General features: G+C 34.6%; 3 protein-coding genes and 1 long non-coding RNA gene across 5 annotated transcripts in view; 2 read left to right on the forward strand and 2 right to left on the reverse strand.

Annotated features, from left to right (window-relative positions):
• Positions 1-2,222, reverse strand: part of LOC109815960 (putative methyltransferase PMT2) — a 4,574-nt gene extending 2,352 nt beyond the window's left edge. The window contains exons 1-4 of one of the 2 annotated variants that reach the window (XM_020380792.3): positions 2,064-2,222; positions 644-1,295; positions 298-508; positions 1-169 (exon numbers count right to left, since the gene is read on the reverse strand). The exon at positions 1-169 is cut by the window's left edge and continues 126 nt beyond it. In XM_020380792.3, the coding sequence (XP_020236381.1) occupies positions 1-169; positions 298-508; positions 644-1,288 (1,025 nt within the window). In that variant the 5' untranslated portion in view covers positions 1,289-1,295; positions 2,064-2,222. The other variant, XM_020380793.3, reaches the window with a different exon arrangement.
• Positions 2,223-23,048: 20,826 nt separating this feature from the next.
• Positions 23,049-29,307, forward strand: LOC109815963 (CAAX amino terminal protease family protein). The gene is made up of 10 exons (XM_020380796.3): positions 23,049-23,412; positions 24,408-24,499; positions 24,675-24,782; positions 25,520-25,602; positions 26,075-26,208; positions 26,613-26,662; positions 26,932-27,024; positions 28,255-28,346; positions 28,761-28,867; positions 28,987-29,307. Exons 1-10 carry the CDS (start codon positions 23,176-23,178, stop codon positions 29,026-29,028), a joined length of 1,038 nt encoding a protein of 345 aa, XP_020236385.1. The 5' UTR covers positions 23,049-23,175; the 3' UTR covers positions 29,029-29,307.
• Positions 29,308-32,076: 2,769 nt separating this feature from the next.
• LOC145956362 (uncharacterized) lies at positions 32,077-37,401 on the forward strand. Its single transcript, XM_083071946.1, has one exon. The coding sequence runs from the start codon at positions 32,077-32,079 to the stop codon at positions 37,399-37,401; it is 5,325 nt and encodes a 1,774-aa protein (XP_082928072.1).
• An 8,745-nt stretch (positions 37,402-46,146) lies between these two features.
• Positions 46,147-56,235, reverse strand: LOC114917036 (uncharacterized). Its single transcript, XR_003805765.2, has 2 exons — positions 55,855-56,235; positions 46,147-46,368 (listed from the first exon to the last, which is right to left on the reverse strand). It is a non-coding gene; the product is annotated as an uncharacterized LOC114917036 (long non-coding RNA).
• Positions 56,236-72,089: the final 15,854 nt, after the last annotated feature.

A 72,089-nucleotide genomic window follows, 5' to 3' on the forward strand; every position in this document is an offset into this window, starting at 1 on the left:
CAGCAAAGTTGCTTAGCAATCTCTTCAATCTTTCTTTGCTCTTCCTGCAGATCTTCCTTAGGTCTCTTCCAGGCTTGGTAGTTAACCTTCCAATTGATTGGAGGACCAGAAAGCACCCAATAACCACCAGGCCTTAGAACTCGATCAACTTCCATCATATAAATTCCATCTGCAACCAAATTGCAATTTTAAACAGCTGGTATCACAAATAAAATAATACAAGTTGACAAATCAAACACAAGCAAGAATGGGAAAAGACCATAGATAAGAAGCTAGTGTTGAATGTGAAGTTCTTACTATTTGCTCCCCAAGGAATCAAACAACGAGAACAATGAGCCATGTCAAATGCTCTAGAAGGATAAGGCAACTTTATGGTCCCCAAAACACCAATGACAGCAGGGACACCCCTTTCAAGAGCAAACTGTACTTGTGCTTCATGAGAGTCCCTTGGTGCAAACGACATGGCAATAACATTTCTACTCCAAAGATATGCACCCCAACTGGCAACCTGAGCAGACAACATAACATAAGAATAAATGGCTAAAAACTAATGATGCAAGCATGCAGCTATCAGATTAGCATGTATAAGAATGGCAAAGGATATTTGGCAAAATTCATCTGGAATTTGAGATGACAAACATACCCCACAACCGGTGTCTAGTGCTGTCCTCACTGTTCCATTAGTTATAGGTATCACAGAAGCAATTTGATCAATATATTTATCAGCACCTTGAGGAAATTGTGTTCCACCACCAGGGAACCGGAACACATTTCCCTCATATTGGATCCAATTCTGAATTGCCTTCTCAACCGTAAGGCTCTTGTAGGGTGCATTAGCATATGGAACATAGTCACGGCTCTTCGGCCACGGAAATGGTGTTACATACCCCTTGGGGGCAGGGATCATACAGTGTAACTTCTCTTCCTCTCGTGGGCAGTGTCTCTCTCTATAAATCATATTATCTCTGGGAAAGGTCATGGCACGCCGTTGATCTTGACAGGGAGTGTAATCAGTATAGCGAGCAGCACATGGTTCAAATACCTTAGGCTTTGAATCAGCATCATCAATTTTGCTAACTTCTCCACCATGGTGGGAATCAAAACTTAAATTTGGAATTATATTACACTCTGCGTTAGTTTTGGTGATCTCCAATGCTATGCTATCTCCCTTTCCAAAACCACTTCTCTGCCACGCGCCTAATATATAGAAAAAACAGCACAGACCAACTACTATAAAGATCTGCATAGAACTTCTAGTCCTACCATCAGCTGAACTTGTTTTGGCCATCTAGAACCTGAAAAGGGTCAATTCTTATTCAGAACTACAATACCAAGGTTGTGACCCATAACATCCACTCAAGATCTAGCATAAAAATCTCATGCCAAAGCATGATACAAGCTTATAATGAAGAAAACAGACAACTTACAAGTTTATAATACACATAAAAGAATTATCAAACTCTTGATCATCAACTCATCAGTTTATTAGAATTTTAAGTAAAAAGGTTTCCAATTTCCATAATTGAGAAGAATCAGGTCAAATTACTTTCAATCACCACCATGCAGAAATTATTAATTAGAAATTCGGAGTAGTTAAACAAGAAAAGAAAAAGAAAAAGAGAGTTGTAAAGTGAGCTTCAGATCTGCTCAACAGTGTCAAACATAAGCTTCATAAATTTCAATTCTTTCGCTTAGCTCTACATCAAGGAAAACAAAAGCATTTATACACACCCACAACATCACAAACGTTAAAAAGACATATAGACATCTTAACTAATCTAGTAGGTGAAAGGAACACGAACTTTAACTACCTACTTATGAAAAAAAAAACACGCAAGTTCCACAAACGACCAAATTAAGAGCTATACATGAACACCCATGAAAGCTAAGTAAACAATAACAACTTCAGGCACACAGTGAAGCATAAAAGACTCAACCTTGGATCCCAAGAAGAAAGAAGGGGAATTCAAAAAGAGTAAGAAGAAGATGAAGAAGAAGAAGAAGAAGAAGAAGAAAATAAAAACATTTAGAAGATGGGTGGAAAGATGAGATCTCCTACACACCATATGAAGTAGGGGTTGAGCAATGGTCGGAAGATCTGGGATTCCCAAGAAAGAGGAACGAAAGAAAGAGAAAATTTTTGATGAATGTATTTATTTTTCCGAGCAACCAAACAACGATTTTTATGTAGGCTACACTATGAGAAAAGAGTGAGAAAGAGTCAATATAGGAAGTTATGCCTATATATAACGAAGATATTCTATTTTAGTGTATAAACTATAAAGTATTTTTAACAAGTTTAACTCTTAAATCTATATTTATATATATAAATACTTTTTATTTTAATGTACACTATACTTTTAATAAATTTAATCTTTATAATGAAAATAAAAGAAACTATACAATAATAATTAATAAGATTATAAAAAATCTTAAATTTAAAAAATTATTACTAAATAATAACAATCATATATTAGTCAATAATTGTCATGAAGTGTCTTTGTTTTTATTGGTAAATTTTTTTATCAATATCACATGTTAGATAGAGTCAATATATAACAAAATTTTCTCTCATAATATTTAACATAATTATAAACTTAAAATTCAAACTATTAATTAAGTTGAAATATTTTTTTATTGATTGATTCAACACGTGCTCATCAATCTACTTATGATATATAAAACATATTACATATTATACTATAATATAATATAGTACTACAATAATATGAAATATTTATCAAAAGTGATTAAAACAAATAGTTTGTCATTTGTGTTCTTTAATTAAGGATTGAGATTTTATTTTCAGTTTGGATATGAAGTTGTGGCTAAAAGTATTATTTTATACCTAATATAATTATACCAAAAATAATACTATGAAATATTTGTATAAAAAAAATAATACAAAATAGTAAGGAAAGGTAGAAAACTGAAAAAGAAAAAGCTACCGATTTGGGTGTTCTATTGGGAAAGCTAGGTTTTATGCATTTTTCTTTTATTTATTTCCTTAGAAAATAGTTTATGTAAAATGTTTTATACTAATATGAAAATATTTATTTTCTTTTATTTATTTTCTTAGAAAATATTTATTGTAAAATGTTTTATTTATTTTTCTTTTCCATAAAATGTTTTATGGAAAAGTTTGGAGAAGTCGTAGCTCCCCCTGTCATACTTAAGGTCCGTCACTGCCCATACCTTATACTCATTATTGTCCCTAAAGGTACCAAACTCAATAGGTCAACCCGGTTCACCATGGATCCAGGCCGGGTTAAGCTAGTAAAAAAGAATTTATATTGATTTTGACTCAAATTCAACCCGACTTACCTAACCCGTGAGACAAATGGTTTGAGTCTAAGTGAGACCACATGTTTTATGTAGTTTTTATTTAAAATTTTGATTGATATTTTCTTATATATTTACATTTGAATCAATGATAGACTTGATTTCTTGATATATAAAATTAGAACTTTTTATTTTATTTATTAAAAATAGAAACATGTAATTAAATTTTTTGTTTTTCTTATTTTAAAAAAATTTGGTGACCCAGTCCACTTAACTTATCAACCCATGATGGATCGGGTTCTAACCTACCAGAAAATAAGTCGAGTTGAATTGACCCGTTTAAAGCATCAACCGATGATGAGTCAAATTAGTTCACTTTGACACCTCTACCCATTCCCATATATGAAATTTTTATCTTATCCCCGTCCTTATTAGGTATTAGATATACTTATAATCGTCTTATACCCACTCAAAAATTAATTAAATGTTTTTTAAAAAAATATTAAAAAATTAACATAAAATAACAATTACAAAATTGCATTAATTAAGTTTCATTTGAAATAAATTTAAAATAGAATAAGAATTATTAAATGTTAACTAAACTCTAAAAAAAATATAAAGTTTCTTAAAATTTAAAGCAGGTACGAATACGAGTATAAATATAAGCGGGTATCTATATATCTATTTCCGTTCCCATTTTTGATTCAATAATAGGGTGTTATCAAATAAAATTTACTTTTTTTTACCTAATTTTGTACATTTTTTTCTGTTTTTTCTTCAATTTCTTTCATTTTTATTAAACAAAATATTAAATTAAACAATTAAATTTTAACTTTATTTTTATTGGTTTGTTTTTTTCACCGATCTTTTATCATTTTTTTTTTCTTGTCAATCAATCCTAATAAAAAGGTGGTGGATGAGGATGTATGTTTTTGAATGAAATTAAAAATTAAAGGAAGAAATAGTATTCCGTTGGACTTACCTTAATGAAGTGGGGCAAGCAAGCAAGCGTCATGCCAGAGCTGCTAGTTACTTGATTGTGCGTGTGGGTCCCACTCACAGCAGAAATCAACCAAAGTATTATTACAAGTAAGTTTTTTTTTTTTTTTTTTACAGATTTTTTTATTTTATTTTATTTTTTACATTAAGTGTTTAATTTGGCGAAGGGGTGAAGCTTTGCTACTCCCATTTGAGATATTTAAGACATGCCAAACATGTAATATGTTATTATGCTACATCAAGTATTATTTTATTTTATTTTTACAGAATTTCAAGTATATATATACATTTAATAATATAGTATTTTCATTGAGTTAATCACCCATCTAACTTTGAAGACGCGTTGTAAATACTTTAACTTATGATTTGTTTGGTATAGGTGATTTGAGAGGAAGGAAGAGAAAAGGAAAGAATCTCTTAAGCATAAGGCTTTGTTTGGATTTGAGGATGAAAAAGGGGGAGTGAAAAAGGAGGGATTTAAAGGGAAAGTAAGTGGAAAGTGAGGTTGTTTGGATTAAGGGAAAGTGAGTGAAAAGTATAGAGAAAGTTTGTGAAAGTTTGTGAATGAATTCATTGATGTGATAGATAAAAATAAATTTTTTAATTCATAATTGTGAAAGATTACTATTTTGCCTTTAGGTTAAAAAAAATTTATAATTATTATAATTAAAAGATAAATATATAAATTTTAACTAAAAAAATTATAAAATGTTAATTTAAAAATAAATTAATTGAAATATTTGCTTTAAATTTAATGATAGATAAAAAATAAAAATTTAATAGATGAATATATAATTTACACTTTTACCCTTGGATTAAAAATGAGTATAATATTATTTATTGTAATTAATAATAATTACAATAAAATTATATTAATAGGTATAATTTATTAAAAAAATAATAAACAATGATAAGAATAATAATAAATATTAGAAAAATAATAAGAATCATAATAAATAATAATGATACTAATTATAATAAATAATAATAATAATATTAATAAAAATGAAAATAATAATATTTATAATAATAAATAATAATAACAAAATATATTATGATAATTATATTTTGTAACATTATTTTATTAATGTTTATGAAAGTGTTATTATTTTAATTTTATAAACATGTATTACTTTATTTTTTTTTATATTTCCACTTTTTGATGTCAATATTTAAATAATAGAATTTTGTTAATATAAAAAAATGTACAATAAAATTTTTGAAAGTTAATTAATAAATTAAAAAAATTGATAAATCATTAACATAAATTAGAATGAAATGAAGATACATTTGTTAATTGTACAAGTTAATTTTTACCAATTAAAAAATTTATAACATTACGAAGTAGATAGGTAATAACATATTTGTAAAATGGAACAGAAAATACAATTCAGTCATCAATTAAGTAAACAATAATTAAATATGACATAAAATAATAGAAAAGAAAAATGTTGCAACTAAATAAAACATATTTAAATTACAATAATAAAAAAGAAAATAAGATAATGTAGTTTATTCAAATGAACTCTGAAAGTCATCAAATTTTTGTTCGAGGTTATCAAGCCTGTTATGTATTTGATTAACATTGATAGTCAAATTATTTAATCCTTCTTGTAACCCTTGAATGTCAGTCCATATTTGGGAAAACATTTGACCATCATACTGGACTGGAGGTTGTTGTGTGATGTCGGCAGGTTGCTCCTCACCATGGTCCTCAGGCATTGCATGGTCTTCATCTTTAACATTTTGGGCATGATGATGATTATCCCTGCCATGTATCCATACCTCGTTGACATTCACGACATTTAATTTTTTCAAGGTGTTTTTATTAAAAAAATGTGCCCACCCTAATTCGACTGCAACATCAATTGATAAGTCTACGCCATAAATAGCCAAAATGTGTGAAATTAAAATGGGGTATGGAAGAGGCATCTCATTGTCCTTGCATTTGACCATGTGTTGCATGATATAATGGGGCCAGTTGATCAAAATTTTATTCTTTAAGGCCCATAACAGAAAAATGTCTTCCTGCAAGAGTTGGGCAAAGTTACTTGATCTAGGAGCCAATATATGGACGTAGACAAAATGTAGGAGTCTGTCGTTAATGTTAAGACTTCCTACATTTCTGACATTTCGGCCTTGCAACTCTGGTCTAATCATAGATGTCAGTGCTATGTGACGGTCGAACTAAATCTCCTCTAGGATGTTTGGAAATGCTAATTTATGCCCCTGATACTTCAAACCAACCAGAGTTAACCAATCAGATGGTTTTATTTTTATCTTTGTTTTGTTCACGTCACTATAGAGGAAACCAACTTCAGATACTCTCAAGTTGGAATAGAAGACCTTAATAAGATCTTCAAAGAAATAACATTTGAGAGCCACAAAATGTTGCAAACCTTGATATTCTATATGGTGGTGAAAATACAGCCCTGATGTGGCAAAGTAGCTAAAGTCCATAACCTTTGGATGAATGACTATCCTGTGGTAAAACTCCTTGCCATATTTAATCATCTGATCACGCTGGCTGAAAAAACGTGTCTGATTTAGAACTTCTTCAATTTGTGGTAATCTAGGACCAGCTGCTTTGTCCGAGGTGGCAGGAGTTTTTCCTTTTCTTTCTTTTAAACTTCTTTTTCTTGAACCGGATGCCATACCTGAAAATTATATATAAAATAACCAATAACAAATATGATGTTAAACATAAGACATATTCCATAAAACATAATTGCAAGTAATAACATTAAAATGTGTCTTTGACCATTAATAAATACTTTTATAACATTATGGTCAAGTTTACAATGTTTAAACCATCAGTAAAACATTACATACAATGCATAAAAAAATACAATAACTACGAATCACAAATCAACCACTTTGACCCATGAACTTTAACAATTGGTTGAGGCGGAGATGTGGGGGTAAGCCAAAAAGTCGCCTAACATGTGATAGATTATTACACAAAAAATCATAACACTGAACCATAACTTGCTCGTCTTGCTGGTTCATAGCGACTAACATCTCCCAAATATTTGATTCTGAATATTGAACTATTGATGTTCGCCTCAAGATATTAACTTGCTCATTAATTATTTCGTTTCTTCGTTCAATGACGACCACTTGTCATTCAACAATATCAGATAATCTTTGGGTCAACGCATTACCTTGACCAAGGTAATCTGTAAATGCATCGAGCCTCGTAGTTAGCCTGTCAAATTGTGCATCCATCACATCAATCATTGGGGCTTTTCTTTTTGTGCCTCGAGATGACGATGTTCCAGTAGTACCACCAGATACAGCAGATGGCACTGACTGAGTACCATCAACAGGACTACAGGAACCATAGTGTGGTGGCGACCGGTATGTTGTATCAAACCCTGCCTGAAAAGGGTCGTCCTGTGGTATGTCATCCACATCATCGTTCAAGTCGACCGTTACACTTGGCATACTGATATTTCTACGGGCTTGTCGCGCAGTCCTAGCCATATGGCCTGTCGCCCGATCAACTCCCCATAATTCTTCCATCAAGTCATAGTACCTAATGGAAGACACTCTCCATTTAGCTGCAGCTGGCTTCGCCTACAAATAAAAACCATGATTATCACCCATAATTACTATGTTTCACTAATTCAATAAATCCCGAATGTTAAAACATTACCTGCAGCAGGTCATCCCATACTTCAGGCTCAGCTGTAAACCATTTCGTGGACTCATCCCACGCAGATCCACTAAGTCCACTAAACAAGTCATGAACCTCCCACCATCTATCCTTCAGACTTTTTTGTCTATTTTTAACATTATTTTTCGTGATACCCGTTAATCCAGTCTGTCGGAGGGCTTCAACAATATTATTGTATGCTTGGGTTGTCCAACTACCATCAACTCGATTTCCCAACCTAGCCTCGTCAAGCATGGCAGTCAATAAACGAAAGTCCATGTCATCAGTCCATTTGGTGAACTCGCGGACCGTAGTCGAGGAATCAGGTACAACAATTTTTCCTCTGTTCATTTTCCACCTATTACAAAAACAAGGCACGCAATGATGATAATCATATGTAAAATTTATGAATGAAAACTTGTAACAGAATAATTTATTACAATTACAACAATACATCTTATTAAATACATTATTAAATACATGATCTAATTATTAGTATAATTTGTCCACATTTCATATGCTATAGCATCCCATATAGTTGACCCTTCCCTATGATCATCCTCACGAGCTTGAGTCGGCATGGTATCCATAGGTTGTTCCATCAACTCTCGATCGACCTCTGCTAACAGCGATTCATCATTGTCTACGCCTCGAAGAAAATTGTGTAAAATGCAACATGCTAGTACAATATTCGTCATTGTATCAAATGAATAATGAGGTTCTGTTCCACTAGCTATTATAGGAAATCTTTTCTTCAAGACGCCAAATGTTCTTTCAATCACATTTCTAAGTGACGAATGTCGATGGTTAAACAATTCTCTTGGGTTTTGTGGAGCTCTTCGAGAATACTCTTTAAGGTGATATCGAACCCCTCGATACGGCGTAATTATTTGTCCTTTTAACATAAATCCAGCATCCCCCAAGTAGTATTTACCTAATTAAAGTCATTGAAGTTATACTCATTATAATATCGTAAGTACGTTACTATACACTAATTACGAAGTAAATAATAACTAACCTTGTGGTATGATAAGTGGATCCTCTCTACCTAGGACATCCTTTAATATTCTTGAATCAGATGTTGTTCCTTCCCATCCTCCTAGAACATATGTGAATTTCATGTCGAAATCACAAGTTGCGAATACGTTTTGGGTTGGCCAATCTTTTCTTCCACGAAAACGGGGGGCATCTGATCTTCCTACTTTAACTCGGACATGAGTTCCATCTATTGCCCCTAAACAATCCTAAGTACAAACAATATGATAGTAATACGTTATTTTTAATGTTCAATTACGTCTATGTGATGTAATACTTTAGTTTGGCACTGAATTACCTTAAAGTACGGGTAAAACCGGCTATTGTTTAAGATATAAGGATGAACATTTCTGTCTGATGGCTGAACTAACATTTCTCCCTCCAACATAATGACCGCATTCAACACGTTATGAAAGTGTCGACTAATGGTTTCCCCAAATCGATGGAAAAAAAATGAAACACTTCGATTTTTAACGTTGTGTCCGATAATATGGAGGAATTTAGCCACTTGTTCTTCCACTGTTGATCGGAAGGCATCCTTGACCAATCTAGTTGCCCTTACTCGTTCACATAAGTTAATGAATGTCGCAGGTCCCATGCGAATAATGTCACGACATTGTTCGGTGTGAATAAGGTATGACATCAACTCATTCCTACGACGTTCTTTTTGAGAAATGAAGTCCCTAATGTTACTTGTGGGACAACGTATGGTACACAACATATTTAACCCAAAAGCTACGAGACAAAGGATTGTCATTGCTCCTACTTGGGTTCGCATTTGTATTTGATTTTGTATTTGTGTAATTAAATTCAAGTCCAAATCATTATCCATTTCTTCATTGTCTAAACTAACAACATCGATATTTTCGTGTGTCATCTGAATATTTTTCAAAATAACAAATTTATTATTCTAATCAAATTTGATTAAAAACGAAAATATTAACCCTAAAAATACATAACCGAACTTTAATATATATCAAAGTGAGAACATAAAAATATTAATATTTAATATTATTATTTAATTTATATATATAAATTAAATAAATATTTAATTTATATATATATTAAATATTTAATATTTAATATATATATATATAAATTAAATATTAATATTAAATAATTATATTTAATTTAAGGTATTATATATTAAATATTAATATTATATATATATATAAAGGGTATTAAATAACCATCATTTAATAACAAATTAATGTGGCCAGAACGGCCCGTTTCGAATCCAGAATGACCGTTCTGGACTCATTTTCCATGCCTCATTTTCATACCCAGAACGGCCCGTTCTCAGACCAGAACGGGCCGTTCTGAGGTTACAAAGTAATCCACAAAGGCCTTCTCTGAAACAGCATGTTCCCAATGTGCAACGGCCCGTTCTGCTTTCGCATATTGCTCATAAAATGCATTTTTGGAACAGGCTGTTCTGGGTTCCACTGGCAGCGAAAATACCCCAGCATAATCGATTATGCTTGGCCACATAATCGATTATGGCCTTGCATAATCGATTATGCCTCACCCATAATCGATTATGCAAGGCCATAATCGATTATGTGGCCAACCATAATCGATTATGCTCCTTCGTATATACCAAATGAGATCAAATTACCTTCAGTGGAGGAGCTCCTTCCACAATCACTCACCAACACGCACCAGCCACGCACCAGCCCCGTTGAGAACGTCGAGAATCAGTCACGAAGCCCGTGGAGAACGTGGAGAATCAGTGAGCAACACCAACCACCAGCGACGAAAATCTGTGAAGACACACCACAAAGAGAGCTTCCAACTCTCTTATAATATTATTTCAAACGCGGTGTGTCACTCAACGACAAAGCTCCTTCAACAATGGCAGTCAACAATGACAGAGATTCTTGACACAATATGCATGCATGAGACAAGGATACAGGGAAGGTCTGTGAACCATGACAGAGATTCCTCTACTGCATGGCACAGTATGCATGCATGGGACAGGGGCATTTCTGGGTTTTCACAAATCCTACGTGTCTTTCATCTCCTTTCTTCGCTTTTGTGCGAGGACAACAACAATGCTTTTCCTCCCTTTTCTTCGCCTTTCCTTCGTTGCAAATCACCGGAAACAAACACCCACTTTCCTCGCCTTTCGTTGAGATTCCTCTACTGCATGGCACAATATGCATGCATGGGACAGGGGCATTTCTGGGTTTTCACAAATCCTACGTGTCTTTCATCTCCTTTCTTCGCTTTTGTGCGAGGACAACAACAATGTTTTTCCTCCCTTTTCTTCGTCTTTCCTTCGTTCCAAATCACCGGAAACAAACACCCACTTTCCTCGCCTTTCGTTGTTCGTAAACAGTACATCACCGGAAACAAACACTACCTAAGAGAGAAGAGAAAGAAAGAGTTCTATTTGATGCGAAAGTGGAAAAAAAAATGGAAGAATTAAAATTATGAGCCCATGGCTAAATAATTTCGCTCAAAGATGAGAAGTTGGAAGAAAAAGTTACTGTTCATTAATTTTATTTTATTTTTTAAAAATAATTTTATTTTTGCAGCAAAAATTTTTTTGATAACTCTTCCAATTTTTTAATTCTTTTCTTGATTTATTTTCACCGCATTTTTTTACACTTTTCCTTTTTTTTTTTTACAGTTTATAAGTGTGTATATATATAACAAACATAATCAATTACTTTTCATAATCGTATATATTTTATAATTTTAAACATAAATAAAAAATATAAATATAATAGTAAATAAATGAAATATAAAATATTAATATGTTAAAATTATTAATAGTTTTATTTAATTTAATATAAATTAATTAAAAAAATTAAATATAATAAATAAATGAATTAATAATAATAAAATATTAATATGTGTAAAATTTATTAATTTAATATAAATTAATTAAAAAGTTATTTTCTCTTCACTTCTCTTCTACTCCCCTCCTACAAAACAATTTTAAGAGGACTAAAATGGAAATGATTAAATTTTGGAAGGATCAAAACAAAAATTACTAAAACTTATGAGAACCAAAATAAAAACAACTAAAACTTTATAAGCTAAATTTATAAACTTTAAACCTTAATTTGCATCAATACAAAGTAAAAAATATTAATTTTTAGTGACCAACTATATTTTTTTAATTAAACCTTAAACATAAAACTTTATGGCAGTAGTGCAGTGATGCAATCACCTTCAAGTTATGAAGAAAATATAATAAATGAGGAGTAGTAAAACAAAACTTAAAATAAGACAAAGATAAATTTGAGTGATTAAAATGTTGTATAACATTTAGGGGGTGTTTATGGTGCGTTTGGTTTGATTTTCATCTTGAAAGTCATTCAAACTAAACAAGAAAATTAGGTATGATTTGATTTGGTTCGATTTGAATGAATTATGAAATTTGAACCAAATCAAACCAATCTTTTGCAGTTTGGTTTAGTTCAATTTTTGTAGTTTTAAAAATTTTCATTTAAAAATCGACTAAAAATATGTAATATTATGTTGATTGTTTAATATCGTATGTCAAAAATAAAACTAAAAGTATATAAATATTAAAATATTTTGATTACTTAATGTATTTAACAGTAATTCTTATCTTATTATTTTCGTAAAAGCATTTCTTTAATATAATTTTATTTATCATATTAAATATTTTTCTCATATATATAGCTTGTCACTTAAAAGTATTTTCAAATGTTATAAATAATTCATAATTTTCATTTTAAAGTTCAGTTTGGTAGTTTACAATTTTATAAAATATCTTTTAAATATTATAATGTATATTTAAAAGAGAAAAACACCTTTTATGTTATGTCAATCTAGTATACATGCACTATGCATTTGAAAGAAAAATATGTCTACAAATAATTGTGGTTTTTTTTTTTCGGAGTGGTTTTACATTCCAATTTGAAAATTGAACCAAACTGTGCGGTTTTAAAAATTTAAAAATCAAACCAAACCACAAATTTGCAATTTTCCATTGATTTTCAGATCGGTTTATGGTTTTTTGTTTGGGTTGATTCAATAATTTAGGCTAAATTGCATTCCGCAATTTTAGTCCTTTTATTTTAAAATAGAGACATTTAGTCTCTCTTATTTTAAAACTACAAATTTTTTATCCTCTCATCACATTGACATCAATTAGTCATTAAGTTTTAATATTTAAGCATAATTAAGTGATGTGACATTTAGTAGCATGATATTTAGAAATTAAAAAAAACTAAAAAAACATGTAAATAAGATTTTTCTTAATAAAAATAAATATTAATCACTCATAAAAATATTTACAAATGAAGATATTTTGTATGTTATTTTTTTTTATTTTTTATCTTTATATGTCGTGTTATTAAATATCATACTACTTAAGTAATGACAAATCATTAAATAACGTCAAAATTTAATGATTAATAAACATCAAATTAATGGTAAGACAAAAATTTCTATATTTTAAAAAATATGGGGACTAAATGTCTCTATTTTAAAATGAAAAGACCAAAATTGTGGGTTGACAAAAATAAATGGATCAAAAGTAAAATTTAACTTATTTATTAAGTTACGCATCTAATTTTTATTTTTTTGCTAGTCACCGATGCATTGTTATCGAGATTTATACACTAGGTTGATATGCTAAATGTAAAATGGTAGAACAATTGTATTTTTACCCTTATACTTGTTATGTTGTTTCTATAAGCTTATCTTGTATGTTTTTTCTTTTGTAGTCGAACTACAATGATCATACTTAGAGGAAGAGTACATGTTGAAAGTCATGTAGGAGGGTGACAAAGTTGTTTCGGAGCTACCTTGATGTAGCTAGTCTTTAGTAGTTGCTTAACTAACAACCTAGGTTTATGTTTTTAGTTTTGGATTATTATAGATATGTATATATGTGTGTATGTGTGAGCGCGCACGCGTACAGGATGGTAATATAGTTCCATTGATGATCATTTATGTTTTCAAAAAATTTATTTCCTATACATACATACATACATACCTATATATATATATATACATGAACTATTTACATGGTAACCCTATGTTATAATATTTTTGTTTTTCGCAATTAATTACTAAACTACAATGTGTAGAGACGTGTCAAATAATAATAATAATAATAATAATAATATTATTATTATTATTATTATTATTAATTGAAACAGTTTTTCGCTCAAAATATTCCTTTACGAGACTAAAACCTTCCTAATCAAATTGTCCACCCGTTAACCTCAACAAATTAAATTAATAATCAATGCTTCATTCATTATTCATTATATTATACATTTAAACTAAGTCCTACATAAAAAAGTAACACATTTTAAAATAGGATTTGATGGTGATATATGGATAATTTGTGTAATGATCTGCCGTAGCCGTCACACTACGAAATAACACTACACATTACCTGGAATATATATATTAAAATAGTATAATAAAATATTTACAACACAAGTTGCTAATCAAGCAACCAACAGCAACCAGTTATATATAACAAAATATGCTACTATAAGGTAGCCTACAAAAAAAAATATCCATCTCCAGGCACCTCCTGTGGCCTCTAGTAGCTATCTCCCAACCTATCCCTACCTTGCTCCTATACAACGTATGATCATCGCAGTCCAAACCACATGGAAACATGCAAGGATAAGTTAGAGACAATTAACAACTCATAAATATCAAATATGAAACACAACTATATAATCATCTTCACATCTGACACAAAAGATAAACAACACATATTATACATCTTAACATCATTTCAACTTGATTCCACATATCAACGCTGTATCAACACTTCAACGCAACTACTGTACAAACAATTAGAATAATTATCATATTCATCATAACAACAACCAACACATGTGTTACACACCTTTCAACAACACATGTTTAAAACAACTTACAACACAGGTAATCTAGCGACACTAGCATCATCATCAACTTATATACAATTAAGCAACTTACAACATAATAGCACTATCGTCATCCTCAACAGGATCAACATACAACACAATCACAGCTTAACAACACAACAACGTAGATACAACTCTTATCAACAACAAATCAACTCATCAACAATTTATGCGTCGTCACGCATTTCAACTCGGAGATCTCCTACAACGTGGTAAGTAGTCTAAGTGGTTAGGTCCTACCAAAAAAATAACACAGAACCTTTTTGGGCTTGCTAGGTAAACAACAAATTTGGATAGAAATCCACAACACGATAACGATTTCTCAGACTTTACCACTTAAACAAGAAAGTATAGTACTCGGTTAGGAACTAAGTTCCTGACTTCGTACTATACTCAAATTGGTCGCTTTGTAATCGGTATAGCTCAACCTTGCCCCTATACCGTGGTCGCTTTGTAATCGGTATAGCTCGACCTTGCCCCTATACCGTGGTCGCTTCATACACGTGTGCCTCGACCTTGCCTACACACGGGACCAACTAAGTCCTAGAGGAGAACAACACAACGTCCATTCCAAGGGACAACTTTTCAAGGAGGGTTTTCAACAAATTGGGCTCTTAGAGCACTACAACTATCTCAATCTACACAATGAGATGAGCAACTACGAAAACATCTTCTCTAGTCCTAGTGATCAATAACTTATCATCACAACTGAATCAGCTTACAACTCAACAGCATTGCTCGGCTTAACAACTTAAACAACACACAACTTTCAACTCATCATCTCAATCAACTTTCAACTTAAACAACACACAACTTTCAACTCATCATGTCAATCAACTTTCAACTTAAACAACACATAACTTTCAACTCATCATCTCAATCAACTTTCAACTTAAAAAATATGGTATATCAGCACAACAACTCATCAACGTTGTTTAACAACACATTTTAACAACACAACATCTCATTTCAACTTTAAACAACACAATCAACTCAACAACTTATTAGCTCAACTCATAATTTACAACTCAATCATCATAAAATAATATCTTTTCAACACATGGCACAACATACAACTTTATAGCAACATACAACTCTTCTCTAACAACTTAACAACATGGTATACTAAAAATTTTGTATAAATCTCAACACGTCTACACATTTCACATCATGCTTCTCACAACTAACAACATTATCATTTCATCATATTTTACAAAATAATCCACACATAAATATAGCAACTTTAGCAATAACCATGTATTCAACGCATTTTCTGTTTGGCACAACTACTCATTTAGTTTACAACACTATACTCAACATGCATCTCTTCATTTCACTTTCTACTCATCATACATCTCAATGTAATTATACAACTTCATATGAGTTCCTAAACTCACATACAACCAAACAACATACAATCTAGCTTCCCTTACTTGAAGATTGGCTCAGAATAGCCAAAAACTGAGAAGAAGTGGAATTTCCTTTCTGAAGCTCAACCCGGGACTTCAATCCACCCAAAGCAAGCTTCCTAGTCTAGAGTCCTTCTCTCTAAAACTTCTCTCTAAAAACCTCTCCTTCTCCTCAACTGCACAACCTCTATTTATAGAAGTCTGAAGTGGCCAGAATGACCCGTTTCAAATCTGGAACGGCCCGTTCTGGGCTCCTTCATCATGTGTAAAATTCACATGCAGAACGGCCCGTTCTGAAATCGGAACGGCCTGTTCTGGCACGTCTAGAAAGGCCCGTTCTAAAATTAGAATGGCCCATTATGGAGTTAAATTTAACTCACAATGACCATTTTGGAACGACCCGTTCCAGTCCAAGATTCATAGGCCTATTTAGTAGTTTAGAATGACCCGTTTCAATTTGGGAACAACCCGTTCTAGGCTACTAAATCACCATTGTTTTAGTAATTTGGAATGACGCGTTTCAATCTGTAAACGCCCCATTCCAGTCTACTAACTACGTTACAATTTACATAGTCACCCAATTATGATATTCACACTAAATAATAAGTTTGTTAACTTCTATAATAATTATCTTAAAAATGATATAAATTATATTTTTTATTAATTAATTATGTAAAACTTTTTATATTAAGAGTACATAACCTTTAGACTCTTTAAAACATTATCTCTTGCACTTCTCAATATTTAAAAGAGCAACACATTATATTTTATTGTATCTTCATTTCTCAATCGGTTGTGCTTGTGCTATATCATATAAGAATAGGAATAACCATTAAAACTTAAATTTCTTCCATATTTTTAATCATGAAAAGCCATTATATGATGTTACAAACTGATCATGGTTTATATAAAAAAATATAAATAAATAAATAAATTTATGCCTTGTCACTTTCCAACCAATACCAATAGGATTCAGCCAAGCAAATACTCCCCTCTCCCTTGCCAAAGTTTGATTATATATAATAATTAGGCTATTTGGAATTGGCCAACAATCACATTTTCATACACATTCTTAAAGTTGTGTTTTCAAAAAAAAAAGTATTCTTTTGCATGAATAATGTCACAATTGGATTACTTTCATCTTCTACTTTCTCTCAATATTGTTGTTATTGACTTCAAGTTCATATGTTCTTTACGCTGATGAATCAATACTCTAGGTATGGTTTTCAATATGAAGAAGAGCAAGAAATGGTCAAATATATAAAGAATCCAACACTTAATTGTGAATTTGTTGCAGAACATGTAAGTGAATCTACATTTTTTTTAATGTGTATATTTCATGTTAAGGATAATAATTTGAATATCAAATTTTATGTTGGAGATCACAAAATTTGTTTTCATCATCTGCAAAAAAAAAAAAAAAAAAAAACTCTTGTTCTCTATCGATTTTTATATATAACTTCATTTTGCTTATTAAGTTTTTCTGTTATTTTTAAAGAAAAAACTTAACTTACTTTTAAATTTTTTATATGAAAGAGATTGCCTATTGAATTCTGTAATAATCCTTTTTCCAAAAGTGTAAACCCTATTAAATTATTGTATCAAATGGGTTACATGTTTGAATGCAATTTTAATTGACAGTGTAATTCAACTTTTTATTGTCATTTTTGAGTGGAGATGGAAAGACTCTGCAAACCTAACCATACAAAAAAACGAACTAATATCCTACTTGAATTGGTGAAATATAATAAGCATTGATTTTACTCTCATTTAGTTTTGAAAATTAAAATAATTACAATTTTATTTTTAAGCTTGAAAATTTGAATTCTGATTAAAAACAGAATTTTTATAAAGTATTTAGAAAAAAAGTATTAGTTTATCCTAAACTTTAGTTATTATATATATTATAAATTAATATTTTAAACTTTAATTTTATCTTAATTAAACCTTAAATTTTATCTCATTTGTAGAAAAGGCATCATAAATTTTAATTTTGTTCCAATTAATTCTTAAATTTTATTTTTTTAAAATAAAAAACAAATACCTTCAACTTTAATTTCATTCTAATTGATATTTACAAACTGTTTTTTATTATCAATTTAGAGATAAATTATTTATCTTAAATATCAATTATTCGTTAATAATTTTTTTATTATAATTATTTTTTAAAATATAATAAAAATGAGTTTAGAAAAAAAATGATACAAACAATAAAGAAGTCTTTTTTTTTTTTTTAATTCTAAATTACATGACATTTTAATAGATTTGACTCTTTTAAAGTGAATGGTATAATTATTGATTCAAAAATTAACAACAATTGTGACAATTAAATATATATTGTAACGACGCCTGACCGTTACACAGCAGAACACCATAGCACCACACATACAAGAACATGCATATATATAAGCAGTTAAAATATATACACAAGGTCCAGCCTGAGGCTTAAAAATCAGAGTATACAAAATACATCCAACAATGCTACACTAAGTAGCTAAAAACAACAAAAGAATAAACTTCATCTGCCAGCTGTAGACCGCCTCAAGACACCAACCTAACCCTGCTCTGCTCCCATAAACAATATGATCGTTGCAGTTCAAACCACATGGAAACAACAAAGGGTAAACTAGTGAAAAGAATCAGCATATATAGATATATAAGTATAGCAATTAGAAACAACTACAGCTTATCAGCACATCATTTAGTTCAGCAATCATCAGCATACAACTCATCACATATTCAACTCACATCATTCAGCAAAAACAGCAGTAAACACACAATGCGTCGTCACGCATATCATCTCGGAGATCTCCTACAACAGCTCAGCCTGATCGGAGCCGTATCCGGTCAAATAAATACAATTAAATGTAGTACTAGGAAGTGACTCCTAGGTCGTCTCCCAAGGATCGTCGTTTACTGTTAAAGGCTTAAACACACAGTAGGGGGGTTTGCTTTCAGGTTTTCAGTTCGTAACACAATAAAACGAAATAAAACAGCAAGTAAAAATGGATTGGCTCCTTGTTCGGATTGTAACTCTTTTATCCCTGGTTCTCAAACATTACTCTATTAACCACTTAATCCTTGTTCCATCCGAGTTAACCAACTAAGCGAAGATTAACTCAAGATTTCCCTACACGAATTTAGCAAACGTATACAACATCAACCTCTTCACAGATTAAGCAACTGTGGCTTGGAGCACATGTAACACCCGTGAAGTCCCACATCGGTTAGGAAGGAGAACGAAGCATGCCATATATATGGGTGTGGATACCTTCCTTGCGTGGACGCGTTTTGGGGTGGCATGCGTGCCATTGCCAGAAGCAAAACCGTGAGGGCTGCGACCAAAGCGGACAATATCCACATGCGGGTTGCTGGGCTGTTACATTTGGTATCAGAGCCGGGACCCGGGCCGGTGTGCCAACGAGGGCACTGGACTCCCTTGAGGGGGGTGGATTGTGAAGTCCCACATCGGTTAGGAAGGAGAACGAAGCATGCCATATATATGGGTGTGGATACCTTCCTTGCGTGGACGCGTTTTGGGGTGGCATGCGTGCCATTGCCAGAAGCAAAACCGTGAGGGCTGCGGCCAAAGCGGACAATATCCACATGCGGGTTGCTGGGGTGTTATAGGTCAAGCACAGACAAAACCGCTATCCAAAATGATAACTCTAACACGAGGATTAAAACTCCCCATCTCGCAGCAGACACCTCAACTCCAAGTTAGCCCTGACCTGCTCCCATACCAAGTATGATCATCGCAGTTCCACCACATGGAAATAGAAGGGTAAGCTAGAGTTTAAAAATCAATCATACAAGTACAGACAATAGTCTATACCACGCAATCATCCAACTATCAATCATGTTCATAGAGTCACACCATACTCTATCCAATACTACTAATGTATAACATACAATCCATCAATCATGAAACTAAACACCACACACTTCATCATATTAACAAGCATGTAATAAATGTATCTCATGACAGATATTAATGCATATCAATCATCATCACAAACAACCATACAGCTCAACATGAAAACCCAACTCATTCATACAACTTAGAAACAACTTTAATACAACAACAACAACAACAATATACAACTTAATATTTAATGCGTCGTCACGCATGTACAATTGGGAGATCTCCAACAACTGAGGTTGAGCAGTCTAGGTGGCATAAACCCTATCGAATCCAATGTTTGACCTATCTCAACCAGGTCAGGTATAGAACAACATTAGGAACTCCGAAGAGAACCAGGTATAGACAACAATAGGCAATTTCTCAGGTGTGCCACTTAGACTTGGAGGTCCAGTACTACTGTCAGGATAGAAGGGTTTGGGTATGAGCCTACCACGGCCTTGGCTAGCATCACCAATCCACATATGGAGTTAGCCCACCCACTGTCCTCCAAGTACCACGCACCCTCCAGTACCTAGTCAAAGACTACATCTTTAACTAGATACCTTACTCAAATTGGTCATTCAACCATGACATGGATCGACTATTTCCATGTCGCCCACACAATACTAAGGGATTCAACTTTAAAACAACTTTCAACTTATCACCTTAGTACTATGTATCTCAACATAGGACATATATCTTCACCATATGTCCCCAACTTTCCAACTTTACAACAATAGACATCTGACCGCTTGTAATCGGTATAGCTTGGCCTGGCTCCTATACCGTAGTCTCTTTATACACGTGTACCTCGACCTTGCCCACACACGGGATCAACTAAGTCCTAGAGGAGAACAACACAACGTCCACTCCAAGGGACAACTTCCCAAGGAGGGTTTTCAACAAATTGGGCTCTCAGAGCACCACAACTATCTCAATCCACACAATAGGATGAACAAATTCGAAAACATCTCCCCTAGTCCTAGTGATCAACAACTCATCATCACAACTTAATTAGCTTAACAACTTAAACAACATACAACTTTTCAGCAATAGACATCTTAACAACTTTACAACAATAGACATCTTAACAACAATAGACAACTTACAACTATGCAACTTTAATAATTTTAACAACATGCAAACAACTTAATTAAACAGCTATAGTCATTACAATATCAACTTAATGCAACTTAACAACTTTATAAACAACTTCAGCAATATACAACATATTTAAAATTCATCTATCATGTCATCTTACACATAAACAACATAAATCAACTTAAGCACCCAACAACTCAACTATTTCAACAAAAGAATACCATGCATAAAGCTTCCCTAACTCTCCTGAAATTAAACAACCTACATTCTAGCTTCCCTCACCTAAAGATTGGTTCAAAATAGCCAATAACTGAGAAGAAGTAGAATTCCTTTTCGAAGCTCAACCCGGAACTTCAATCCTCCTAAAGCAAGCTTCCTAATCTGAATTTCAAGAAAAGACAGAAGACATTAGTGATCTAGAGGAGAAAAGGAATCATACAGAGAAATTTGGGAGAGAAAGGAACTCACAGACCAAGAGTCCTTCTCTCTAAAACTTCTCTCTAAAAGCCTCATTTTCTCCTTAACCACCCAACCCCTATTTATAGAAGTTAAGGAGTGGCCAGAACGGCCTGTTCCGAATTCGGAACGGCCCGTTCTGCACCCCCTTAATAAGTACAAAAATCACATGTAGAACGACTCGTTCTGAAACCCGTTCTGCAATTCATCCAGAACGGTCCGTTCTCCATCCAGAATGACCCGTACTCCCTCCGGAACGGCCCGTTTTGGGGTTTGGAACAACTCGTTCTCCCTCTAGAACGGTCCGCTCTCAACTACGTTTTATAGGTTAATTCAATAATTTGGAACGGCCCGTTCTGAACTACTAAATCACCCATACTGGACTTTTAGGCCTTCTGAAATAACCTACTACGTTAGAATTTATAACGATGGGTAATGCTATTTTTGCTCAAAAATTTCAATAACATTTTTTATAATAATAATATATACTATAAAAAGAGAATATTGATTTTTTTACTTTTTATATGAAATTTATACTTTTCTACCATACTTTTATTAATGTATCTTTTAAAGACAAAATAAGAAAAAAACAAGTTAATTGTCCACTTATTTTTTAATAGAAGCACATAATACCTTTTTTTACTGTTAATTTTTATAATATTAATTTTTACGATAATTATTTTCAAAATGTTACCTTTAATCAATTTATGATTGATTTATAACTTTTTCTATCCATATTAATATATATGAAAAAATCATCGTATATTTAATATTTAATAAACAGTTATGCTCTTTTATTATAAATTTAAAATTAAAACTTAAAAATTTAAGAATCAATTATAACATCAATTAAATTAATATATTTTTATTACTTATTTTTTATTTTTATTTTATTCTTAATAAAGATATCAAATATGTCTAAATTTATATATAGTTAGATTTAAATATGTTTTTAGTCCTTCAAATTTAAGATAAATTTATTTTTGATCTCTCAAATTTAAATTTGTTGTTTTTAATTTTTGTAATTTTTAAAAATTTTGTTTTAATCCTTCAAGTTATCTTGTTATGTAATATCAATCAAATTTAATATATATTTTCATTAACAGAAACACCTATAGATAAAATTTTTAAATATAAATATTAAAATAAGATATTTTAAAATTATAGAGATTAAAAATAATAATTTTAAATTTAAAAAATAAAAATAAATTTATCAAAAATTTAAGAAAATAAAAATATATTTAAATCTATATAATTATTATAAAAAGAAGAAAAAAAAGTAGATTGATACAATTTTAAAGCAACATTTTCTGGAGGGGACTTGAACTCATATGCGACCAGCCTTATCCAGTGCACACATAATCAAATCAAAAGCACTAAGATTCAAAGTTCTCCACCTTACACTTTCAATTTCCAAATTCTCCACCTCACACCATGCTTTCAAATTCAATGCTACTTGCTTCTTCTCTGTATTCACCATCACCACCTTGCGCTCTCTTCGCTTCCCACAACCTTTCTTCTTCCTTCAAACCCTTCTCAAAACAAAACGCCGCATTTCTCCATAGAAACCCCTTTCTCCCGCGCCACTTCACTTTGGGCTCTAAAACGCCTCTTCCTTCTGTTTGCTTCTTCAACGCTCGAGACAAATCTGACACCAATTTTCAGGATAAGGCACTCCCTCCTTCACCCTTTCTTCTTGTTATTTGTTTATTTACTTATTTTTCTTAATCCACTTACTTTCACGGAATTTCAGTTAATTAATTGTTTTGTAAAAGAATATAAAAAAAATAAACTTTCAACATAAAAAAATAATTACAAAATTATATTAATTAAACTTCATTTAAAATAAATTTAAAATATAATAAGAATTAAAATTATGTAAATATTAAAAAAAAAACTTTTAAAAACTAAATTAAGTTTCTAGTGATTTTAAAACAGATATAGATATATTTATTCCGATTCTCGTACCTAATTTAATAAATTTTATTGTAAATCAAGTATTACTTGATTGTATGTTCGATAAAATTGAGTATTCTTCGACAAAGTTATTACAAGTTCGGACATTATTTAGGGCTGCAAGTTTACTTGTCATCTCTTGTGATAAAGAAAAAGAACAATAAGGAAATGATTTTTAATGTGGGCATCTGGTGATTGGGTTTGTTGTTAATTCAATAACCGAATTTACTGTGACAAAATGATTCCCTTTGCATGAGTGAATTTGAGTGTATTTCAGTGACTCCTATGAGTTAGAGGTCTGTGTGTTGTGTTTGTTTTTGTTTACAATAATATATGAAAGAGTTTAGTTTTCATACAATATATTAAAAATGTTTACACGGTCAGTTAATTAGAAATCATCTTAGAAATCACCTTAAATATGATAATTTACTACTGAATGACATGCTAAACAACTTTTATGTGGGTTATTCCAGTTTAACTAGTGGTTTCGAGTTCAAATTTTGAATATATAACTGTGTTAAATAATTCAGAGGGAGAGCCTTGCTTCCCATAGTGGTCCTAACAGGATTGTTTCTAGTGGAGGAAACTCGTAGTTTATAAGAAAAAGAAAACAACTTTTATACTATTAATGCATTCTAATTAAAGTATATGTAAGAAGATATTGTATAATTGTGTTGTTCTTGTTTTTTTGTTTTTTTTATGTTTTTCAGGAATCGGGATTGGGATGGCCTATTCTCAGGCGATGGGAGGTGCCTTGGGAATGGCAAACAGTTTCATTGACCTCTCTTGCTTGTGGATTGGGGTGTGTTTTAAACGGCTGTTATGATTTCATATCAAACTTGAAATAATGCAAATCTACTGAGGAAGATGTCATCTAGAAACTTCGTACCTATAACGTCAATTGGTTTACAATTTACATGTTATAATTGATTTCTATGTTGCTGACTGTGTTGGGCCATTAATTTATTCCCAGGCAGTTTTGTATTGACAGGTTTGACCGAAGCAATTGCTCTACCATATCTAGGAATCGAACCTGATAAGCTAAGTTTAGATGACAAGGCAGAGATACTTTTATTCGATCAGGGGTATGCAATTAATTTGGATTCTTACCTTTGTAATGTTGGGAGTTGGCTGGTAAATTGTGAAACAGCTTCCACTTTTTGGTTCTGATTTGTTCTTGACGAGTCAATCTCTTATTAAGAGTATGCGAAGCCACATTTTAGATAGCAAGATGATATGATGTTGTTCATGGCAGTGATTGACATGCATTGAGTCGTTAGGCTGTCATTTACTACCTTATTCTCTTTCCTTCTCAAAACTTGCATCCTCGTGAAATGATTGAATGCTCAATGCTTACATTGTAACATTTACTTTTATAGAATTTTAGAGGAGGAGATTTAGAGAGGGAGGACAGAGAGGTTCTGCATATCACATATCTTCCACACATATAGGCTCTTGATAGACTTAATGGAGACTATTTCCTATGCTAATATTAATAGAGTGCAACTCCCTAGACATTAATACTTACGAACACTACATGCATTTTATCATGTGATACATGAACATACTATTTCATAAGTGCATTAACTATTATTATTTCCAACAGCTTTAAACTTTAGACCTTTGTCTTGTTAACTAGTTGCCTAATGTTGGGAAGTATGGAGTCAACTAGATCCATCTATAAACAATAAAAGTACGAAACACCTTTGTCCTTTCTACTTTCTGTACCTAATGATTATTCCAATTTTCTTTCCGGTGTTTAAGACAAAGTAGATAAAGTTTTGGATTACTTTCTTATTTTCTCCTATTATTGTCTTGGCAGCATCACAACTGCTGTTGTACTTGGAATCATATACAGTGTTGCCAACTCTTTCCAGCCACTTCCTGAAGACTTCTTCAAATATGGTATTAATATTTAAGAGCCTTTCAATTATATCTAGGGCACAGGCAAAACGTTTCAACTTTCTAATGTGAGCAATAGTAACATGAGGCTGTAAGTATAGTGTCTACAGCCACAACCAATCTAGAGCTCAAAATAATATTAAAATAACTTACTCATGGATTTCAATAGACTTTATTATTATTTTAATACATTTAGAGTTGTTGATTGGTTGGTTGCACTTATAGACGCTGTGCTCATGCAACTTTTTTCTTCAATGTTTGTGTCATGCCATAATTAAGTTCACTGCCACCAATATGAACCAGTTTATGCCTTGATGAGCATGCTGTATCTCTGTTTTGTTGCATCATGCTGATTTAAATTTCATTTTAATCAGATGTTTCATTTGCAATTGGATTATAATTAGATGAATTAGAATATGTTATGCATTGATGTTTTTTCTTTTTTCCCCATTCAATGGTAACAACATTGTAACAGATTTCAGGGGACCTTTCAATCTTCAAAAGGGTTGGCTTTTGTGGGCTGGAGTTGGACTTGGTGGTGCCATAATTGCCATTTCATTGACTGGAGTTGCTGTGTCTTTCTTCAGTGGAGAAGCCCCACAAAGAGAGGTTTGTGTTCTCTTTTTTGAAATTTACAGGAAGATGCAGGTGTAATTCTTAGTTTCTATATGTTAAACTATTTTCTTTGTAGCTTGGAAGGAGGCAATATAGGGTAATGAATTTCAAATAGCATTAGTATTGAACCACTGATCTTAGAATTACATTGCAGCTGTTTATATTATGTTTCCAACTTTCTATCATTGTATGGATCATCCTAGCTAACTAGAGGCAGATCAGATTATCTTTATCTAATGATGAGTTTGGATCAACTATCCTTATGAACATTAGCAGAACTAATCTGTATTGATAAGAGTTTTGTTCTGTTAAAGATTGCCTTATTTAAAAGGGTATACCTTCTATGGATTTATAACCTTGTGGATATCTCTTATATGCTTTTATAAACTGCTTTACAGACTGACGCTCTTGTTCGCTTGCTTCCATTAATTGGATCTTCAAATCTCAGGTAACATATTCTGTTCCCTTATTTTAAATTGGAGTTGCGGCTTCAGTTATACTTTGATTAAAGAAATTGCAGTAAAATATGGCTTATGCAGCCAAATTGCAGTTGCAGGGTATCTTAAACCACAACATTGTGGTGAAAATTGCAGTTGTGGACTTCAATTTTAAATCACAGTTCTTCTATCAATGAAAAAAAATTGTCAAAAGTTCCTACCTATGTCAGATATCCCAGATTCTCAAGTATGGGACTGATTGTGTTTATTTTCATTGTAGCACTGCCTGCTTGGTGGGCATCACAGGGGTTCTTGCTCCACTCCTTGAGGAGACTATATTTCGAGGATTTTTTATGACTTCCCTGACTAAGTGGTATTGGTTGCTTTCATTACTTCTCCTTTCCATTTAATTCCCTGTGTTTTGCTGATCAAACTTTTTTTTTTTAACGTTCATTTATTTCCATTTATCATAATAAAATATGTTTGTTAAAGAAACTGCAGCTTGCCTTGAAAGTGAGACTTTTGTTTTTGAACTAGATATTCAATGGCTTGATAATTGAACAGAGAAGGTTTCTACAAATGCTGCTTCAGCTGTAGTTAGCTTATCCTTGAATGAAGGGGAAGTTGATTAGGATGCATAGTGAAGTTTGCATTGTGCTAGGTAGTTTCTATTTTTCCTTCCAGTTAAGTTTCTGACAGTATTGGCATATATGGACTCATAATTTAGGTGGTAGTTCTTCAATCAACTTGGTGAGCTTTTTAATATATTGACTTTTATCTTCAAGAGATTTTATATGGCATATACGGTGGCGACTGGGAAGGGCTGGTTTAGATATTTTAAAGGTTCAATCGACCTACATGTAGTCCATAAAACACCAACTAATGCACTACTTGTTTAGTTGTTTAGACAAACTTGAGCTTTTCAAAATACTGTTTACACAAAAGCATACAGAGGGTTCTAAAACGAGATTGCTATAGTGCTATACTTATGTTATTATTGTAAAATAAAGATTTGTCTGATTTAGGTCCAGACTCCAGAGGTAGACAATGAAAGGGATGATTGAAAAGAGAGAAGTAGCAATATGACATGTCAGAAGAATTTTTTTTGGAACTGACTGATAGTTTCATCATTTCACTGCGTACTAGAATTTGATTCAGTTTTAATCTGTAGATCTTACCAGTTCTTACCTTGATGGCCTGAAAAAGTCAAAGCCCCCAAATAAAACCATATATTCAATTATTTTAAATTTTAATGTATATTTGAAATGTGCTTTTATATTCTTCATTGGATCTTCAATTGTGGAAAAATTTATGATCTTAAGGAAAAATGATTATTTTTGTTTTTATTTTATTTTTAACATATAAACCAGAGTGTGTTGGTCTGAGTTAGCAATTTCAGGCTAGATAAAAACCTGAACTTTTCTTATGCTTTCTTTGTGAAAAATAATCTTATCAGTGGATATAGTTGTGTGCAAAATATGTAGATTTAGCTTATCTGAGATGCTATATGCATTATGGATGTCTAAACTCGTTTTTTCAAGTATCTTTTGTGAATCGATTGTTACTGGTACAAATTTTCTCATGCATGATAACTCTCACTCAGGGTTCCTACACCAGTTGCTGTCGTCCTTAGTGCTGCTGTGTTTGCCCTTGCCCATCTCACTCCTGGAGAATTTCCACAGTTGTTTGTTCTAGGTATTATGTAAATATATGATAACATGATCTTCAGAAATGACAAGAAATGTTCTATCATAATGTTTGGGTCGCAGTAGACACTGAATTTACAATTATTTAATTTAAACAAGGGTAAAATATGAAAGAAAAAAAATAGGGTCTGTTTGGTTTGAGAAAATATTTCTGTTTTCAGTTTTTATTTTTGCAAAAAATTACAAAAGTTCATTTTTTTATAATTTTGTTTTATTATTCCCTATACAAATGTTTGAAAATACAAATCAAAGTGAAAAAATGTGATGTATTTGTAATTATTTGAAGAAAAATAAAAATAGAAAATGTTTTCTCAAACCAAGGAGGGCTCTATTTTCTCTTGAAAGATGCAATTGTTCCTCCACCTACTTTGAAGAAAATGACAGAAATTTGTGGCATATGTAGGGGCTGCTTTGGGGTTTTCATATGCTCAAACTCGCAATCTTCTCACTCCCATCACTATCCATTCCTTTTGGAATTCAGGAGTTATATTGCTTCTTACTTTTTTGCAGGTATTAACTAAAACTCTTTGCATGTGTCTGTTTAGTATGGTTTACTGGCACCTAATCCTGGGTTTGCAATCACCTTTTTTATTCAGTACTAAGAATTCTTATCCTGTTTGTATATATAGCTTCAAGGGTATGATATTAGAGAATTGTTGCAGTCAACTTGAAGCGAAATTTTCTCCTTGCATGGATGTGGAGCATGTACAGAATAGAATACAAATCCATTTCTTTGCTTATCTGTGCACCCTTTCCCTGTTGTAAAGCATAATCAGATTCTTGCATGAAACAGCGAAGCAGGAAATGACTGTTTGATCATGGCAGTTAAAATATGCTATGAACTTTGAAATTTTCAGCAGACCCTGGTTGTCAACTAGGGCTTCTTTTGGATATCCAATGTTGAACGGAGTAGAGCAAAATCAAATGAAATAGAATAAGCGTTGGTTTAAGTAACCTTCTCTAGAATCACTTGTAGTAGAGGAAAACTAGAAGAAAAAAAATGAAATAATTTCTTTCATGACTTAAAATTAGTTTATGCAATAAGCTAATTTATAGAAGTTTCCTCTTATTAGTTTTTTCAAAATTTTATTTTTAATTTACGTATAAGTTAGTTTTAATTTATGAAGAAACTTTATTTTATTTTATTTTTTTCTCCTAATAATGCTTTTGAAGAAGTTTATCTAAATAAGTCCTAAATATGTGAGGATATTAATTCTCTTTCACTAAACTTACATTGAACCCGAATCTAACACTTTGTTCTTATGCTTATGCATCAGAAAGTGTAAAATCTCCTTCCAATGACAATTAAATGGGTTTAGAAACACACCATAAAATAGTCTAATATTGGGAATTTGATGACTTCCTATGGTTGGTGTAGTAGGGATGGTAACGGGGTTTTATGAGGACGGGTAGTAGGATATTTATACATGCTCTGTCAGATAAAAATCTATCTTGTATTTGTCTCATACTTATGTGGGTATCTGTTTAGTAGGTATTTGTGAATTTATAAATACTTGTGAGTATCTAAAGATATTTATGGATGTTTGTAAATTATTTTGAAAATTAAAATAAGTATTTAAATAATTTTAAGCTTATATTTGATGTTAAGTGTATTGAAATATGATATTTTTTTGAAATATTAAAAATAAGATAAAATATGAATATTTAAGTAATATTATTATTGGGTATTCACATATATGGATACTACCATATCCACCTTGTCCCACTTATAAACGAATAAAAAAATATCTATACATGTTATGCATAAATATTCATTTAGACTATTCTTTTATTATCCGTATCATCAGATATCCGTGAGTACGAATATTTTTGTTATAGGTTGCTAACAAGAGAAATGAATAGTTTGTATGAAATTATTAGATTCAAAATTTAATGCAGCGACAGCGACTGTAAACAAAATAAATTTGGGAGTTTGGAATATTAATGGAAGATAATAAAATCTGTTTTATTATTTGGAAAGTAAACAAAGGAGAATGAGTTTATATTATTTCAATCTTATGCTTGTCACAAGTAAAAATCAAGCCCAGCCTAAGCATAAGGCTGGTCAAGTCATAGTTTTAGGTCTCCAAAATATTTTTTTTTTTACTTATATAGAACTTAATGAATCAGTTATATTAATACTACTTTTAGTTTGTTGATCATTGTCTAAGTTTAGTATTGTAAGTACTGGGACTTGATCCTAGTATTGTAATTTTTTTTATTGAAGGTTTCTTTTTTTATGGGTGACGGTTGATTTTCTTACTACTTTCTCATCTTTAAAAAGACTTAACTTCAAAACTCATTTTAGTCCTTAAAATATGTTGGGTCTGTTTTGATAAAAATATCTTAATAACGAGATTCGACTCTTTTTTTCCACGTAACATCATCAAATATTTCCCCAAAACAAAATTCTTTTTAATCTCTTATTTTAAAAAAGAAAAGTGTTTATGTAATATAGAAACTAGAAATAGCAATAGCAATGAAAAGGGAAAATACAACTCAAAGATGGAGATAACACGTGTATTATTTCTGTAATGAAAAGATTGTGGAGGAAAAATATATTCCTATTGCATAGAGCTAAGTTTTTCTTCCGAGAACAAATGCTCTCTGCCCATAACTTCGTTAATGATTTCCCCCACTATATTTTTCTCTACTCAACCCTCGTATAACAAAATTCTCCTACACGATTTATCCTTCTCTCTCATTCATCTAACATAAGCCTGCCACACATTAGGCATGAGTAGCTACATATTGTGATAACAACCCACTTGAATCCCACTTTACATTTGGGTCCTAACACTGCCCCTCTTGAAATATGGACTTGTCCTTAAGTTTGAGTTTGGGAAATTGACTCCTAACATATACTTCTTACCTCCCTGTACGGGTAAGGGCGTTCGGCCACCACCCGGTCGGCTGCCAAAAGGCAAAACCAAGTGACCGAGTGGCGTTCGGCCACCTGGATCGGCCCATCATCTCTCATGGCCCTTAATCCATGATTAGGAGTTAATTAGTTGATTAAGGTGTATTACCTAATACGGTAAATACGTTGCAGGGCCCATGGGGTCCAAAGCCCATAAATGTCAATATAAATAGCTCAAGTCAAAAGGTAACGTCACTGTTCATTAATTACCCTCGATATTGGTGCTTGTCCTGACTTGAGCGTCGGAGTGCCTTTTGCAGGTACCAACCCCTCACTCGCATTGGATCGGACCACTCGTTCGGCCTTCAGAGTACGAGAAGATTTGGTGTATCCTCCAGACAGGTACATTTCAGTGTACGGGTAAGGGCGTTCGGCCACCACCCGGTCGGCTGCCAAAAGGCAAAACCAAGTGACCGAGTGGCGTTCGGCCACCTGGATCGGCCCATCATCTCTCATGGCCCTTAATCCATGATTAGGAGTTAATTAGTTGATTAAGGTGTATTACCTAATACGGTAAATACGTTGCAGGGCCCATGGGGTCCAAAGCCCATAAATGTCAATATAAATAGCTCAAGTCAAAAGGTAACGTCACTGTTCATTAATTACCCTCGATATTGGTGCTTGTCCTGACTTGAGCGTCGGAGTGCCTTTTGCAGGTACCAACCCCTCACTCGCATTGGATCGGACCACTCGTTCGGCCTTCAGAGTACGAGAAGATTTGGTGTATCCTCCAGACAGGTACATTTGGCGCCCACCGTGGGGCCGAACGAAAGTGGTTGAAAGTTGGCTAAGAAGAACGATGCCGATAACTAGGAGAACGAACACGCAAGACCGCCCTACTGAAGAACATGTGGAGATGGTGGATGAAACAGATCTCACCGAAACAGTACGACTACTTAAGCAAGAAATGGAATTGATGAAACAACAAAGAGAAAAAGATGCAAGGGAGCTTTCAGCCTTGAGGGCTGAGAATGAAGCGCTGAGAAGTCAGGATACTTCTTGGAAGCCTACCCATGCCACCAACACACAAACTCAGGGGTCATACCAATCTCATGCGGTCCATACATCGGTCCCCCACGCTTCAGCAGTAGCCCCTGAGAGATTCCCTTCGGCCTTACCTACTGTAGTTCGTCCTGCAGATGTAACCACTATCGGATCACACCGACATCCGTTTACTCCCTCCATTATGCAACTCCCCCTGATGGATAACTGGAAGGCTTTACCTATTGACAAGTATGATGGTACCACTGATCCTGATGAACATTTAGATGTTTTTCTGACACAGGTAACTCTGAGTACGACCGATGACGCTGCATTGTGTCGGATTTTTCCTACGTCCCTCAAAGGCAGAGCTCTCAGCTGGTTCACTCGTCTCCCACCTAACTCAATCGATTCCTTTAATACATTATCATCCCAGTTCACTATCCAATTTGCGACAAGTCGCCCTCACAGTCTAACATCTTTATCTTTGGTTAGTCTTAGGCAGGATAAAAAAGAGTCTCTTCGGGCGTTTATGGATCGGTTTAACAAGGCTACTTTGGAGATCAGAGATCTCAACCCAGCCGTGGCGCTGCATCATCTCACAACGGCTTTAAAACCAGGCCCATTCGTCAACAGCATTTGTAAAAAGCCTCCTTCGGACATGAATGACTTACGTAGGAGGGCAGATAAGTACATGCAGATGGAGGAGTTGGCAGAATTTAGAAATCAGGCCCGAGCCGAGCAGTCCACTAAATCCGAGAAACCAGTTGAACCATCATACAGGGGGCGAGGCAAAGAAATATCCCTTCGGGAGAGGCCTATTCGTGGACCGAAGTATACTCAGTATACTCCCCTTAATGCCAATCGCGCGGCGGTCCTCGAACAGGCTTTGGCATCTGAAGTGTTAACGATCCCGAAGAGAGCATCTACTCCGCCAAGAGCAGATACTAGCAAATCTTGTCGGTATCATAGGAATCGGGGACATTCAACTGATGAGTGCGCGGCCCTCAAAGACAAGATCGAAGACCTGATTAAGCAAGGGAAACTGCACAATTTTGTGGACCGGTCTGGTTCGTCTCAAAATCGTTCATACCAACCCAGGTATCAGGATCGGCACAGGCAAGACCGTTCTGATAAAACCTCTGATAGAGGTCGGCGCGAGAGAAGCAGGTCACGTGAAAGAAAAGATGATTCGGCACCCTCGCATCGAAGGATTATCAATACCATTGCTGGTGGCTTTGCAGGTGGGGGCACAACTTCTTCGGCCCAAAAGAGACATCTCCGAGCTATCCGGTCGGTCAACGCTGTTCACCGACAGTCGTCTCGGCGATTACCAACGATAACCTTCACAGATGCAGACTTCAAGGGTATTGACCCAGAACAAGACGATCCGATGGTCATTAGTGTTGAGATTCACAACTGCATTGTCAAGAAAACACTGATTGATCAGGGCAGTTCGGCGGACATACTATATTGGAGCACATTCCAACAGTTGGGTATCTCGGAAAAAGAGTTGCTTCCTTATGACGATCCGTTGGTTGGCTTTGCAGGAGAGAGAGTCAGCACCAAGGGATACATAAAACTTTTTACAAGGTTTTGTTTCGACGAAAAGGAGAGCAGAGAGATCCAAGTAAAGTACATTGTCGTTGAAGCTAATACCTCGTATAATATCCTACTCGGTAGACCATCCCTAAATGCATTAGGAGCTATTGTTTCAACGCCACATTTGGCAATGAAGTTCCCGTCAGACAGAGGAAATATCATTACAATTCACGCCGATCAAAAGGCTGCTAGGGAATGTTATTACGCTAGTTTGCGTGTTGAGCCGAGGGAGGAAAGAAAATCCAAATCCAACAAAATTCATGCTGTGAACGTTTCGGCACTAGTAGAGGAGGCTGTGTTGGATCTTGATCCAAGAATGAATAATGAAGAAAGGGTGGAACCAATTGAGTCTAAAGTGCCGTTCCAGATAGGCTCACGTCCCGAGCAGGTCACGTACATCGGTGCCGAAATCTCTGAAGATGACCACTCGGCCTTATGTCAGGTTATAGAGAAGAACAGAGATCTCTTCGCATGGACACCCTCCGATATGCCAGGAGTGGATCCAAAAGTCATGTGTCATAAGCTTTCAGTCTGTGCCGAAGCAAAACCAATCGCGCAGCGCAAGAGAAAAATGGGGACCGAAAGAAAGCTGGCAGTTGAAACAGAGGTTGCCAAATTGCTTGATGCCGGATTCATTCGAGAGGTTCATTACACCACTTGGTTGGCGAATGTGGTCATGGTAAAAAAGTCAAATGGAAAGTGGAGAATGTGCACAGATTATACAAGCCTCAACAAGGCATGCCCTAAGGATGCCTATCCACTTCCAAACATAGATCGATTAGTCGATGGAGCCTCGGGACACGAAATGTTGACATTCCTGGATGCTTATTCGGGATACAATCAAATTCCCATGCATGCTCGGGATGAGGAAAAGACGGCCTTCATTACCGATTCGGCTAATTACTGCTATCGGGTAATGCCGTTTGGGTTGAAAAACGCTGGAGCAACGTACCAAAGGTTAATGAATAAAGTTTTTCAACATCAGATAGGCAAGAACATGGAGGTATATGTGGATGATATGGTGGTAAAATCCAGAAATGTTGATCAGCATGCAATGGATCTTTCTGAAATATTCAAACAGTTGCGCAAGTATGATATGAGGCTTAATCCGGAGAAGTGTGTGTTTGGAGTATCAGGAGGAAAATTCCTTGGCTTCATGCTTTCGGTTAGGGGGATTGAAGCTAATCCCGATAAGTGTATGGCAATCGTCAAAATGATCAGCCCTAAGAATCTTAAGCAAGTTCAGCAGTTAGCAGGTCGGCTTACAGCGTTGTCAAGATTCCTCCCGTGTTTGGCTGAAGTAACCAAACCTATGGTAAAATTACTGAGAAAAGCGAACAAGTTTGAATGGTCTGCCGAATGTGAGAAGTCTTTTCAGACTTTAAAAGAACGTCTTGGTTCTCCACCTATCCTTTCTAAGCCCGATCCGGAAGTACCAATTGTGGTCTACTTGTGTGTTTCGAATGACACAATAAGTACGGTTTTAATTCAAGAAAAAGAGGGACAACAGCCCATTTATTTCATCAGTCGTATGTTACAGGAAGCCGAAACAAGGTACCAGCTCTTAGAAAAAGTGGCACTCGGGCTTGTTCACACTGCTCGGCGCCTTCGGCAATATTTTCAGAGTCATCAGATTATTGTTCGAACTGATTGCCCGATAGCCAAAGTGTTACGCAAACCCGAGTTAGCAGGAAGGATGATGGCTTGGTCAATTGAGTTATCGGAGTTTGATATTTGTTTTCAACCTAGGGGACCCATCCGGGCCCAATGCTTGGTGGACTTCGTTGATGAATTGCAACCGAAAGGATATTTTGTTAATACTGTATGGACGATACACGTGGATGGTTCCTCAAACAATCAAGGGAGTGGGGCAGGTATAATTTTGGAGGGACCAACAGGATTAATCATAGAACAGTCCTTACGGTTTGCGTTCAAAGCTTCAAATAATCAGGCCGAGTATGAAGCGTTATTGGCTGGCTTAAGACTCGCGCAAGAAATTGGTGTTAACCGGTTGGAGTGCTGGACCGATTCAAAGGTCGTAGCCGAACAAGTGAATGATAATTTTCAGGTAAAAGATGCAGACTTGTTGAAATATTATCATTTATTCCAAAAAATGCGCGATACGTTTGAAGAAGTTCAAGTAAAACACACACCAAGGGAACACAATACGAGAGCGGACCAATTGGCTCGGTTGGCAAGCAGCACCAGAAAGCCTGGACAACTACGAACCACACTTCACTTGGACCTCGAATCGCCAAGTGTGGTAGCCGCCGAATGTTTGGCAGTGGAGCGGTCCGTTCGTACGTGGATCACCGAGATAATGGATTATCTTGAGCAGGGCACACTACCATCGGACCCAACAGCGGCTAAAAAGCTCCGAACGCAGGCCGCTAGATATGTTATTGTTGGAGGAGATTTGTATAGGAGAGGATTCTCGACTCCATTGTTGAAATGTGTTGATGAGGCACAAGCTAGCTACATTTTGAGAGAAATGCATGAAGGGATATGTGGTTTTCATTCGGGGGGACGGACTTTAGCAACGAAAGTGCTACGAGCCGGATACTACTGGCCTACTCTCAAGGACGACTGTGTAAACTTTGTGAAGCATTGTGTGTCATGTCAGCGACATGGTAACCTTATCCACGCTTCGGCCGAAGAACTGCACGGCATAAGTTCGCCGTGGCCATTCGCGATGTGGGGTATGGACATTCTAGGCCCCTTCCCGATAGCCAAAGGACAGTGCAAGTTTTTACTGGTAGCTGTGGATTACTTCACAAAATGGGTTGAAGCCGAGCCGCTTGCAAGTATCACAGCTGCCAATGTCCAAAAATTTTTATGGAAGAACATCATTACTCGCTTCGGCATTCCATATGCACTTGTTACCGATAATGGTCTGCAGTTCACCGATCAGAAACTCAATCGGTTCATACAAGATCTCGGTATCAAGCACAGATTTACCTCTGTTGAACATCCACAAGCCAATGGGCAAGCCGAAGCAGCAAACAAAGTCATTCTTGGCGAACTGAAGAGACGGTTGGGAGACGCTAAAGGAGCTTGGGCGGAGGAATTGTTAGAAGTTCTATGGGCTTACCGGTGCACGCCCCAATCCACGACTAAAGAAACACCATTTCGGCTGACATATGGCACCGAAGCTATGATACCTGTGGAGGTTGGAGAACCTTCTTTTCGGAGAATGCATTTTGATGAAAATACCAATGATATGTCTCTCCAAGCTGAAGTGGATATGGCGGACGAGGTTCGTCTCAAAGCAGAAATCACGGCTGAGGCTTGCAAGCAAAGGATGACTCGCAGATTTAATTCCAATCTTATCAGAAGAAGTTTTAAAGAAGGTGATCTAGTATGGAGAGCACAAGGATCGGCGAGGCGTAATCCGAGAGAAGGAAAGTTGGCTGCTAATTGGGATGGCCCATTTCGGATTCGGCATAGCTTGGAGAACGGTGCATATAAATTGGAAGAGCTTTCAGGCAAGGTCATTCCGCGAACTTGGAATGCATCCCATCTGAAGACATATTATAGTTAATATTTGTTGTAAATCAGACCTTGTATACATATATGGTGTACTCTTTTCCTTATTCGGTCTTTTCTCCTCTTGTAAAAAAGTGAAAAGGGGTTTTGGCCGATAAGGTTTTTAACGAGGCACCTGTTAATAAAAATCTATGCAGTTCTTCCATTCTTACAGCCCAATTTTCGATTCTGTTACCTAATCAACGCAACAGGCTTCCCTCCCGAGTTGTTCAACTTGGCCAAGGATGTGCCTCAAAATCTCGCAACAGGCTTCCCTCCCGAGTTGTTCAACTCGGCCAAGGATGTGCCTCAAAAAATCTTGCAACAGGCTTCCCTCCCGAGTTGTTCAACTTGGCCAAGGATGTGCCTCAAAATCTCGCAACAGGCTTCCCTCCCGAGTTGTTCAACTCGGCCAAGGATGTGCCTCAAAAAATCTCGCAACAGGCTTCCCTCCCGAGTTGTTCAACTCGGCCAAGGATGTGCCTCAAAAAATCTCGCAACAGGCTTCCCTCCCGAGTTGTTCAACTCGGCCAAGGATGTGCCTTAATAAATATGCTTCCATCACAGATATACAAGCCGAAGCAATTCATTCGGTTTTATTAATAAAAGTTCTACAAGCCGAGGCGTGTTCCTTCGGTTTTACATAAAACAGACGTACAAGCCGAGGCAATTCGTTCGGTTTTATTCACAAATGTTCTAGAAACCGAGGCGTGTTCCTTCGGTTTTACATAAAACAGACGTACAAGCCGAGGCAATTCGTTCGGTTTTATTCACAAATGTTCTAGAAACCGAGGCTTGATCGTTCGGTTTTACATAAAACAGACGTACAAGCCGAAGCAATTCGTTCGGTTTTATTCACAAATGTTCTAGAAACCGAGGCTTGTTCGTTCGGTTTTACATAAAACAGAAGTACAAGCCGAGGCAATTCATTCGGTTTTATCCACAAAAGAGTTACAAATCGATGCATGTCCGTTCGGTTTTATATAAAAACGATGAACAAGCCGAGGCAACCCATTCGGTGTTATTCAAGATCTACAAACCGGTACGTGTTCTTTCGGTCTTACATAAAACGTACAAGCACTAGCCGAAGGAAGTTGATTCGGTTTTACCCAAGCAACCCATTCGGTGTTATTCAAGATCTACAAACCGGTACGTGTTCTTTCGGTCTTACATAAAACGTACAAGCACTAGCCGAAGGAAGTTGATTCGGTTTTACCCAAAAGAAAGCTACCAACCGAAGCAGGTCCTTTCGGACTTGTCAAAGTTGATTTAGTTTTACCCAAAAGACAGCTACCAATTCGGGTTTATTTCTTATCTTTGTTTTTATTTAACTGAAAGGTGAAACCAGCTTGTTCAGCTTTTATTCAGGCGTTCAAATGGTTACCCATTCGGTCCTAGATATATACATACAAGTGGTTAATCCATTCGGCTCTTTATCAGGATTCAAGAATGATGATTTTTATTTAACTAATCATTAATGGACAGCAAGTCAAAACAGATTGCTTAAGAAAAACGATTTCATTCAGATAAGAAAGCTCTATCGGCCTCCAAACTACAACAAAAAGGCATTTTGATTACAAGTATAATTAACTACTCTTCCGGCGTCCGGACGGATTCATCTCCCGTAACGGTATCGGGGTTTCCCTCAGTATCGTTGGTAGGATCATGGTGTCCCTCATCCAGTGTGTTTTCCTCGGAGGTCTCCACATCATCTTCAGCTTGGGGAGCAGGATCATCATCCAGTTCAGCTCCTTCAGGCAGATCGGCATAAGATATCAAGGACCCTTGATAGAAATCCTTAGTCATATCAAATTCAAAGTCCTCTTCAAATTGACCGAAATGCTTAGCCTGACGAATGGCCTGCTTGAACCCAGCCTCATGTTGAGCAACGATCTTTTCTTGAGCTTGCTTTTTGAGGGTGTCATATGCAGTCTCAGCCTCCTCCAGTCGGCGACGCCCTTCATTGGTTATTTTTTGAAGTTCCAGACGAAGGGTATCATTATCACGCCGAACAGCATCCAACTCGGCAGCGAGATCCCTATTCTTGGCAGTCACTTCTTCATTGACTGAAATTGCATCGGCTGCAGTCTTTTCAGCCTCCTCTAAATTTTGTTTCAAAGACTGAACCTCGCCAAGAGGTTCCATAGCAAGGTGATGGGCCAGAGCCAAAGAGCGTGCTTGCACCTCACAAAAAAGTCTCCACTTTGTTTTCCCATCCAAGGATGATAAAAATTCTTGCCCGAATGGAGAGACAAGATCAGACCGAATCACTGACTCGGAGGGAGTATCCTCGCTTAGAAACGCACGAGACATCAGTGGAGGAGGCACCACAATGACGGTTCGGTTTGGAGAGGACTCAGGCAATGACTTCGCCTTTTTGGACGCTTCTGGTTGATCGTCAGAACCTTTTCTCTTTACGCGCTCTCGGTTGGGCTCTTTTTCCTTTTTCTTCTTCTTGCGTTCGGGATGAGGAGGCAACCGGTCGTCCGTATTGGGTCGGGGAGAGGAAGCAACAGTTGAAGTACCTATTTCCCCGGATCGCCGAGCTTGCTTCACCCTTGCGGCAAGCAAGCTACGAATGTCTAGGTCAGCAGCACCACTTTTGACCATGATTCCTGCACGATGAGTTAAGTAAACATCAATAGGATTTAAATTGTTAGAAAAAAATAGGACGAATAGCATACCTATCAGGTCGGTCCACCAACGGGGCGATACAATTAAATTGATTAATGACCTAGTCGGCAATCGCCGAGGGAGGCGCATTAATAATTTCAAATCTGTTCGTTCTTCAGCTGTCAGCATCTTCTTCGGTACCACGTCATAGGGCCGAGGGGTACGAGTCCAGTATAACGGAAATAAACTTTGCCCATTACCATCAAAGAAGAAACGTTGCCCATTCGGCCGTATGGTCACTCGGAAAAATCCAGTTTTGAAATTCTTATACGATGAAGTGAAACTATTTAATAAAAGCCGATCCCCTATTCGGCTTAGGGAATGCCACTTTGCTAAAATCGTTGGCCGAGACGAGTAGAAATACAGAAAGAGAAGAGGGGAAGGCTTAATATGAAGACATTTACATAAGTGCTTGAAGCCCTGTAGTTGTGCCCAGCTGTTCGGGTGCAATTGAGTAGGAGCTACATTCAACACTCGTAGCACTCCCATCGTGAACTCGTCAAACGGCAACGTAACCTTGAGATCTCGGAGGAGACAATCATACATATAGAATGATGGCATTTTGCCATCACTTTGATCAAGACAAACTAAATCAGGATTAACAAAAGCATTGTTTCGGCATGACCGAATCCCAATCGGGTAGGGATTCTCTTTAGTATCAAAATTTAAACAGTTGGTGTAATCAAGGAGATTTGTGATCATTTTGGTGTCTTGATAGCGCGAATAATATGAAGTCACTTCCCCGTTTACCCATTCATATCCAGGCACATCAGATGGACCATATCGTTGACGGTTAGACACTCGTGTTCTTTTCTCTTGAACCTCTTCACCGCCACTAGTAGAAGCTTCGTCGGTTGCGGCACTGCCTTCACCTGACCTTTCGGCATGCATGGGAGATTGAGATAACCTAGGACTTGATATACTGGACGAGAACCCCTCGGAAGAAGAGGACCGAGAGCTGCTAGCCGAAGAACTAGAAGAAGTATCAACCATGGTTACAAGAACTTACCAATTTTTCTAAACGAAGGATAACCGGATCGGCTTCTGAGGTCTCGGAATAACTCAACTCGGATTATGATAAAGTGTATGAATGGCCCTACCGTTTAACCTATTTATAGGAATGAAAAAAGGCGCGAAAATTTAAAGTATCGAAAAGTTGTAACCGTTAGATCTTCCATATCTAACGGTTATTTAATACATGACCCTTCACCTTACCCTAACCGCCATCTTCAGTTTACCCTTAAAGAAAGTCACGTCTCTCTTCAAGGCTGGGGGGCAGTGTACGGGTAAGGGCGTTCGGCCACCACCCGGTCGGCTGCCAAAAGGCAAAACCAAGTGACCGAGTGGCGTTCGGCCACCTGGATCGGCCCATCATCTCTCATGGCCCTTAATCCATGATTAGGAGTTAATTAGTTGATTAAGGTGTATTACCTAATACGGTAAATACGTTGCAGGGCCCATGGGGTCCAAAGCCCATAAATGTCAATATAAATAGCTCAAGTCAAAAGGTAACGTCACTGTTCATTAATTACCCTCGATATTGGTGCTTGTCCTGACTTGAGCGTCGGAGTGCCTTTTGCAGGTACCAACCCCTCACTCGCATTGGATCGGACCACTCGTTCGGCCTTCAGAGTACGAGAAGATTTGGTGTATCCTCCAGACAGGTATACCCTTTTTCAACTAAATTAAAAGTTGACCACCAATATCTTCCAAGGCTACTAAGTTTTTGGTCATCAAAAAAAAAAAAAAAAATCTCAACTCAATGAAATTTCACTTAGTAATTTCTCCTTAACATGCAAAAGACATACTAGTTGCAGGTTGTTTGATAGTATTTAGATCCATTAATATTCACATAGAGCACAATTTTTGCAACATAATCATCATTTTCATTTCTTCTAAAAACTTTTGCGCTGCTTTAAGCACATTTACCTTTAAAAACTAGTAACAAGGTTTGAAATGCCATGTAAATGGTCGTTGGATTCATATTCATTACCCTCACATTGCGTTGTAGGTCTCCATAATTTTTAAACTTTGAATGATATTGAAGTTTTCCTAAACAAGGTACGTCCATATTCAAACAAGAAATGAAGTGTTTGTTAAAGGGAAGTGAATGGAAGCTAAGTTATCATCCAAGAGTTGGCCACTAGATGCAAAGTACTATGTAAAATTATTCAAAGATAAATCACTGTTTGGTTTACTATTTAGTATCCATCAAAAAATTTGTCCAAAATAGTTTGCTAACCACATTTATGTTATGTTTGGATGAGAAATTTTACAAATTTAAAAAATTTTAAATTATTAATATTTGAAATATTTTGATTTTAACTTCTATTATTCTTAAAATATTTTGTTTGGATAAGTCAATTCAAATTTCTTAACTTTTAAATTATTAGGTTGAATATGTTAATTTGATTTAACCTTGGTAAAATTGATTTTAAAAATATATTTATATGTTCAGATTTTTAAATTAAATTTTATAAAAATAAATATTACCTAATTTTTAAATATTTAACAATTTTAAAAATTAATATTAAATAATATTTAATAATTTTAAAAATATTTTCAAATATTTAATAACTAAAAATATGAAGAGATAAGAGATAAAGTAAAATATATAAGTGAAATAAGAAAAAAATATGAGAAATTTCAAATTCTTACTTTTTTAAAAGAATTTAAAATTCTACTATATTTTAAAAATTTTCACAAATACTTAAATTTTAATTTTTTTTATAAATTATTTATTCAAACAAAATATTTTACCTTAACAAATTTTAAATTCTTCAAATAAATAAATTCCTCCATTCATGATTTTGAAATAAATATAATATTGAGTTAGTCAATTTGGTGGACCTCAAGTCTCCATCATCTAAGATTGTACTTTAAACTAACAATTTTCCCAATTTAAAAAAGAAAACAAAATAAACTCACTAATAAGCCCCTAAAATTTTAAATATAACATTATAAAATAAATATCATTATATGATATAACAAGTTCATATGTTATTGGAGAGTGTTAGATGGACATTGAAACATGTTCTTCTCAAAAGAAAAATGGTCTAAATTTTGGTGTGCTCGCTGTGTCTGACATTACCACTCTTGACTCTTGTAACTTGTCTGGCAGCTTGCTTCCACGTGCTCCCTTTAGAGGATATTTAATGAAGTGATGTGCATAGTATTTTACTTGCCGTGCTCTTAAAGATAGCTGCTTCATGTTTATTACTAACATTAAACTAATCAAGTTGAAAACTTTTTTTATTTTTTTATTTATTGGGTCAAATCACGTTCCAAACTTGTTGAACATTCAACATGCATGTGTAGTGTAATTGACTGGTTTAACGCTAGCTAGGTATTAATGTGTAATGGACTTATGGACCAAATAAAGGAAACAGTCAACATATTCTTAATTAAATTTTGTTTCTATCATTTTTTTTCTTCTATTGTTGAGGGTTATAGCATAAAGGTGAGAAAATGTCAAATTTCCTACCTCATTAAAATCATTTGTAATTTTATAATTTATTTTACATTATCACTTGTTTATAATAATTAAAACGAACAAGAAGGAATACTATCTTGAAACTTTAAAATGATACATAAATTGATATATTTTTTTTTCCTTTAAGTAATAGGTATATGAAAAAAAAAATTCTTCAGTGTATTAACTATTAATTAAGAACACAAATTAAAGAATAAAACCGATAAAAAATTAAAAAATTAAAAGGTGATTTTTTATTAAGTATATTATTAATATATACACTTTTTTTTTAGTTCACGTCTCTTATTTTATTACTTTTCCATATATAGAGATCATATATGTATCTTAGACATATCTATGTATGGATCGATCGATGCTTGTTATGGTCAGTAAATCTATATGTAGAGTAGTCTGGTTGAATTAATAGTTCATTTCATATATAAATCATATTTATAAAATTTAATTTCAAATTATTTGATATTTTATTACTGTATATTATTATTGTTAGCCACGTACATATGCAAGTTTTTTTTTCTTTTTCTTTTTTTCAATAATCAAAAGATTTCATTAAAAAGACACAAAATGTGTAAAAATATATGGTAAGAAAGTTAAAATAGGGAACATAAAGTAGTCCATCCTCCCAAAGAAAAAAGAATGCAGAAGGATGAAAAAAAAACTGCCTTAGAAACATAGACAACCCATTGCAAGGGTGGAAATGAGACCATGCAAATGTAATATTTACCATCTTTGATTTAGACTCCAAAACGATGACAACCTCTTGTGTAACCAATGTATTTCCCCCAATAACATGACCGAATTGTGTCGTACACCAAGCAACAAATCAGAATCTACTGCACCATATATAATAGCTAAAACCAATGTAGTTTTCAAAACCAAAGTCCATGCAGCTACCAATTTTTTTTTTTCATTCCAGCAAACCATGTTGCATGTAGCAATGTATTATCATAATAGCTAAAAATAGTCCTTAGGATTTGCTCTCCATGATCAGTTGTCATTTTTTCAAACATCCAACTGGATTTACGCACCAATCTGAGAATAATCTACCGAAAATCTGTCCTCTTTACACATATGCAATTATTATTAATTTTTGGTGAATACTTTACATATACAAGTTAATCCCTCGTTAGTTGAATAGGTAGCATTTGTCTATATAATTTACTTCAATTATTCAATATCGTTTATTTATTTTTAAGAATTTCAATGTTATTATCGATTTGGATGGTGAAAAACTTTAGTTTATGAGAATACACTACAACAAGACGTGTTTTTAGTCTTTATTAACATTTGTCCATTTAATTTATTAAAATGTTATTATAGATTAAGTTAATAGATTATTGTAATATTTTTTTTAAGAAAATGTTATTATGGATAGAATAATATTTTTTTAATTATCTCAGTATTATTCTTTCTAATTATTTCACAAAATTAAAGTCCCACATTGAGGAATGACACATAAGAAATATGCTTCTTTAGTATTTATTTTTTTTCAAAATTAAAATTTTACATCGAGTAAAAGAATGACACATTAATATAGTGAAATTTAAGATAAATCAACTTTGACATTTGATATAGATATAGATTTGGTGGTAGGTAACTTCAAATGTTTTCAATTTTAAAGTAATTGTAAACTAGAGTGATAAAATATATAGATAGCAATATATACCATTTATATTAATACTATCTATTACCATTTTATAAAGTTTACAAAAATTTAACAATATTATTAAAATATTTTCAAACTTAAAGGGCTCGTAAACTAAAGTCATAAAATATATAGATGACAATAACATCTTTATTAAAACGAATTATTTTCATTTTATAAAGTTTACTAAAATTTAATGACATTATTAAAATGTTACAAAATATACCACTTTGATAATATTTTTAAAATGTCTTCGTTAATATGTAAAAATGTTCTTAAAAGTCTTTACTACAACATTTGTTGTCTATGACAACAATAAAAAATCGTTGTTGAAAACCAAAAAATCATTCCTAAAAGTTTAGGGAACGGTTTGGCAACGGTTTCTCAAGCGTGGATTTATCAACCGTTGCCTATTCCAATATGCAACGATTTTTTGGCCTATGCCCACGATGTCAAAAAACTGTTACCTAAACTTCCTGGAACGGTTTTCATGATCTTCATTGGCAAGGTTTTTTTACTTATTTAAGGCAACACTATAAATTTTTAAAGAACGGTTTTAGAAATGTAGTCATTTTTTATAGGCAATACTTTTATGACCGTTGCTAGTGACTTTAGGGAATCTTTTTTAAAGGTTGTCTATGAGATAATATAGACAACAATTTAGACTAAATTTAAGCTACAATTTTGTAAATGTTGTATAAATAAACGTGTAATGGTTATTTTTATATTGACTTATAATATTGGTAATAACACACTATTATTTAAGTAATAATCTTCACCATATGCTATTTTTAAATGGTTATGAATGTAATATATATATATATATATATATATATATATATATATATATTAAATTTTACTTTATCATGTGAAATCATATATATATAATAATAAAGAATTGATTTCATCCTTAAAAAATAATAAAACAAATTATAAAATGAAATCCAAACACATGTAAAATTTACCTGCATTAATTAGTTCCAAGTATATGACAATTCAAAAGCATAAAACTCCAAATAAAATCATCCAAAGATGTCAAAGTTTACATAAAATTTCTAAATTTCAAAATAAAGTGTCATCTAGGAATATTATGCATAGCTAGTCATCCATCCATGTAAGTAACATCATTCAGTCTCTTCATCATCATAAGGTTGATCTTCATCATCAAGTCTTTCCTGCATATAAATATATTTTTTCACTTAGAAAACTTACAGAGTTAATCCCCAATCAATCTCCAACAATTAACATAAGTTAAAGCTAGTTATACACAAGAAAACTTTCATAACTGATTTAATATATGCAAATGAAATGAATTAAAATATAATTTAGAACTTGACAAAGGCATAAATTATACCTTATCATTGTAGACACCCAATTTCGTCCGGAGGGCATACAAATAACAAGATAGGACATCAGAGGGCCCAAAGGCCCAAACCAATTTTTTAGTGGCCCGGAACGGGCCGTTCCCAAGTCCGGAACGGGCCGTTCTCAATCAGAACGGGCCGTTCTGGGCTTCTAAAAAGCCTAAAAAAATATAGGTTGGAACGGGCCGTTCTAGACCAGAACGGGCCGTTCCGAACCAATCAAGGGGGCTTAAAATCTGTACCCCAGAACGACCGTTCTGAAATCAGAACAGGCTGTTCTGGTTCCCCGGAACGGGCCGTTCTGGTTTCAGAACGGGCCGTTCTAGGGTGCAAATGTACTGCATAACGTTCGGATCTGGAACGGGCCGTTCCGAATCCAGAACGGGCCGTTCCGGCCCACATCTGATGCCTATAAGTAGAGAATCTCGGCCAGCAGTTGAGGGGACCTTCAAAATTTCGTCCAAAGCCCCATAGAGCTCGAAATTTCTCCCTTTTTTTTTTCTCTCTCTCTCTCCTATTGTACTTCTTGAGTTTTGTGAGGCTTATTGTAGTGTGAAAGGTTGCCACAAAGCACCTAAAATCCCCATAGTTGAAGATCCAATAAAGCTTGTTACGAGGTATTACTCATCAATCTCTTGTTTTATCTTTCTTTTCTTTTATTTTACATTGTTATAATAAAAATAATCATGTAGATATTTTAGAGTCAATTGTTCAATTTAAATTTCAAGCATGTAAATAGTCATCAATAAAAGGGGATTTAATATTTATATTATTATTATTTATAATGTTAAACTTCGTCATAGGGTACCGATTAAGGGCGTTGTAGGGGTGCTTAATACCTTCCCTACACGTAACCGACCCCCGAACCCAATTCTGGTTATCAAGGCCATTATTGGACTTTTAAAAACCTTTTCTTTTTCCAATGTTTTGAGTAAAATATTGGTGGCGACTCCATGAACCTATTTTCAAAACCATTAATTAAGGATTAGTCTGGTGTTTGGGCATTCCTTAATTGATGAGATCTTTAAAAGGATGTCTAAACCATAGGTCGCAAGATCGGAAATTTTCGGGTTGCGACAGATGACGACTCCACTGGGGAAGTTTAAAGAGGGTCAGGCCCATTTAATTGATGAAGTTAATAAAATAAAAAATAATAATTTAAATATTTTTCCCCTTTACCTTGTTTGTTTTCTTTGTTTGGCTTTGATATCTGTTTGCTTATTTAAATTCCGCATCTATTTGAAATAAAATTGTACACAAATCTTTGCACACAACAGTTCCCCCTACACCCGGGGGCATGAGGGTATTAACCATAGGGAGTGGTTGACGTACGACCGGCCCAAGTTTGGCCTTAGAGCCTGCGAGCCTTGTCGGAAATCACACTCAAGGTGATAACCGGTTACTCTAGCCTGAAATACTGTGACAGACCTTAGAGTTTGCCAGGTGACGGCGACAGAGATACTGGGTCCCTGTAATGGGGGCACCTTGGGGGCCTTAAAGACCAGTGAGATTAGAACCGTCCTATACAACACACTTTTCTTGACAGGGACCACAGACCAAGGATTTGAACACAATCGTTCGTGGGTGTACATTGATTGAGCATGTGTGTGTGCATTTGTTTGTACTATTTCTTCTAATAAGAGTGAATTGGAATTTTAAAATGAGGAAATAGATAATAATAAAATAATAAAAATAATAATAAAAATTTTATACCCCTTCGTACATTCTTAGGTCAGCATTCCATTAACATCATATAGATAGTTTCCTTTTTGTAAAAAAAAAAATCAATAAAAGAAGTCTCTTATTTACCATGCATCATTCCCTTTTAGATAATAGAAACATGATAAAGATTAGGCAAAAAAAAAGATGACATGCATTCTAGATTAGCTCATTAATTTCATTCATTTTATTTTATTAGCTAAGGAGGATTAGGTTGCAGTATGTATAGAAAGTTAAGAGAAGTGAATGCTCTAATATACGACAGTACCTGTGCTCTAAAGAAAAGCCCAAATCGATTTTAAAAAATACTATAGTGGGGCACTTGCTTTGATATGTTTTTTAAAGTAAGTCTTCTTAGAATCTAATATAGACTCTCACTTAATACTGTCAAAATCTATTTGAGCATTCACATATAAATAAATCAATGAGACTGATATTTATTATTCTCAACTTTTTATACATTCTGCATTACATTCATTTAGAGCATATCCCTCCTTGAAAAAGAATAAATGAGAATAAAAAGGGAAATTAACCTATGTGCGTTAGTCGGAAGTAATGGAAGCAAACCGTGCATAAAGAGTTTAGGGTAAATCATGAAGATGCCCTAAGAGGACAAAGCCGTGTCGTGCAATCGTGAAATCTAGGCGAAATAGGGATGGACGAACCCACACTCCTAACGAGTTGTAAGAACCTGAGGATGACGAATCTCTCAAACACTGAGGCAAAACGATTAGAGCTTTCTCGAAAGGTGATTTCAACAAGAGAGAAGCATTGCTTGTTAAGAAGCTGCTAGAATGAAAACCCGCAAAGGGCGTTCTAGGCAAAAAAATAAAAATAAAAAATAAAAAAACAAAAAAAAAAACACTGTCTCTTCGAGCTGAAAATTGAGAGACAGCTTGAACGTTCCTCTCGAGATTTCATAGAAAGCTCTATCATCGCTTCTACCTCTTCCTACATCTCAGGAAAGATATGGGTTGAGAAAACCTTCATGAGAGAAGAAGCCAAAGGCCCTCCCTCTACACAAAATCTTCTGAAGCGCCACATCCAAGCAAGTGAAGGACTAGCTCTACAGTTAGATGACCTAAGCCTCTCTAAGGGGCAACCTCCTTCTTTTCCTTTGTGTACGAATCACGAAATTGGGGCATGCCCGGGCCCTCAAGCTACATTAAATGGGCACGTGTAAATTGACAATTATATTTTAATGCCATACACTTTTCTACTTCATTTCTCTTCTCCCTTTTATCTACTCTAAGCCTCGTCATCAAACCTTAAATGAACAAGTACATTTGAAATAAGGACGTCGTCAGAAACAATGGCTTAATACGCAATAAAAAAAAACACATAAAGATCAATCAAATTGGGCATGACTTGTGGATAAAAGTCCAAATGAAATCAGTGCAAGGGGCATCCCCCTTTAATGAATGAATGAAAGATGATCACAAATGCTGCAAAGACAAAAGCCTGGCAGGAAACCTACTAAGGGGGCTGCGCAAAAATTAGGACAAGGTCCGCTAGGAGACTCACAAACAAAAAGGGTAGCCTAGGCAAAAGTAAGGATCAAAAGAAAATGTCCGCTAGGGAACACATCTCAAGTAACCTAGGCAAAAGTTAGGACAAAGTAGCATCCCGAGCTGAAAACTGAAAGGCAAGCTTCATACATGTTGAAAAAAGTCAAAGCATTTATAAAAATAGCAGAAAAAGGAAAGCTTCAAACATGAAAGAGCCGAAGCTAAACAAAAATGAACTTCAAAAAAAAATCTATCACAAGCAGCGCCTGGAGAGGCATAACAATACTCAAGTGGTAGGGGCCACATTGGCGCCTGGAGAGGCATCACAATACTCACGTGGTAGGGGCAACACTGGAATCCCCGCCAGCCATCCACTTCCCTGCCCACCAACACAGGGGCACAACAAACATCTCCTGCCCATCCACTTAGGGGCAGTCTTTTATTCCACAACAATCAATGAATCAAAAGGACTCAGCATTTCGCCTGGAGAGGCATCACAATACTCACATGGCAGGGGCAACACCAGAATCTCTGTCAACCATCTACTCCTTTGCCCACCACCACAAGGGCACCACTTATCAACAATCCTCGTCAAGGGGCAATCACATCATCAACACCAGCAGACGGCCTGGAGAGGCTATGAAAATACTACGGCCTGAAGAGGCTACGAAAATACTACGGCCTGAAGAGGCTACGAAAATACTACGGCCTGAAGAGGCTACAAAAATACTACGGCCTGAAGAGGCTACGAAAATACTACGGCCTGAAGAGGCTACGAAAATACTACGGCCTGAAGAGGCTACGAAAATACTACGGCCTGGAGAGGCTACAAAAATACTACGGCCTGAAGAGGCTACGAAAATACTACGGCCTGAAGAGGCTACAAAAATACTACGGCCTGTAGAGACTACGAAAATACTACGGCCTGGAGAGGCTACGAAAATATTACGGCCTAAAGAGGCTACAAAAATACTACGGCCTGTAGAGGCTACGAAAATACTACGGCCTGGAGAGGCTACGAAAATACTACGGCCTGCAGAGGCTACGAAAATACTATGGCCTGGAGAGGCTACGAAAATACTACGGCCTGCAGAGGCTACGAAAATACTACGACAACGAGGGTACCGCCGAGTTCCTCAAAGTCAAAATCGGGACCGCCGTCGAGCTCCCACCATAGGTCCGTTGAAGCCTTAAAAATCAGCACAACTTGATCGAGAGCCGCCGTCGAGCCTCTCAAATCAGTGAATGACAATGAGGGTACCGCCGAGTTCTTCAAAGTCAAAATCGGGATTGTCATCGAGCTCCCACCTGTGGGCCGGCTGAAGCCCTAAATATCAGTCCAGCCTGGAGAGGCTAAGCTGATAATATACTCCCTCTTCAACAAGCAACAAATAAAGGAACACATTATCACAAGAGAAACAATGGAGCTTCTACTCGAAGAATGAAGATCAGGTGTACAGTTTATCAACCTTGAGTACGCAATCAATGCTCAACTGCTCTAAAGGGTGAGGATACGAGCAAATACACCTGTCCAAGGGAAGCAACGCAGAAGCACCAACACAGAGACGGGAAGAAGACCCGGACGAAATGTCTACGTCTTTACTTGCCTTTGGAAAAACAACACAGCTATTCCAAAGGACAAGTAAAGAGGGGCAGCTGTAGACACCCAATTTCGTCCGGAGGGCATACAAATAACAAGATAGGACATCAGAGGGCCCAAAGGCCCAAACCAACTTTTTAGTGGCCCGGAACGGGCCGTTCCCAAGTCCGGAACGGGCCGTTCTCAATCAGAACGGGCCGTTCTGGGCTTCTAAAAAGCCTAAAAAAATATAGGTTGGAACGGGCCGTTCTAGACCAGAACGGCCCGTTCCGAACCAATCAAGGGGGCTTAAAATCTGTACCCCAGAACGACCGTTCTGAAATCAGAACAGGCTGTTCTGGTTCCCCGGAACGGGCCGTTCTGGTTTCAGAACGGGCCGTTCTAGGGTGCAAATGTACTGCATAACGTTCGGATCTGGAACGGGCCGTTCCGAATCCAGAACGGGCCGTTCCGGCCCACATCTGATGCCTATAAATAGAGAATCTCGGCCAGCAGTTGAGGGGACCTTCAAAATTTCGTCCAAAGCTCCATAGAGCTCAAAATTTCTCCCTTTTTTCTCTCTCTCTCTCTCCTATTGTACTTCTTGAGTTTTGTGAGGCTTATTGTAGTGTGAAAGGTTGCCACAAAGTACCTAAAATCCCCATAGTTGAAGATCCAATAAAGCTTGTTACGAGGTATTACTCATCAATCTCTTGTTTTATCTTTCTTTTCTTTTATTTTACATTGTTATAATAAAAATAATCATGTAGATATTTTAGAGTCAATTGTTCAATTTAAATTTCAAGCATGTAAATAGTCATCAATAAAAGGGGATTTAATATTTATATTATTATTATTTATAATGTTAAACTTCGTCATAGGGTACCGATTAAGGGCGTTGTAGGGGTGCTTAATACCTTCCCTACACGTAACCGACCCCCGAACCCAATTCTGGTTATCAAGGCCATTATTGGACTTTTAAAAACCTTTTCTTTTTCCAATGTTTTGAGTAAAATATTGGTGGCGACTCCATGAACCTATTTTCAAAACCATTAATTAAGGATTAGTCTGGTGTTTGGGCATTCCTTAATTGATGAGATCTTTAAAAGGATGTCTAAACCATAGGTCGCAAGATCGGAAATTTTTGGGTTGCGACAATCATGACCAGGACTATGGGTTGAGGTAGAAGAAGGAGGTGCTACACTATTGTCATTGCTTATAGCATTCTCCATTATATTATCCAAAGCTTGGTCATTCAATCTTGGACACCAACTAGTAACTATTGCATAACTTTAGCTTTAGATCTCCAAATAGCATGAGGTTAATTTTTTTAGAAAGCTAAGACACTAGGCTTTTCATAATTAAAATTTTAGAATTTTATAGTTTGACATGCAGCACCGATTTTTATTTAAAAACAAGTAAATCCTTGCTGTAACAGAGTACACATCCTCTGTTAGACACCAAAGAGTAACTGCTGCATAACTTGAGCTCTAGGTCTGCAAAAAACATGGGGTTAATAATTTTGTTAGAAACCTAAGACACTAAACTTTCCATAATTAAAATTTTAGAATTTTAAATTTTGACATGCAGTACCATATTTTATTTTAAAACTGGTCAATTCTTGTTGTAATAGTTTACACATCCTCTCTAAGACACCAAATAGTAAATACTGCATAACTTGATCTTTAGATCTCTAAATAGCATGGGGTTAATTTTGTTAGAAAGCTAAGACAATAAGCTTTTCATAATTATAATTTTATAATTTTATAATTTGATGCAGTAGCCGTTTTTATTTTAAAATAGGTCAATCCTTGCTGTAACAGAGTACACATCCTCTCTTAGACACCAAACAATAATTACTGCATAACTTGAGCTCTAGATATCCAAATAGTATAGGGTTAATTTTGTTAGAAAGCTAAGAAACTAAGATTTTCATAATTAAAAATTGAGAATTTTATAGTTTGACATGCAGTACCAATTTTTATTTTAAAACAAGTCAATCCTTGCTATAACAGAATACACATCTTCTCTTAGACACCAAAGAGTAACTACTTCATAACTTGAGCTCTAGGTCTCCAAATAGCATGGGGTTAATTTTGTTAGAAATCTAAGACACTAAGATTTTCATGATTATAATTTTAGAATTTTATATTTTGGCATGCAGTACCAGTTTTTGTTTTAAAACAGTTTAGTCCTTGTTGTAACAGATTTCACATTCAACCTTAGACACCAACTAGTAACTATTGCATAACTTGACCTTTAGATCTCCAAATAGCATGGGGTTAATTTTGTTAGAAAGCTAAGACACTAAGCTTTTCATAATTAAGATTTTAGAATTTTATAGTTTGGCATGTTGTACCATTGTTCTGATAAAAAAATTTTCTTTCTTGTTTTCCTATTCACTTTTAAGTTGATAATAAGGATAAAAGGATTCAAATTCTATTTCAGTCTAATGTTTTATTATTTATATTTAAATTCAAAGGAAGTATATAAATGAAAAATGTGAAATATGGCAACAAAACACAACCTCAAACAAGAAAGCACCAACTTAGGGTGGTTAGTAAGAAAGTTTGATCCATCTATAAAGTAAAACCACAAATTAAACATATTTAGCAGATGAAGGAATAAAATCTTGATTTGATGACTTATTTAATATTTAAGTCTAAGTTATTCATAGCCTAATTTGAGTTAGGCTAACTTGGAGACAAGACAATTATAGAAACACACATATATAAAAGCTCAACATAGGCTCAATTACAAAACATAAAATTTGTCTGGGTATCAATCCATTTGCATATATAAAACAGCCTAATAATTCTACTACTACCATTTGTCTGTCCAATAAAATAAAAGAACCTTATAAATCTCTAATCTATCTATAAAATATGTTAAAACAGTATATTCCTAAAATTTCTTTAAAGACTATGTTAGTTGTAAAGGTTTCTTATGGTTCCACCTTAGCCACCACCATAGTACGTGTATATCTTTTAAGAAAAAAACTTATGTTTAATCCAGATTTTTGGTTTTAAGAACATCATACAAGTAGCATAGAAAAAAGACAAGAAAAAAAAATGATTACTAATTTTGTTAAAATCATAAAAGAAAATGCTCTTAATCATGGTTAGAAATATGATGCATGGAAGTTTATGTGATACAATCATGGAGTTGAATATTCAAGAACAAAACTCAAATTCACGTCACCTTTACTCAACTTATCAATTTCTATCAATTTGTCTTTCTCACTTAAATGCCATCACTAAAGAATTAATGTTATATTAGAAATTCAAAAAAAAGTTTAACCACCAAACCTGTAACATATTAAAGTAAATCACCACATTGTCTGCACCATTCTAGTGTTAGAAATAGTCCCTAGGCCTAGTTTGATTGAGCATTCAATTCTGTCTTGGTACCTTTTGACACAATAAGATATAAACTTGATCATTGTACCTTCTTCATTCATTCATATATGTGCCAAATTGTTACATTCCTAACATAATTAATTTAAATGAAGACAATTTTTTTCTTTCATTATACGAGCTACATCAAACAATCGAAGTATTAAAGTATTGGAAGATGGATTGTGTTTCTAAAATGATGAGAAGTGAATTGCAGGAAAATGTTGGGTTTGGAATTTAGTACTGGAAGTTCCATGGCATTGAATAAGTATCCTCTTGTGTTTGGTTTCTAATGTATAATAAGGAAGTGCAGGTGTCTCATATTTGATAGATTAAGTATAAAGCAAAATCCAAATCAAACTTCCATTTGTCACAATATTAGTTCTCTCCACATCCACGTGGGCTCACGCCTCTTTCTCTATGTGAATAATGAACATACGCTATTTTCCTCATGAAAACTAACACAGTAATAAATGGGGAATTTGAATTGTACAAGAAAAGGTTTGAATTGATGTGAAATCTAGAAAGGGAAGGTGTAATTGTGAGGTAGTATTCATATATTCTAAGCATGGTAATTAGTAAAAGTATAATGACACATAAACAATTCACCTCTTCTGTGCTACTCAGAAGGAAAGGCCTCTCACACCATAATACAAGATGTTGAATTTATTGTGATGTACATAAACGGTCGGAAATAAATAGTGATGCATGAATTGCAAAAATGCTTGAAATTTGTGAAAATAGTTTTGAGGTCCCGGTTCGAATTTTTTCTTGACACACCTACTCTAAACCCTCTTACATACCCAAACGGAACCCATAACTCATAATCGCAATGAACCCATAACCCATAATCGCAATGAACCCATAACCCATATAACCCATATAGCCATAAACCTATAATCGTACACACACACACACGTACACTTGTGAACCCCATAACCCACACACTCAACGCACAACATCACATAATCTACAGCCTCATTGAATGAGAGAGATAAAAATAACAGCAATCACACATAAAGAGAAACAGATAAAAGGTTAGAATCATACCTGAGAGCACAAACAAAGAGAAATAGATAAAAGGTGAGAATCATACCTGAGAGGCGCCTAGTAATAACAAGCGTAGAACAGCTAGCTCAACGTGATGAGAAAGATGACACAGAGAAGCAAGCATACGTATTGGGAAAATTTTAGGGATTCTATTTTTGGTTTTTAGGAGACGAGAAGTCTTTCTGTTTCCCGCGAATTAATATTTTCGGAATTAAAGATAGGGAGAAGTTTAATTTTTTTTAATTAATATTTCCCAGGAATACAAAAGGGCCAGTATAATCATTAAGCAACGTTTATAAGTGTTGCCTATTAACTTTAAAGAAATAAACTTTCCATTTTAATAATAAACATGGTTAATAATATATTTTAGAAACATTTTTTATTGTGTTGCATGATATAAAATAAGCAATAATTTATAAATTGTTGCCTAATATCAATTTTAAGAACGATTTTTAAACTGTTGGGCAGAGAAGTGGCCACGATTAGAAATTTGTTGCTTGTTTCATATTTTAGGAACAGTTTTGTAAATATTGAAAAGAGAATAGTGCACGCTTTGATCAAGTGTTGCCTATATGTACTTTTGGGAACGGTTTTATGATTGTTGTTAAACAAAGTGCCAACAGTTTACAAAATTGTTGCCTATTTCATATTTCGAGAACATTTTTTAGGCGTTGCCTAAAAAATCGTTGCCTAATATAAAAAATGTTGTAGTTAGTAACAAATCCTTTATCTTACATTTAATAAAATGTTGCAAAAAATATATTAACAATATCTACTCATGATAATACATATTCAAATGCTAGTCTTATCTTTCTTGTTCCTCATATATTTAAAAGTATATAATGTTACAAAACATATTAACAACATTTATCTTACATTTCTAATATTTCTAAAAACACATAACTCTTATATTTATATATATATATATATATATATATATATAATATAAGGAGAGATTCGTTTACTTTAGGAGTAAATCTACCTAGATTTACTCCGTTCAATAACTCATGTTGTTCATCAAATTTTAATGATTCAACCATTGAATTTAAAATTTTTAATACATAAATCAAATCTATAAATTTTTAAAATTTTGAAAATAATTTGATATTTCATTGTATTAATTCAAATTGATGAATAATCACAAAATCATTTTATACGTTGATTTGAATTAATGAAATAAAGTATCAAATAATTTTCAAATTTTTAAATTTTTTTTAGACTTGATCTATGCATTAAGAACTTTAAATTCAACGATTTGATCGTTGAAATTTGATATAAAATATGAGTTATTAAACGGAGTAAGTCTAGGTAGATTTATTCTTAGGGGTGTTTGGTATGTATAATATTTTTACATTCTTGAAAATCTTAAAATGAGAATTTTAGTTTCCTATGTTTGGTAGTTATTTGAAGAAAAAAAAGAGATTCCTAGGAATGTGATTTTTCGGGAACCATTTTTATCCCACTTTTTCACAAAAATATTCCCATGACGGGGTGGGAATCCAACTTTCTCGAGTTAGGGAAAAAATTTAATATATATAAAATGATTATAGATATAGTATCATTTTCTAAAATAGAAAATCTCTCTCTTTCTCTCTCCCCTTCTATTTTTTTTCTCTTTCTCTCTAACTCTCACTCCCCCTTTCTTCCTCACTCTCTCTCAGTCTCTCTCTATATCTCTCTCTTTCTCCTCTTCTATTTCTCTTTCTCACTCTTTCACTCTCACTCCCCTTCTCTTCCTCTCTCCCTCTCCATCTCTGTCTCCCTCTTCCTCCCTCTCTCTCCATCTCTGTCTCCCTCTTCCTCCCTCTCTCCCTCTCATATATTTATTTCTCTCTCTTTCATGTATTTCATTATTTCTTGACATTGTCAATTTTAATAATATTATTAAAGTTTATTTTGTTTCTATAATTTAATGCTATTGGTTCAATTTTTTTTAATTTATTTATCTGAATGAAATAAAATATATATTTTTTTATTCTTCTTAATTATTATGTAGCATTTTTCTTTCTTTATTTATTTTTGTTAAATTCTGTATTTAAATAATTTTAACTATAAATTTTTGAATTTTAAAAATATTTTAATGTTATATTTGTAATCAAATTTGAGTAAATAAATATATCTAATAAGTTATTTTGATAAAGGATATTTTTGTAAGACATATTTATATTCCCAAGAATATAGTAGTATAACCAAATATGAAAATCTTTAATTCCCAGAAATCCTATATGAATATTCTCAGGAATTTTTATGAATAACAAAACATATTTTAGTTATTCCTAGGAATCATATTCTCTGGATTTGTAATTCCCATAAATAATGATTACTGAATATGAAAAACTTCTTCCTTACCAAACGTCTCCCGGAGTAAACGGATCCTTGAGAAAGAGAGGAAATATCCGTTTACTCTAGGAGTAAGTCTACATAGATTTATTCTTTTCAATAACTTATGTTCTACATAAAAATTTTAACAATTCAATCGTTGAATTTAAAGTTCTTCATGCATATATTAAATTTACAAATTTTTAAAAAAATTGAAAACTATTTGATACTTCGTTTCATTAATTAATTCAAATCAACATATAAAATATTTTTATAATTATCCATTAATTTAAATTAATAAAACAAAATATCAAATGGTTTCAAAATTTTTTAAAATTTGCAGACTTGATCTATGCATTAAAAACTTTAAATTTAACGATTGAATCGTTGAAATTTGATGTAGAACATGATTTATTGAAAAAAGTAAATTTTGGTTAATTTACTCTTAGAGTCCTCCTCCTCCTCTCTCTCTCTCTCTCTCTCTCTCTATATATATATATATATATATATATATATATATATGGAGCATATCAAGTGAGAGAGAATTTATTATGAGAGATGAGAGGGTTAAAATATAACCCTTAGATTAATAACTCCAGGACTAAGTCTTCTTAGACTTACTTCGTTCAATAACTCATGTTCTACATCAAATTTCAACGATCCAACCGTTCAATCTCAAGTTCTTAATGCATAGATCAAATCTGCAAATTTTTAGAAAAATTAAAAATCATTTGATACTTCATTTCATTAATTCAAATCAATGCATAATCATATAGAGGAGGGATTCGTTTACTCTTGTGTACCTAGATTTATTCTGTTTAATAATTCATGTTCTACATCAAATTTCAATGATCTAACCGTTGAATTTAAAGTTCTTAATGCATAAATCAAGTATGTAAATTTTTAGAAAATTTGAAAATCATTTGATACTTCATTTCATTAATTTAAATCAATGCATAATCATATAAAGGATGGATCTGTTTACTCTAGGAGTAATTAGACTTACTCCGTTCAATAACCCATGTTCTATATCAAATTTCAATAATCCAACTGTTGAATTTAAAGTTCTTAATATATAGATCAAGTTAACAAATTTTTAAAAAATTTGAAAATCATTTGATACTTCATTTCATTAATTCAACGGCTGGATAGTTAAATTTGATGTAAAATATGAGTTATTGAATGAAGTAAGTATATATAGACTTACTCTTGAAATAAATGGATCCCTCCTTATATATATATATACTAGTCTTATCTTTCTCGTTTCGCATCACCATAATTGTTCAAAATTTTAATATATATGCATGCATAAGACGACTTACAAGGTCTTTTTTCCATTAATATACTTCAAATTCTGCTCGGAGTTTCTCTCGAGATAGTTGATACTATAATAACACAAAGCAACAAATGAATTTTATTTAAGATGTATTCATCTTTCAAACTTCTTTTAAGTAAGGTTTTAAAAAATGTCTGCAACTACAAATTGTAATGCAATGTCAAAACCTTTAAAATCTCGATAATTGCTTCACAATCGCAATTATGGTTTTATTAGTTGCATTTGCCCATAATATTTTACTATATACTAATGATCACAAAAACCACAACTGTGACTACAATTAAAATTTAAACCTTCCTTTTCAAGTGTGGCCACAAGTCGTGACCATTGAGCAATCTCTGATGGTTAATTAATTTGGTGCTGATGTTGAAATACTGTCGAAGAAAATATACTAATTGGCGTAGAAAGAGGTATAGATGGTTGCGTTTGGAGGGTAAACTTTACTTACACGCTTGGGAAGCAAACCCTAGGTCAAGGAAAGGCAAAGGTGGGCTAAATTTTTGGGAGCGTCATTGAATTTGGAGTCCCAAGTTTGTCATTAACTCAATGATCTTCACATTAATTAATTAGTGGTACGACACTTGACATATCCAACCCGTAGACACAATTTTTTGCAATATTAGTAACCAAAAATTTGAGAAAATCTATATATGTGCTATATGCTACAGAAAGTGGGGGACATTGAAGAAAAATTAATAAACTTTTAAGTTCCATTGTTGAAACCTATTTGATTATACTATGTTGATTTTGAAACAAGAAAAAAAAACCTTGTGTAATAACAAATAAAAAAATTCAGAAAATGATAATGTCTAACAAGAGAACAAAATAAGTTTGCATGGTTTAGCCAAATTAGTCGATACCAAATTTCACCATCTAAAAACAAAATCAAGTCTTTACAATATAATAACCTCTTGCTCTTCTTTGAAACCCCTTGATCTCTTTAACTAGTTCTCCTTTCCCGTCTACGTATCTTCTTGACAACTCTTGTATGTATGTTCTCTCATTCCTCTTTTCTTACACTTAGCATTTCACTCCCACACTCTTTCTCTCTCTTAGAAAGGATCCCCAAATAGATATATGTAGGGATCTAAGGCAGTAAGATTAAGTCTTACAACACAGGACAAATTGAACCCATCAAATTAATGAGCACAAACTATGAATAGTTTGAACCCATCACATGAATGAAGACAAACTGAATGTAACCCTACATAAAAAAAATCATACAGAACATATCGATGATACATTAGATTTTAACTTACAATCAACAATTTTCCACCTTGACTTTGAATCTACAGAAAAAAAAGCCTTTAACAAAAGTATTGCTCTACCACTTAAAAACGAACATCAAACGAAGTTGATCAAGTCCAAGCAATGCTTGAACTTGTATGTAGAAAGAGACTTTGTAAACACATCAACATGATTGTTTTCAAACACAATCTTCTCAATTTGAATTACTCCAGAGATTCAACCACATCTTTGATGAAGTGAAGTCTTATATCAATATGCTTCATGCTCTCATGATAAACTTGACATTTTCAAGGTGTATAACACTTTGACCATCACAATGAATTGCCACACAATTTTGTGACATACTCAATTCACCAATCATCCCTTTTAACTAAAATGCCTCATTCACTCCTTCAATAAGAGCAATATATTCTACTTGTGTTATAGACAAAGCTACCACACATGTTGTAAATTTTCTTTCCAACTAGAAGCAGTCCTGTTGAGCATCGAGGGGGTTACCACACATATACACATGTTTACACATTGGTGAGATATTGTCCGCTTTGGGCCCAAAGCGGACAATATCTCACCAATGTGGAGACATGTGTATATGTGTGGTAACACCCTCCTAGTGCACAACAAGTGGTATCAGAGTCGATGGTCTGAGGTGATTAGCTCGACGAGTATGATGGTTGGCAAGTGGATCCAAGTTTGGGATCCCTTGTGTCGAAAGTCTTCCTAACGGTGGGTCCATGCGGAAGAGAGGCTTTCCAGTAACATGGAGGGTTAGGAGGCGTGTCCCGCTGTCATGAGGGAGGTCATGATGGAGCGACGGTGCAAGCACTCTGAGTGTGAGTGAGCTCTGTGGGGCCACCATTGGATAATACTCGTAGTTTTCGCTGCAAGGGATGGGGTAAACCGTGGTCCTTTGTTTGAGGAGAGGATTGTTGGGATGCAAGCAAAGTCCCACATCATTTAAACAAGAGGATGGACATGGGTTTATATGCACACACTTGTCTCCATTAGTTGAGAGACCTTTTGAGTGGTGTCCAAAAGCAAAATCGTGAGGGCTTAGGCCTAAAGCGGACAATATCTCACCAGTGTGGAGACATGTGTATATGTGTGGTAACCCCCCGGTGCTCAATGGGATGCAAGCAAAGTCCTACATCGTTAAAACAAGAGGATGAACATGAGTTTATATACACACAATTGTCTCCATTGGTTGAGAGGCCTTTTGGGTGATGTCCAAAAACAAAACCGTGAGGGCTTGGGCCCAAAGCAGACAATATCTCACCAATGTGGAGACATGTGTATATGTGTGGTAACACCCCCCTAGTGCACAACAAGTCCTAAACAAAGTGAACACATGCCCAAATAAAGATTTCCTAGTATCCACATTTCTTGTGTAGTTTGCATCAACATACCCCATAATAACTTCTCCATCTTGAACTGTCATCTTATACCTCAAAATATATTTTAGAGAACCATTCAAATACCTTAATATCCACTTCGAAGCTTCTTAATGAGCTTGACCCATATTTTCATAAAACGATTAACAATGCTAATAACATAAGCCAAATTAGGTATGCTACAAACCATACCATAGATGATACTCTCTACTCCACTTGTTTATGGAATAAAACACATCTTCCTCTTTTCTTTTTCAATGTTAGGAGCTTGTGTGATGGAGAGTTTTGTGTGATGACCCAAATGAGTGGTAACAGGTTTAGATTGATGCATTCGAAAACTCTCCACTACCTTTTGCATGTAACAATGTTGAGATAAAAACAATTCTCCTTTTGACTTGTTTTTCACAATATCCATCTCAAGTATCCTCCCAGTAACATGGAGATCTTCATCTCAAACTTAGAATTTAACTTCTCTTTGAGCACACCAATCTCATCCTTGGTAGTGCTTGCTACCAAAATATCATCCACATATAGCAAAGAGAAAGAAAAAAAACACATCTTTCTCATTTTTTTAATATGTACATGCATATATGTCATAGTTTCTCCTCCAAAAAACCAAGTTTAATAGAAAATCATCAAATTTCTTGAACCACGGATGTAGACTTTGTTTCAAGCCATAATGTGATTTTCTTTTCAAGAGACAAACCTTAGACTTATCATCTGCAAACCCCTTTGGTTGCTATGTAACACCCTGATTCTCATAAAATTATATTAATAATATATCAATATTTATTTTAATTTTTTAATGTATTTATTAGAATGATTTTTAATATTATTTAGCTATTTGATATGAGCTTTATTATTATTTTTTATATAAAATGTATGCTATTTTTACTAAAAGAAAGAAATATATTTTATATTATTTATCTATTTTATGTGAGCTCTATTTTAATATAAAACATAATTTTTAATTAATATTTGATTATTTGATATGAGATAGGTTTTTATGAAATGTATTTTATTAAAGGCTAAGCATATGTTATTTTTAATTAAAAAAGAGAAAGTGTATTTTGATTGTTTTTAATGTATTTATTTTATAGTTTTGAATATTATTTAATCTATTATATAAATTATATTTTATGCACGGAGACATGATTTTATGATTATTATTTTGATTGGTATTATGAAGATAATTTTGTGAAATGTATTTTATATTATGATGCTTATGTTATTTGATTAAAAGGGAAGAGTTGTATTTTAATTATATTAGGTTATTATTTATGTGATAAGAAGGGAAGGAAGTACATGGAGGTCTTTTGATATTTATTATTAATATTTATTTTATTAATTGAGAAAAAAAGGGTTAAGAGAGGTTATCAAAAGTTACCAAGTCATTTCACGTATTCACTTCTTCATGACCCATGTTCTTCCTATGCTCTGAAGACCAAGGAGAATGAAGAGAAGGAGACCAACCAGATTCTGCCCGTGTTTTATCTTCTACTCATCAAGGTAAGGGGGAGTGAAGAATCTCGCTTGGGGGTGTAGGAATAATTGTTGGGTAACCGGATTGGCCCCCAATCCCTTGCCTAATACATGCTTTGAGAATAGGCAAATTATGAAAGTTTTTTGTTTTACTTTCTACTTGTTCTGTTGCATTCCTTGTGTGATTCTGAGTGTGAATATGCGTTCAATTTTGAGAATAGATAAGTTTTAATATGAATTAAAGTGTTCTATAGGTTGCTACAGGAAACTCTACGAGAATATGCAAATTTTGAATATTTTGTTTTGGTTTTTGAGTTTTCTGTTGTATTCTCTGATAATTACTGAGCACGAATGTATGTTTAATTTTGAGTTTGAATATGTTTTGTGTAACGACCCACCTTAGGCCGTCACATCAATAACTAATATGACAACTAAAATAAAATAATATACAATTAAGAAAAGAGAGCAAAGGCCAGCTACACTAGAGTGTAAATATACAATAATGTATAAATTGTTTCCATAATATAAAACATAATTTTACAACAAAGTCATCATCCTCAGTAATGATTATACAGTAATAAAAAAAATTAATATAATTACAATATCATGAAAGTATCAAAATAAGACACCCTAGGTGCTGGTCAAGCTCTAAGTCTAGCCACTTCTCAAAACAGCTACCCAAAAAGACTCCTTGCTATCCCAAGATCTCACACCTGATCTACTCCCCCACATAGTGAGATCATCACAGTTCACATCATGGAAATATAAGGGTTAGCAGATATAAAACCAACCATAGTACAATATAATGAAATATCATTAAACTAGATATTCATCAACAATATGTACCCATACAAAAGAAATGAACATTATAAACATTTATTTCCATGCCAAATATAAACCAATCCAGAATATAATGTATACACATCCATGCCAATGCTTACATATTTTATGATAATAAAGAATCCATAACCAATGTATGCAATCCATACCATATGTATACATATTCCACATCCAAAACAAAGTCACACCACTGTATAATCCATGATGTAACCAACACATCCAAACCAAATGTTGGCCTCAACACATCCAAACCAAGTGTTGATTCGGTGAAACATGTCATCAACCCATGTCACACACCTAACCTCTCATGAAAAATATATAGTTGGATTACGTCGTCACGTAACCCTGGTGATCGTGGCCACCTCATCCATCGGTATGACTCGGCCTGGACCCATACCGGTAGCAAATAGAATACCTAGAGGAGTACTTCAATCCACCTCCTTTGCCTCATACTTAACTCTTTCTGATCAAACAAATATTTTAGACTCTTATGATCACTGAACACATCAAACTTTTCTCCATAAAGATAATGCCTCCAAATCTTCAAAGCAAAAACCATCGCAGCCAACTCTAGATTGTGCGTAGGATAATTCCGTTCATGAGTCTTTAACTGCCTAGATGCATAGGCCACAACCTGTCTATCTTGCATAAGAACACATCCTAAACCTTGATGAGATGCATCACAATAAACCTCAAAAGATTTATCGGGATTTGGCAGAATCAACACAGGAGACGACGTTAGCTTCTCCTTTAACTCTTGAAAACTCTTCTCACACTCCTCCTTCCATACAAAAGGATGATCCTTCCTGGTTAGTTGTGTCAAAGGCATAACTATTTTAGGAAATCCTTCTATGAATCTTCTATAATAGCCAGCCAATCCCATAAAACCTCTAACTTCAGTAACTGATTTCGGACGCTCCCACCTCAAAACCGCTTCCACCTTAGTAGGATCAACTGCAATTCCTTGTGCAGAAATCACATGACCCAAGAACTTAACTTCAGATAGCCAAAACTCACATTTTGACAACTTTGCAAATATCTGTTTCTCCTTCAATACCTGCAAAACTATCTTCAGATGTTCTTTATGTTCCTCCATAGATCCAGAATAAACCAAAATGTCATCAATGAACACCACAACAAACTTATCCAGAAAGGGTCTGAAAATCCTGTTCATATAATCTATGAAAATAGCTGGAGCATTCGTCACTCCAAAAGGCATGACAACATAGTCATAATGGCCATACCGAGTCCTGAAAGCAATCTTTGGTATGTCCTCCTCCTTTACCCAAATCTGGTGATACCTAGACCTCAAATCAATCTTGGAGAAAACAGAAGCTCCCCTCAACTAGTCCATCAAATCATCTATCCTTGGCAATGGATACTTATTCTTGATTGTCAATTTATTTAACTACCTGTAATCCACACATAACCTCACACCACCATCCTTCTTCTTTACCAATAACACGGGTGCTCCCCACGGAGAGACACTAGGTCTGATCATCTGCTTCTCCAAAAGTTCCTCAACCTGCTTCTTCAATTCAGAAAACTCCGCTGGTGCCATTCTATAAAGAGAAATAGACACTGGTCTCGCCCCTGGTATAAGATCAATACTAAACTCCAACTCTCGCTTTGGTGGTAAACCTGGAACATCATCCGGAAAAACCTCTGGGAAATCTCTAACAACATCAATACTATTCAACAACTTTTCATTCTCTACACTGATAAAAGATAGGATCATAAACCCAAGAGCTCCACCCTTCAACAATCCACCCACCTGTCCACTAGAAATAAATCTCTCTTGTCCAATAGTAGAAAAGATTAATCTCTTCTCTGAACAATCTATCAAAATCCTATTGGCAGAAAGCCAATCCATCCCTAAAATTACATCCAAATCAGATAAAGGTAAACAAAACAAATTCACTTTATAACAATGCCCTTCCACCTCCACTGGACATCTTAAACAAACCTCAGAAGTCAAAATAGAACCTGAAGCTGGGGTAGAAATGACTAGATCCACACACAAGGAACTCACAACCAAATTTAACCTTGCCACACATTCATAAGAAATAAAAGAATGTGAAGCACCCGAATCAAATAGAATAGAAATATCATTACCATCAGCTTTGCCCTTTCCCTTTACCAGCTCAGATGACGTTTCAGCTTCAGCACTTGTCAAAGCAAAAACACGACATGCTACAGTAGGCCGATCCACTTTCAGGTTCCCTGTAGCTGGAGTATTTCTGACATTGCAATCTTTAGCCATGTGACCCACCTTGCCACATTTAAAACACACATAGTTCTTTGTAGGATAGTCCCTCATCATATGTAGGCCTCCACATGTGTAACATCTGATACTCTGAACAGCTCTTGTGGTAGTAGTCCCCATCGGTTTCTTATTAGCATTTCCAATTTGAAACTGAGATGGTCTCTTTTGAGAATGTTTCCCCCTCCCAAATCCAGATGATTCCTCTGGACCCTTTGCCATTTTATTTCCTTCTTCAAATCTTTCCATTGTTTTTTCCTTTTCAACTAAAACTGGGAACTCCACAATTCCCATAGGGACAATAGTCTTCTTCAGCTCATACCTTAAACCCTCACTGAACTTCCTGCATCTCCAGGCTTCAGTGATAGCTTGAGAATAGTACCTAGCCAAGTGTTCAAACTTGACCACATACTCTTGTGCTGACATATTTCCTTGCTGCAGTCTCAAAAACTCAACTTCCTTAGCATACCTGGCACTATCTGGAAAATATTTCTCTAGGAATACCTTTTTGAAATTTTCCCAATTCACCACTTCCCCTCTAGCTTCCATCATAGCCTGAGCACCTTTCCACCAAAAGCTAGCCTCACCCACCAACATATAAACAACATAAACTAGCTTCCTCACCTCAGGACAATGCATCACCATGAAGATTTTCTCCATCTCCTCAATCCATTGATCAGCAACTTCAGGTCCATCAACACCTGTGAATTGGGGAGGATTCCCTTTTCTGAACTCTGACAAGCCCCTATACACATTAGGTACCTCACCCCTAGCTGCTTCAGCTGTAGCCCGATTGGTCTCCATCTGAGCCAACAAAGTATTCTGTTGTCCAATAGCAGCAGCAATTAGCTCCACAGCCTGAGCAATCTGCCGCTCATCTACACCTGAAGAAGGATTAGAATGGTTTCCCCTACCAACCATCCTAATCAAGATAAAAGATCAAGGAATCCATGTGTTTACACTAAAACACATAAGAAATTCCTTTCCAAAATCTATTTCCTCACAACAGAAACATAACAAGACCATTTCCCACAGACCCTAAAGAGACTCGACCAGCTCTGATACCACCAAGTGTAACAACCCGCCTTAGGCCGTCACATCAATAACTAATATGACAACTAAAATAAAATAATATATAATTAAGAAAAGAGAGCAAAGGCCAGCTACACTAGAGTGTAAATATACAATAATGTATAAATTGTTTCCATAATATAAAACATAATTTTATAGCAGAGTCATCATCCTCAGTAATGATTATACAGTAATAAAAATATATATAATATAATTACAATATCATGAAAGTATCAAAATAAGACACCCTAGGTGCTGGTCAAGCTCTAAGTCTAGTCACTTCTCAAAGCAGCTACCCAAAAGGACTCCTTGCTATCCCAAGGTCTCACACCTGAGCTGCTCCCTCACATAGTGAGATCATCACAGTCCACATCATGGAAATATAAGGGTTAGCACATATAAAACCAACCATAGTACAATATAATGAAATATCATTAAACTAGATATTCATCAACAGTATGTATCCATACAAAAGAAATGAACATTATAAACATTTATTTCCATGCCAAATATAAACCAATCCAGAATATAATGTATACACATCCATGCCAATGCTTACATATTTTATGATAATAAAGAATCCATAACCAATGTATACAATCCATACCATATGTATACATATTCCACATCCAAAACAAAGTCACACCACTGTATAATCCATGATGTAACAACCACATCCAAACCAAATGTTGGCCTCAACACATCCAAACCAAGTGTTGATTCGGTGAAACATGTCATCAACCCATGTCACACACCTAACCTCTCATGGAAAATATACAGTTGGATTACGTCGTCACGTAACCCTGGTGATCGTGGCCACCTCATCCATCAGTATGACTCGGCCTGGACCCATACCGGTAGCAAATAGAATACTTAGAGGAGTACTTCAAAATATCTACCCAACATCTGAAGTGGTTTATTATATAACCTTTGGAAAAGTTCCATATTGGAATCCTCACCATGGGATTCCCAAATTCCATATTTTCCCAAAGATTATATCCTGATCTCACCAAGAGATCTTCCAATCCATACCATAACCTTACTCCTCTAAGTCTTATTAGCGTTTCAAACCAAACACACATAGCATATTCCATAATTACATGCAATCTTTTCCAAAACCATGTCACATTCTATACCAAATATATAACATAAAAGATGATAGGATTCAACATTTAAAAGTTTCATAAAAACCCAATTATAAAAGGTTTTCCTCAAAGAAACCATGAGCCCAGCGCAGTGGTATTTGCGCCCAGCGCAACTAAAACTGGGAGCCTATCAGGCTTTGCCCGCTCAGCGCGTCACGACGTGCGCTCAACCCATGACTATATGCGCTCAGCGCATAGACTCGTGCGCTCAGCGCGCTTGAGACAGAGAGCCACTAGAAACAGCTCGCTCAACGCGTAGACCCATGCGCTCAGCCCATTTCGAAATGCGCTCAGCCCATGGATAAATGCGCGCAGCGCGCTCCAAACAGAAAACTTTGTTCTTCAATGCGCTCAGCGTGTTGTCTCGTGCACTCATCGTGCATCTTGACAGAAAGTTCTATTCTTCAGTGCGCTCAGCGCGTCGTCGCGTGCGCTCAGCGCGCATGCATCAAACAGCGCGTCGGAAGTTCGAAAACTCCGATTTTCAACCCCAAAATCCATCCCAAATGAATCCCAAACCAAATTTATACAATTTCGAACCATTAAAGAGTATAAACACCATCCAAAAACAACATATTAAGTGATAAAAATAAGTATTAACCATTAATCCATGAAAATCGTAGGAAATCATGAAGAAACCTAACCAAACCATCTCCATCTCAATCCAGCCTCAATCATGCGTAAAACATGGAATCAATGTGATATTTCAACTCCATACATACTAGATTAAGTCTTATAAGTACTACCTTTACCTCAGAAACTTCCGAAATGCAAGATTTGGACAAAACCCTCAAATCCCAACTCAAACTTTAATCCTCCTTTTCAAGGCTTTAAAGGTTGAATCTCTTGAAACTCTAGTTGTGAAGATTGATCCTGGCTTGATAAGCTTCCCAAATGTGTCCTCAGCTTCCCTCCGGACCAGAGCCCCTCTCTCTACTTTCTCTCTCTAGAACTGTCTCTGTCTGAAAAATGAGACCCTCCGGTCCTAAGTCCCTATATATAGCCATTTTCCAAAATTTCCAAATTTCACCCTTAGCACCTATTCACCTCAAATATCCTATTCCTTGAAGTATTTCAACTCCCTAAGCTCTAAAACAACCTCAAATTCACTCAAAAAGACCAGATTTATCTTATGTTCCTATCTTTCAATCTCCTGTCCATCCTATTTCTTTCCATGCAATACTCCTAACTCACCACCATAGAAAATGCGACATGTATCAACACACAAACAAACATCACTTTCAGATACATATTCTTGGAATAATGAGTTCCATGCCATAATACTTCACTTAACCAAGATGAGAAGGAAGGTGATCAGTCTTCTTCCCTCTTAGTACCAATTCAATATAATGGTGTACAATGCATCATTCACCAAATTCATGCACACACATGCCTATATAAACCTCTCAAAACATTAACCTCTCATCTCATACTATAAAATCACTACCATGCTTAAACAACTAATCAAAACCACATCAACATACAACATGCACAGAGGTAAGTACATTTCAAATCCACATATCCATAATCCAATCCAAATCCATAGAAACAACATATACATACATGCATACATACATACATATATATATATATATATAGAGTATATCTACCAAATAGCTCGGTATTTCCATGGCGTTACATTTTGATATGAATTAGAGTGCTCTGTGAGTTCTTATAGGAAATCCTATGAGAAACAGACAAATTTTGAATGTTTTCTACTTTGGCTTCTGAATTTTTTGTTGTATTCCCTGATGATTACTAAGCATGAATGTATGTTTAGTTTTGAGTTTGAATATGTTTTGATTTGGATTAGAATGCTCTATGGGTTCCTATGGGAAATCCTATGAGAAACAGACAAATTTTGAATATTTTTGTTTTGCCTTCTGAGTTTTCTGTTGTGTTTCCTGATAATTACTGAGCATGAATGTATATTTAATTTTGAGTTTGAATATGTTTTGATAGGTATTAGAGTGCTCTATGGGTTCCTATGGGAAACACTACGAGAAATAGGCAAAATATGAATGTTTTCTGTTTTGATGTTTGTGTTTTCTATTGTATTCCTTGATGTTTGTTAAGTGTGAATATGTGTTTAATTCCAAAAATAGATAATTTTTAAGCCATGTTTGAAGGTGTTATAATGGTGTGAGAACTACCTTATTATTGTGTTAATGCAAGTGATGTGTTTCCTATGAGCATGATGAGGATGAGAATCTCTTATATGTGATCTTGTCACTATGAGTATTATAAATGTGAAATGTGAACAAGTGAAATGTTGAGTCCATGAGTTTGTGAATGTGTGACATGCATCATATGCATTTATGTGACGGGGTACGATATAGAGTACACCGTTAGGAAAGGTCCTCTAAGTGTGAAACATCTTGGAGAAATCCTAGGGGATAGCGCGGTTTGGAAGGCCCAGTTCTGCCCATTTGTGTGCATGGGACATATCTTGCGTGACTTCTCTATCTCGATGAGACCCTAGCAATACATCCTTCTAGTTAAGAGTGCACGGTTGAGCTGACGTGTACTCCTAGACTACTCCAGGTATGTTACTTTGGCAACATACCACATGATATGTGATTATGAGACACGTGACTGGTGCCACATGCATGCATTTATGAGTCGAGTCCATGACATCATTGCATAATAAGTGAATGTGCATGTGATACTGATTGTGCATGGGTATTGTTTATATGTGATTTGTACTTGTGACTTGTACTTGTGACTTGTATTATGTTTGTTATGTGTGTGCTGCTTAACATTTATTTTTGCACCTGAACCTGAGTGAGATGTTTTCTCACTCCCTTGTTGCTCTTTGTATGTGTTTAAATTGTGTTGCAGGTGATCATCAACATGATGATGCAGGTTATGAGGCTTAGGCTTTAGTTGGGCGTGCTCTGATAGAATGTGACATTGGGGCATAGTTAGGACTAATTTAAAACTTTAATTTCTTTCTTTTGTTTTGGAAAAACTTTATTTTTTTTTTGTAATTTCCGCAAGTGAATTATGATTATGTATGTGAATGTGAATCCTTTACCTCTTTGTTAATTGAGACTTGTCTAATTGATAAAGTTTTTATTCATTCTAATTTTATCTTACAATTATTGTATATTATGTCGAGGTAGAGGGTGTCACATGTTGCATGTAGATAGTCTCCTCAAGGCCCCCATGAAGAAAACATGTTTTGAC

Source organism: Cajanus cajan, chromosome 3 (assembly GCF_000230855.2).
Source record: "Cajanus cajan strain Asha chromosome 3, NIPB_CcT2T_4, whole genome shotgun sequence".
NCBI classification, from domain to species: Eukaryota; Viridiplantae; Streptophyta; class Magnoliopsida; order Fabales; family Fabaceae; genus Cajanus; species Cajanus cajan.

Excerpts from the sequence above, each read along its gene's own strand:
- LOC109815963 (XM_020380796.3), top strand. The coding sequence starts at position 23,176 with ATGCTTTCAAATTCAATGCTACTTGCTTCTTCTCTGTATTCACCATCA. Across the intron at positions 24,500-24,674 it reads TCTCTTGCTTGTGGATTGGG|TTTTGTATTGACAGGTTTGA; the intron begins GTGTGTTTTAAA and ends ATTCCCAGGCAG. Across the intron at positions 27,025-28,254 it reads ATGACTTCCCTGACTAAGTG|GGTTCCTACACCAGTTGCTG; the intron begins GTATTGGTTGCT and ends ACTCTCACTCAG.
- LOC145956362 (XM_083071946.1), top strand. The coding sequence starts at position 32,077 with ATGCCGATAACTAGGAGAACGAACACGCAAGACCGCCCTACTGAAGAA.